Genomic DNA, 72,089 nt, shown 5'->3' with positions numbered 1-72,089 from the left:
TAGACTACTCATAATAAAGTAATGCATGGGATAAAAACAAAGGTTTTCTAAGAATAAAAAGAATATAACTTCTCCCTCTTTCTATAGATAGAAAAGAGAGAAAATAAGAAAAATGAAGAGTTTTGAAAATTGAAAAAGAAATCAGATAGAAATATAGAAATTAATGCAAAAGCTGTAGTCTACTAATTTGATATTTAGTAGTTTTCATTTGTAAATTAACTCTCAGGCTACACACAAACATATTTGTAAAGGGCTATGTTTTTTAAGTTTCTAAGAAAAATCTTCAGTTGGCAGTTTACAATCTTCTAAAATTAGTTAAAGTAAAAAGAAATAATTGGTGTGAAAACGCAAGGGTTAGCTGTGTGGGAAAATGTCTAATTGAGGGTTGTAAGTTTCGTTTCTTGAGAAGAATAAATATTTTGAAGAGTAACACTGAAGGTGGCATTTTTAAAAGAAATTAAATGGTTACCAGAAGGCACAAGAAAAAGAGTAGAAAGGAAATGGTAGTAGAACAATCAAAGAAAATGATAATGGGATAATAAACAGGTTAACTGTGGAACAAAGCTAATTAACGTCAACACGATGTCATTAAAATTTTAATTAAATTTAAGGCAGTGGAAGGCAATCTGGAAGAATGAAATATCCTACTATATAAAAAATTTAAATTTCCACCTAAAAACATCTTATAAATTTTAAAAGGAAAAAAATGGCAAAACAGTTATAAGAAAACTGTTCAACCATAAAAGTATCCAAACAAACAGCCAAGGACACTGATAAGCAATTTTTCATACATCAAACCACCACATATTAAGATCCACTTTTTTTTTTTTTTTGGTGGTGCTGGGGATCAAACCCCAGGGCCTCAAGCATGCTAGGCAAATGTTCTACCACTGAGCAACGTCCCCAGCCCAAGTGATCATTAGGGTAACAAAGACATAGGGACTCTTGGTTGGTGTGTCAATTCCTTTTCCTTTCCAAGAAGGCAAGGTGACACTGTGTATCAAAATACAAATTGAAGGCTGGAGATGAAGCTCAGTAGTAGAGCCCCTATGAGACCCTGGGTTTGATTTTGAACACTGCAATAAATACATAAATAAATAAATAATGTACACACACACACACACACATATTGACCATACTCCTTACCCATCAAACCTACTTCTAGAAATTTACCCATAAAAAACATTTATATAAATGTGCAAAGATACACCCATTGAAGCAGTGTTCAAAAGAGAAAAAACTGGGGAAAACTTGAATATTCGCTAATAATGGATAGGGTGAATAAACTGTGGTATATAGGCAAAAAGGACCACTGCTATGATAGTTAAAAATATAAGGATGTTGGAGAAGGAACATAAGAAAATTGATGCAACATAAGAAAATTGGTGGCACTATTATTTCAGAATCACTGCTCCCAAATGGGCCTTCAACTCCCTTTCTCTAAGGACTTAGAGGTCCTTCTGCTGATGCAACATAAACTCTGCCTTCTGTTACAGTTGGATCTGGAATGTCTCCCAAAGACCCATGTGTTAAAGGCTTGGGTCCCTAGCATGGTGCTTTTGGGAAGCAGTGGAATCATTGAGAAGTGGTATCTACTAGGAAGCCAATGGGGCTGTGCCATTAAAGGGGAGGAGAGGTGGAGACTCTGTTTACTCTTTTTCAATTACCGGCCATAGGATGAACCAGCTTCAGCCACCACACACTCCCACTATGATATACTATGCTGCCACAGGCCCAAAGCAACAAGGTCAACTGATCATAAATTGAAATCTCCAAAACTATCAGCAAAAATAAACCTTTCCTATTTTAGTGATTATCTCAGTTATTTTGTTACAGTAACAGAAAACTGTTTAATATATTCTCCTATCAATAATAAAAAGGAATGAAGTACTGACACATGCTACATGGATAAACCTTGAAAATATGCTGAGTGAAAAAGGCCAGATACAAAGGACCATATATTGTATGATGACATTTATATGAGATGTTCAGCAGATCATTTAGTGGTTTCCAGGACTAGAAAGTGGCAGGGCTACAGGAGGAGAGATAACTATTAACTGGTATGAGGTTCTTTATGGGGTCCTGAAAATGTTGGAGAGTTAGATAACAGTGAAAGTTTTGTGACTCTGAATATATTAAAAACCACTGAAACATACACTTAATTTAAATGGGTACATTATATGGTATGTGAATTTTTATTTATTTTTTTTGCGGTGTTGGGAATTGAACCCAGGGCCTCATGCTTGCAAGGCAAGTACTCTACCAATGGAGCTATATCCTCAGCCCCGTGAATTTTTTTACATCAATACAGTTGTTAAAAAACTAAAAGCTCTCCCATATGCTGACTATCTTTTAGTGCCCCTTTGTCACCTCAGTGCCCTTATTCCTGCAGCTAAAAGCACTTTATATATTTATTCTGTGTGAGCAAGTTTTATCATCTCTATGCAACAAGCCAGTTCTATATTCATCTCTCTATCCATCTGATACTTCTCTTTTCTAGAAAGAATCTGACAGTACATATCAACAGCCAAAAGGAGAATTCTTATCCTTTGATTCAGTGGTTATCTTTTTTAAATCTATCGTAAGAAAATAAAAAAAAAAGTGTGTGTATGTGTATAACATCATGCCTATTATAAATATTTTACAACAACATGATGTGGGGGAAAGCAATTGCTTTCTCTGACTACCAACCTCTCCCTTGAGAGTCACTGTGTTAATATTGTGTAACATAACCACAGCCTCAGAGACAGACACTGATCTAACGATCAGGTGGCCAATCACAGGCCCTTCACCAGAAATTTGAATTTGACAACATGAGCTTCAACTTGGTTGCTCTCTTATACTGAGATTTCATCCCAGGTCCAGTTTGCCATTCTGCCATAGTTTACTGTTATCTAAGGAATGCTGGCAGGGTCTCGGCCCACCAGGACGGCTCTGACTCCTACCCCATAGTCACCTCACTAAAATTCCAATTTTCTTAGCTTTCACTGGCATTCAGGCCCTGACATACTCCGAGCACACACTGGTTGTAAACAAGGCTAATCCCAAGGGAATGCTGGTCGTGTCTACCTGTGCCAGCAGCTCCCTGTAGCATCTTCTTGTTTAATCTGCTCCAGACACACTAAATAAGCAAAGTTCTGATTCTGCTATGGCAACAAATAGGGCTTATGGCAGCCCTAAATTTCCTACTACTTGTCTAAAACAACCCATAGGTATAGCAATTGATATGGCCACCAACTGTTACGGTTTCAATATGGTTTGTTCCTCCCCAGACTCACATTGAAATTAACTGCCATTGTGGTGGTGTTGGGATGTGGGCCCTTGAAGAAGTGACTGGGTCATAAGGGTTTCGTCCTCTGGAATGGATTAATCTACTAATGGATTATTATGGGAGTGGCTTTGTTATAAAAGCAAGCCCTGTTTGGTTAGTTTGCTCTGTCTTACCATGTAATACCCTCTATACTGATATAACAGAAAGACCCCTTCACCAGATGCTGGTGCCATGCTCTTGGACTTTCCACCTTCCAGAACGATAAACTAAGTAACCTCTACTCTATAAATTACTCAGTCTCAGGTATTTTTCTCTAGCATCAGAAAATGGACTAAGATACAATTTATTGTATTTTCTGCAGGATAGATACATAAAATTTACCCTTTTTCAGAATATACAGTACAATTTCACATGGAATTCTTACTCTACTCTCACTGTGTGTTGCAGATGATCACACAGAGATCAAGCACTCTGGCATAGGGTCTGACACTGAGCCCCCTCAATATTTCAGGGCTATGCTCCAGTCTCTGTTCACCTTCCTTCTATCCTAGCTCAGAGAGGGCACCAATGCAAAAGTAGCAAGAAGTGCCCTAAGTTGTGATTATCAAGCTGGATCTCTACCTCCCTTGAGCTGAGCACCCCTTCCTGACAGCACCCAAATCTCTAAGGATAGGGGGCATCTGCATGTACTTAGAACTCTGGCACCTATGCCACCAGCACTAAAGTGAGGTAATAAAGGCACATGTCCAGGTCCCTTAGGCCCTGGTTCTACTTCTCTTCTGCCTTGGTTACCTAAGAAGTTCTTCAGCATCTACACCTGCATTTCCTCATCTACAGAAGGGAGGTGACCACATCTACCTCATGGCAGGCATCCATCAATGTATTATGTCTTTGCACTGCCTCTTTTTATTTAAAAAAAAATAATATCAATTTTCTGTTGCAGGCATAATAATTACAAGTTCTAGGACACAGCATCCACCAAAAGCCAGGACTTTATTCTTAGACACACACACACATACACACACACACACACACACACACACACACACACACACTCTTTTCCTGATGTGTACTACAATGTCACTATATTAATCAGCATTCCATTACCAAAACAAGATACTTGAGATAACTTATAAAGAAAGAGGGTTTATTCTGGCTCATGCTTTCAAAGATTTTAGTTCATGGTCACTTGGTTCCATTGCTTTTGGCCTGTGGTGAGGCAGAACATTGTGGCAGGGAGCAAGCTGCTCACACCACCACAGCCAGGAAGTGAAAGGAAAAGGAAAACAAAACAAAACAAAACAAAAACAAAAACTGGTGTCCCCTAAACCCTTTCCAGGGCACAGCCCTAGTGACAAAATTTCCCACAGGGTTCCACCTCTTAAAGGCTCCACCACCTTCCAACAGTGCCATGCTGAGGACAAAGCCTTCAACAGGTACACCTTTAGGAGATATTCCACGCTCAACTGTGTCACACACAGTTAGCAGGCTCCTGAGATCTGTGACCAGGTTAGCAGTCTCTGATGCATTCTCCTTCAACTCTTCTGACAGGTAGATGTTTCTTTTTTTACAGTTTTATTGAGGTATATTACACAGGTCATAAAATTTGCCCATTTAAAGGGTAAAGTTCAGTGGTTTTTATTATTGACAGGCAGACCTTGACCATCACAGAGAGGAAGGCAAAAAATAAAATAGCTCCCATCTCTTGTGGTCAGAATCGTCTGTCCCCTACCTCATCTTTCCACCATAATTCTGTTTTCCTGGGTGCCCACTGAACCCATGGCTACTCTGGATTCCTGGGCAGTACCTCCTGGTGACCAAAAAGCCTGGGAAGAAGGAAGAGAGGAAAAGGAGGGAGGGAGGGAGGGAGGGAGGAAGCAAGTAGCCAGTGCAGCAGGTTTAGCTTACTATGGCAGGACTCCCCCACCCCAGCTCACCCGTCCCAGCAGAAGCAGCAATTGGAGAGGCAATAGACTGAGACCATGTATCTTACTGAAAACCAAAGGAACCAGGATAAAAATGAAGTCAAATAAATAGAAGCATTTTTGCAGACTTTTAAAGTATAGACAGCAAGTTCAGAGTTTATAAGCAAAAGCTTAATTTTTATTTTTAAGCCTTGCTGTATAACCTTTATCCTATTCCTACAAATAGTCAAAATCTCACAAATAACCTCATGGAACTACCTAAACAATAAAGAATTATTTGGGGACAAGGAACAAATTCATACAAGTGATGGTTGATCATTTTTGTTTTGTTTTTAATTTCATTTATTTTTATTTTTATAGACTGCACTTTGATTATGACCTAATATCTTAATATCTAATCTGACTACATTTTTTTATCTTGATTTCTAATTTTGATTGGGTCCTACAATCTTAAGGAATACTTTCAAGACACATTTTCTGTTCCTAGTTTATTTTTCATTGGTTTTATTTTCAGTCATGCCTTACTCTTTGTGTCTTCTCTGGATCTTACTAGTGAAAAGAATAAGCATGTTTTAGAATAAAAAAGTTTTTTAAAGAAACCTTGCCCCCCAAAATCACCCTAATATTCAAGTTACTTGAATAAAATATAGAATTCGAAAGTATTTGATATATTATAATAATCAAATAGACATTGCAAAAGTGCATTAAAATTATTAAAGACCCAGAGAAATAAAAATCCTGGAAAAAACATGGTAAATACAAAGAATAGGAAAAGATGATAGAAATATATTCAAATATATCACAAATAAATATAAATAATTATATGTGTCCATTTAGCTGGATAAAAATTTAAATTGTGTAAAAATAAAAATAAACCTCACAAAAATAGAGACACACGTAGATATAGAAAGGTTAAAAGGAAAAATTATATACTGGAGGAATTTAGATTCTGGGACTAATGGACCAGGTAACTCAGACTAGCCTTCCCTAGGAACATAACTGGAAAAAATATAAAGGGAATTTTTCTTGAAGGATAAAGAACTAATAAGATAGTATAAAATAGCTATACCAGATTCTGGGAAAATGAGGGTCTGATAGGTTGAGCCAAATACAGGGTCATTTTCGCCTTAGGGGTGTCCTCCCCTCTAATTCTGGAGAATGAGGCTGTAACTCTGACCCCATCCAGGCTAAAGGAAATGATACTGGAGTCTGAGGCCCACCAAAGTTGGGAAGCCTAAGGAATTCTCCTTTGGAATCTCAAAGAAGTGAAGAACCAGAAATTAGGAAGCCCATTTTCAATCATCTTAGTCCTTAAGATTGAACTGATGTAATCCCAGATTGTTACTGCTGCTAACTGCCTGGCACAAATAACACATTCTGAAAGAAGACTACATCATCCTAAACCTTCACTGATTTTGTACAATGTTTGTATTTTTCTGCTACTCAAAAAAAATAATTATATGTATGAAAAGATAAAGACTTTATGGAAAAAAACTGGTAGAAACCACAAGCAATAGCAACATACCCATAAATGCCCTAGTACTAGCTCATGAGACCAAAAATGTAAAATAACTAAACGTACTATGTTCAACAAGATAAAAAACAAGATTGATCTATTTGGCAGAGAATTTGAAACTATAAAGAAGAACCAATAACATGAAAAGAGGTTAATCTCATTAGTGATTAGGAAATGCCTACTAAAACTAAAATGAGCTACTAGTGTATTCCAACCATGATGGCTCAAATAAAAAAAAAATACACACACATTAAGTGTTGCTAAAGATATTGAGTAACAGGAATTCTCAAACACTGCTGCTAATTTAAATTGTTTAAGCCACTTTATATAACTTAGTATTAAACTGAACATATGCATAACCAGAGACATTTCAATTCTACAGCTAGGTTATACATCCAACAGAACTCATGCACACGAATACCAAGAGACATACACAAGAAAACTTCCAACAGCAAAACTTGATCAAGGGAAGGAAAAATGGATAATCCAGTAGTAGGGTTTAACACACTTGTCTCAGTAAACTGATCAAGTAGGACAAGCAGAATAACAACCGACAAACCTAATTTAAAGGAAATAGGCAGACCCAATTAATGAACCCATTATTTTCAACTTCACTGAAAACATTTAATAAAAAAAAAAATCCTGATTCTATTTTGCAATGATGCAAATTTTAACAAAGATCAAACAATCATTGCCCTGCAGACTACATATCTTACAGCAATGAATCAGAAATCAAGAGAAAAAAAAAATTATACCTGTCTTCTTGGAAATGTATAGACATAGTGCTGAAAAAACATAGGTCTGAGAAGAAACACCATAAAGGATATTAGAAAATATTTAAAACTTCAGTGAGAATCAAAGTACTACATTTTGAAATATAAGGGACTCTGCTAAACCACTAGAGAGAAAAATTGGAGTTTCAAGAATATATAAGAAAAGCAAAAAAATCTGAAAACCAATAATCTTAATGTGTGACTCAAAATGAGAAAAAGCAGTATAGAGTATAATCGGATAGGAGCAGAAATTAATGAAATTGAAAACAAACAGTTTTTTAAGTCAACAAAACTAAAAGCTGGCTTTTAAAAAAGATTTTTAAAAATAGGGCAATATCAGTAATGAAGAAAGGGTTTCACCTATAGATGCACCTGACTTTTTTTTTTTAAAAGAAGGGGCCAAAGATGTGGTTAAGGGTCAGTGGTAGAATGTGAGCTTAGCACTTGTGCTCTCTAGCACCAAAAAGAAAAATAAAAGAATAAAGGGAAAAAAAGTCTATGTGATAAAATTTGAAAATTTAGGGTAAAAATGGACAGTTTTAAAGAAAAAAATGTAACCTCAAATTAATTCAAGAAGAGGGGCTGGGGTAACTCAGTGATGGAGTGCTCGCCTTGCATGTGTGAGGCATTGGATTTGATCCTCAGCACCACATAAAAACAAATAAATAAAATAAAGATATTATTTCTATCTATAACCAAAAAAAAAATTTTTTTAATTAAGTGAAGAAAAAACACAAAGTTTGAAGAAGAAATTGAATCAATGACTTATAATCTATTCCCTTAAGGCAAACTAAAAACAAAACACTGGACATTAGCCCTGGATAATATTAGTGGCAAGTTACTTCAAACATTCAAGATGCATATCTCTATTTACACAACCTTCCAGAGAACAGAAAATGAAGAAAGTATTCTCAACTGATAGAATAGTTTGGGAAGACAAAAGAAACCAAATCAAACAAGCACAATATGAATATCTTCCTAACACAATGTAAAGATTTCAAATAAAACATTAGAAAACATAATTTTCCAAAGTCTTTTTTTTGGGGGGATCTCAAGGATTGAACTCAGGGGCACTCAACCACTGAGTCATATCCCCAGTCAGATTTTTTTTATTTTATTTAGAGACAGGGTCTCACTGAGTTGCCTTAGCACCTCACTTTTGCTGAGGCTGGCTTTGAACTCAGCTTCCTGAGCCACTGGGATTATAGGCACACGTCACCATGTTTGGTCAATTTTGCAAAGTCTTAACGCTTTCAACTTCAACTTACCCAAGTAACATAAAAATAGTATAATGCTAGAAAATCTATCAAGATGATTGTTATTCAGGAAACTGACAGATTAAAGGAGAGAGAATGCATTATCATCTCAATAGGTAGAAATTCAACACTTACTTATGATAACAAACTCACTAAATTAGATCTGAAGCTTAATAAAGGCTATCTACAAAAACATACAGCAACTATCATACTTGATGACACAAAAGCAGTCCTTTTAAAATCTGAACTAATGTAAGGGTGTCCACTATTATTGCCTGCACTGTATGGAACACCAATATGGAAATGAAACAGAGGACAGACGTAAGAATTGGAAAAGGAAACAGAACTATCACAAGTGCAAGAAAATCTGGGTTCAATCTCTTGACTAATAACTAGTACAAAAAAATTCCTACAAATCAATAATCAATCTTCTCTTTTAATAATTTCTGCTTTTAAAAGTGTGAATGTCTTCAATTTTGCTTCCATTGAAAAATGAATATCTATCCTGAGAGTACCCTCTACCCTATCGTCATTTCAATGCAGAAGGCTACAACAAACTTGAATAGTATTAGAACTCTCAAAAACAATTTAAAGTTAATACTTGATAACTGTTTCATAATTATAAAATCATGATAACTGTAAAAATGCTATAAAGATATTAAAATATGTATTTGAAGTATTCAATAATTGAACATTAAGATAAAAATAAACAAACATAAAAATCAATAATGCCTCAGATACACACATAATACTTGTTAATATTTCAGAATTATTTTCAACACCTTTTTCCATTATTAAACACATTCAGATCTATGCATGACATGTTAGGTCCAAGGCAAAAGTGGCTCATTCCAGCAGTGATGTCCATTGATCAGTAGAAGATGCAAACTAACGCTTAGGAAAGAGGTTAAGTATGGGAGTGTTGTCTTGGGAGGTCACATTTGTTGACCTGGGAATCACTACTGCAAGAAGAGACTGTGGGAGGAGGAACATACGAGTGAGAACTAAAAGTTGGGATAAGGACCATGTTAACATGTTGAGGAAGAGATCTCTTGAAAAAAGAGAAGGTGGGAGGAGAACTGGGCTACTGTGGAAAAATTTCAAGAAGAGGGTATTAATCAACTGCCACATCCTGCACAGAATGAGTGCTAAGAAAAGGCCAGCACATTTAGCAGTCAAGAGGGCCGTGCTGAAAATGTCAGATTACAGGAATGCAAAGAAAACAGGTAAGGGAGGTAGAGATTCCTGGGTGTAGATCATGCAGTCAACAAATCCAGCAAGGAAAAAAGGTGACAAATCAATCAGAAGTTTTCATCATGATATTAGAGATCAAATATCGAAAGACTGAAGATGCTAGAGAAAATAAAAGAAGGACACAAAGCACTGATTTGCAGAAGGGGAGGAGGGACTTATGAAAGGAGAATAAGATTTGTCAGGAGAAAAGAACCAGTGTTACAGAAGAGATTCTTTCTTTCTTTTGACTTTTTTCTTTCTTTTCTTGCAATGCTGGAGAAGGAACCCACAGCCTCACACAGGGTAGGTAAGCGCTCTATCACTGATCCACATCCTATGCCCACAAAAGAGATATCTCAAGTTGATGAGGTCAGGAGGACCCCAGGGTAGGTACCCAGCTATGTCAAAAGGCAACTTAAATCAAGGAGTATCATATTAAGCTTACCAGGAACAGAAAAAAATTCCTCCTATATCTTTGCTTCAGTTATCCAAGACTAATACTTCAATGATTTCATAAGAACTGATGATAAGGAAAAAAAAATTTAATTGGTTAACCACTGACAAGTTCCTGTTACCTTAAAAGAAGCAAAATATTAAGTCATTCTAATTTTGAATTCTGGAAGTCAGTGTCCATCCACAGAAGGCAGTCAATAAATACCGGTGAGTGTTAAGAGGCAATGAATGTTTCTGTGCTACATAGTCAACTGTATAATTGCTAGTTTAAGATACAGAATTAAAAGCAAAACAATTCAAGGTGAAATAACCCAACCCAGATCTTCTTACTTGTCTGTGCCTAAGCAGAAATACGGTGACTCATAGCACTTTATGTAAGTTATATTGAGGTTGCTTCCCTGGAACAGAGAAGTAGGGCTGACCTGTCCCTGTGATCTTCCCCAACCTTTCCACATCCAAACCTGACACTTCTCTTCTGGCCTAACAAAACTCAGCCCCACCTTGAGTGACGCCAAGTCAAACACGAACAGAGGCATCCTTGTGTCATGAACCCAACAAACAGGAGAAACAAGAATGCTTACTGATCTCCGTAAAATTCATGAGTAATAAATTTTTTTAAAAATTTACCTTCTAAGCATATGCATAACTAAAGCTTACAATTGAAATAGGTGGAACTTCTAAGGTGGCTTTCAACTTCAAAAACAAACATACGTTAGAGGCAAATGTTAACTATGAGCTTTGTTACAAAGCAGTGTGTGAAGAGTTGGTGTGATTTGAGGAAATAAGGCTTGCAAAGATTTTTATTGGATGTTGATTTCAAAATGTTAAAACAATGTCAGTTTCTGAAATAGTTGTTAATTTCCTGGATGTTAAGTAAATTTGTAAGTTAAGGGTGGAAGTCTCTGAGGTAATAGCAAAGCCATGCCATCAGAGGGAAACGGAGTTTTTTTTGTTTGTTTGCTTGTTTTGTACTCTCTTGGAAATATCTGGAGAATGACTGTCAGGAGTGAAGTCACAAAGAAATGCCCACACTCACAGTACTCCACATTCCACAGATGTTTCTGCTACTTGCTCTAATGAACCCTTCTCTCTCTGTTTTCACATCCTCCAGCAACACTTGTAGATCTCCGAGGTCGTTTAACATTTTGAATTTAACTCTATTTAGTTCAAACTGCCTCCACAAATCATCTCTTTTTCATTCTTCAAAGTTTCCTTATTCTCAACTTTCTTCTCAAATTCCAAACTTAAAATTCTTTATTGTTTACCTTTTAAACATTTTTCAAGTTCAGCCAGCAGCCCCAGATCCTTCCATCCATTTTCCTTCTCCCTCCTCTGGTCGAGTGAATCCATAAAGACTCTCTAAGCCTCTGTCTTTCTGTAATTATTGTCAGGCATTTAAAAGAAATTCTTGCACCTCCCTGAGGTGTTGGCAGAGTTAAAAGGGTCTCTGGTGTAGCACTAAACTACTCATGACCAAGAAAGGATAGTGAGGAATTTCTAAAAACTCTAATGCCTGCTGAGTTACACATCTTCATTCCAAATGACTCCAAAATTCCTAGCTTTACCAGTCCTAGAATAGGTCAAAAGAGGCTCTTAAAAAGTAAACAGCAGTAACAAGAATATATTGTTTTATGTAATTTTCAAAATGTTGAAAATGAATTTTCATGCCAAAATGATATGGAAAGTCAGTGATAACAAGTCACCAAAATAAAAGGAAGTAACTCGCGTTAGATTTATTTTATTTATTTATTTTTGCAGTGCTGGGGATTGAACCCAGGGCCTTGTGTTTGCAAGGCAAGCACTCTACCGACTGAGCTATCTCCCCAGCAAAAAGGAAGTAACTCAAAGTCTGCAGTTGGAGCAAAAGGAAAAATAGTGAAACATTTTAAAAGTTGTTTTATGATTTTCACTCTCTAATTGCAATAAATCAGAATTTAATACACAATAGAGAATGAAGAAACAAAGTTAATAAATACAAAGATGGATCATGTTATAGTAAAACATGAAAATGAATAGCAAATGTCATTTTTAAAAGATCGAAACAAAAAAACATCTGCAGTACAGTACATAACTAGTTTTAAACAATGAATTTTGACCAACTCAAAAAAATCAACAAGAAAAAAGCTTAACTTCCTTCTGAAAGCACTAAAGACTTTAAAGAAGGGTGCCTGTACTTTCATTTCCACCCAAAAAAATATAGTACAGCCACTTCAGCCACTGTACTACTGTCCTCCAATTACCAAGTCCTGGGCAAATAAATCACCTTCGAAGGAGCACCTGGTGCCTCGAATTCCCACTGGTCCCTACACAGCCCTACTCTAAATAACAGCTGCTTCCAGCAATTCAAACAACCAAAATAACTTCAAATTGGAAAACTTTTTTTGCTTTCATTTTCACATTAACATTCACCCATCAAGAACTTCAGTAGAGTAGAGAAGTAACTCGCTCACTCACTGCCAAGCGGCAGCTCCTAGAAAGCCCTGCCCCCCTGTGGCCGGTTGCACAAGCAGCCTGCCCTGGGACACTAGAGAGAAGATTCCTATCCAAAATTATCAGGTAAAATGCTCAACTCTGGCTGCTGACGGATTTAGAATCAAATCTCCTCTGCAGAAACACACCTATCCCAGGCTCAGTGACTGGGACAAAAGTAACACACCATGATACCTGGAGAGTATGGTTAGACAGCTGGTGTCTGCACCAGGCATCATGTACATTCTCCACATGACTGCAGGAAGCAGGGAACTTCAAGGTCTGAGACGATTCTGAGGCTCCATTTAAGTGACATCTTTTCTGTTCATAACTATTTTGTGCTGGAGATGCTTCACTACACGTGACCTTGTAGTTCGTATTAAAAGTCACCTGCGACTTTTGTGCTTAAGAGGCATCTAGGCACTCTGGGCTTTTGGTACTATCTCTATCAGTTTCCTACTCTGAGGTCCAGGACACTCCTGCAGCTGCCCAGGATCTCTCTTGGAATGTTTCAATCCTCTCTGGTTCCCACAGTTCCCAAACCAGAGCCTACAGGCACTGAGCTCCACCCACCAACAGCCATATCCCATGCCTATACTCTGTCCCCCAGCCCTCAGGGCAAGTTCTCAGTTTTCTTTTGATGAATGCTGGCTGCAATGTTGGTGAGTCGCAAGGGAAAGCAGGAATAAGGAATAAAACGCCATCACAGCTCTACACCAGCTGTGGTCTGTGTCTCCCCACCACACACACACACACACCATTCTTATGGGGAAACCGAATCCCCAAGGTCATGGTACTAGGAGGTGCAGCCTTCGGGATTCAATTAAATCACAAGAGTACAGTCCTCACGAATGAGATCAGTGCCCTTATCTACTCCATCCATTGAGGACACAGTGAGATGTCTGTCTGTGAGAAATGAGTCCCCAACCAGACACCAAATCTGCCAATGCCTTCAATTTGGACTTCCCAGCTTCCAAAATAGTAAGAAAAAAAACACCTTGGGTTATAAGTTACTCAATTTATGGCATTTTGTTTTAGCAGCCTGAAAGGATGAAGACACTAAATATTTGAATAACAACCTGTGGAGACTAAGTTCCGCCCAAGTCTTTCAGTGACTCTCAGAGAGGGGCTTCCAGAACAAACAGGCCACCACAAAGACATTCTGAGGAAGGGTGGGTGGGTCTTGTGACAGCATGCACGTCAGGCTCTCAAGAATGAGCCTTCCTATAACCTATGGAGTTATTACTAAAGAGAACTTAACTTTAACATTTCATTTTCCCTTTGGCCATAGGAAAGAAAATGACTCCTTCCTTCCTAGTTTGTCTTCTCAGGCCCATTTTGAGCCAATGCAAAGAACGAGGGCTCTCTAGGAAGGTGGCCTTCACTCTTCTCCACCAGATAGAAAACATCATATTTTGAAACTTCCAGTTTTCATTCTAATGCTCAAAAGTCACATAATAACCAGGTGAGCTAAATTGTTTTCATTTACATTAGTGGGACGAGAATGGTATGTTTCAAAGACAAATACAACCTATTTTCTACATATACTTGAAATTGTATGTGTGTGAAAATAGATATACTACATTATTTCTTTTGTTCCTCAGGCATGATTTATTCTGCTCAATAACCAACATGGAGATTTTATGATTCTGTTCACTGATCAAAGAATAATGAAATAATTTAAGATCATACCTGGAAAGGTGAAACATATTACATAAAAATAAATTATTTCCATAAATTAACTCATTCAACACACACATACATGCACATCCTTTTCTTTCTAAATTTTCCAACCTCCTCCAGCTTGCCTGATGCCCCACTGTTCTCAATGTCACCAATCATCTCCAAAGGTCCCCAACTAGCACCACATGCACTCACCCCCCTAAGCACAGCACACAGAGGGGGCACTTCTTTCATAGACTGGAGAGAGTATAGCTGCAACATCAGAAATGTAGGAAAACTAAAAGTTACATGACATCATCTCTGCAGATTTTGAAGCAGCAATGGCTCTTTCTGTTCTGTGACTGTAGGATAAAAATGACATTATCCCTCCTGTCAAGATAAGAAAATAAAAGAGGAATGAATGTTCTCTGACAACTGGTAGGTCCACATTGCCTTTGCCCACCCTCCAATGTCTGAGGCTACAGTCTTGTGATCACTTGCTCCCTCTGGAAACGCCCCGCTTGGCTTCTTCAACATCCATGCATGAATTTCCCTCCTGATTTCTCTACTCCTGACTGCCCCTGCTCTGGTGATGTTTCCTGGCTCTGCATTAGCAGTCCATGTTCACAAAACTGGCAACAGAATCCTTCTCCTCACCTCATCCTCCTGTAAAAACAGAAAAGGCTGAGCTACTCTGGCTGGAGGGCAGGATGAGGCTCAGGGCCCTGTCCACCATCCTTTGTATCACCCACCATCCCCTGGGGCATCTCTGTGGAGCTCTGTGGTTCAGAACCATCAGCAGTTTCCTTCCTCCAGCAGGTAGTTCTCAGCTCCGGCTCCATTTCCCCTCCTCTGCTCCCTCCTTCATAATACTTTCTGTTCTGGGCAGCTTTGAGCACTCTGTTTTCCCCTGAGGGATCCTGTGCTGCCTCCACTGTAGTACACAGCAATGTTCATTTACACCTCTGCTTGCTCCACTAGATTATGACCATGTTAAAGGCAGACAGGTTGTTGTTGTTGGTGGTGGTGGTATGTGTGTGTGTGTGTGTGAGAGAGAGAGAGAGAGAGAGAGAGAGAGAGAGAGAGACACACACACACATGCACGCACATACACACACACATGCACAGACGGAGGGGAGTCCTAGATGAACCTAAAATGAAGCTTGGACATGTCCTGGTTGTGAGGGGGTACCTTCATCTACATGTAGAGTCTACGGGGGCAGGCAGTCAAGTGGAGAAATGGGAGGGGAAAGGTGGCTGTTGGCCTTAAGCCCAATCAACAAGAACTAAATCTAAGCCCTAGAAAGGGAGAAGTTCTGGCAAAAATCCAGTGTTAATTAGATTTCTGTCACTGTGACCAAATACCTGAGATAATCAACTTAAAAAGATAAAGGTTTAGCCAGGCACAGTGGCACACGTCTGTAATCCCAGTGACCAGCTGAGGAAGGAGGATTGCAAGTTTAGCAAGACCTTGTCTCAAAATTAAAAATTGAAAAGGGATAGGGATTTCGCTCAGTGGTAAAGTGCCCCTGGGTTAAAACCCCAGTACCAGGGGGAAAAAAAAAAGGTTAATTTTGGCTCACAGTTTCAAAGATTTCATTGTAAAGCTGCTTGGCCTATGATGGCCCAATGCATTATGGCCAAAGCAAACAGAGAGGAGGACTGTTCACCTCACAGCAACTGGGAAGCAAAGAAGGAGGGAGGAAGGGGCTGGGGCCCCAATATTCGCTTCAAGGACATGCTCCCAGTGACCAACATTACTCCCACTAGGTCCCACCTAATTGCTTCATCATCTCTCAGTAGTGCCCCATGTAGAACTTTGGAGATATTCAAGATTCAAACTACAGAATTCGGAAACTGCTTTCATGAGAGACTTTATGAAACATGAGTTAAGGCAGAATACTGAAGGTCTCATATTCTCTTCTTTGAAATAATATTTTCTCTAATCATTTCATTAAGATCTAAATTTCTAAAAAGGATTGTATTTTCTATTCAGTTCTGATGAATAAAATCCTGCCTAGAATCAGAGCTAAAAAGCTCCCCAACTAGCAGTTGGTAGTGAAAAGGAACTTTAAAGAGATAAGAGATGCTGGCACGGGTTCAAGATGGAAACAAAATTCTGAACTGCAAAATCAGTCCAGAAAGCCTGTTAGACAAATATGGAGGCTGGCACTATTCACAAGAATGGAGAGCTTGTAGCCACTGTACCTGGGACCATTTAAAAAAAACCAAGAGTCCTTGCAAGGCTGCCTGTCTGTAAGAGTCTCTTAGAAATATCTGGACATTCACAGTTTAATGAAGAAGGTAACCATTAAGGGAAAAAATCTCCTACTAATTGGTTGTCAACTGGCAAACTGCATTCAGGCTGGCCTCTGGAATTTCTAGTAATATAAATAGCTGGATTTCTTGTTCTGCAGAAAAGCTTCAAATCTCTCTGACTCCTCTCACTTTGGAAAATTAATGAGGGCGATAATCCCAGTAGATTCCTCTCCCCTCCAGCAATGCACACCCCCTTCCCTCCAGAGGGTTAAGAGAAGACCAAAGCAGGCTCTGGAGCCACATCCGGTTTGCAGATGCAGGGCCAGCAATGGATGATGGAATCTCACCTGGTAAACTGGGACTAGGGAGGGCAAGCCCATGGGGACCAGGGACCTCTAGGGAGAGGACCTATTTATGATCACCTGTGAGATTCTCCTCATAAATTGCTTTTCTGTTCTTTTTTAAAAAGTGAATACTCTGTTGGCTAATCAACAATTCTTAACAGCCATATGGACAGAACACTATGCTACACACTGAGGATGTAAAAATGAACAAGACTGTCCTGGCCCCTGTCCCAATGGAGCTTACTTTCTCGTGGAGAAGACAGGCAGAAGAATAAGCCCAAAAAAATAAGATCACTGTGAGCTGCGATAAGATACCAGTGAAACCAAGACCACTAGCCCACCAGGTTCTTGTCTAAACCGTAGAAGACAGCAGCTGGAGATTTTATGTGAGAGAGAGAGAGAGAGAGAATGTGAGATTACACAGCATCCTCCCTTGACATAAGAGATAACTGATATGACTCTCTGATAAGAATTTACAGTCCAAGCCATGAATTTATTTATTCTTGAAGTATTTCACAATTATGGAAAATCCTGTGACTACTTTGCAAGTCAGAGTTTGGCCTTTTTTTGTGAGTGTGTTAAATATTAAAAACAAAAATTTAAACAACATTGAAGTTTGTACCAGGTAAGCTATGTATCTAAATGAAATATTGTGTAAGCGTATATATATATATATAAATAATATATATATATATAAATAATTAGATAATAATTATATAATTAAATATAATTAAATAATTATATAATATATATATATATATATAAATAATTAGAAAACAGATCCTGGACCTTTCAATATCACAATTTTGACCTAGGAGTCCTCAGTGGAATCTGGGGCTAGTGGCTGAAAATTTGATGAGAAATACTGGTGTGATCTTGGAATATCTCCTCACAAAAACTCATCAATTACCAAGAAGAAAAATGGTGAATTAAACATGTAGAAGTCTGGCAGACACAACATGACCAGGCTAGCAAGAGTAACGTCACAATGGCGGGATGGCTTCACTTTGTGCTCCCTGGAGTGAGGCACTCAGACAAAGCACAGCATCATTTCGGTTTTCAGAGGTATTTCTGCCAAGAATGTATGAGCTGAATCTGGTCATGAAGAAACACTGGATGGAACTAAGCTGAGGATTCTTTAAAACTGTCAAGGACAGGAAGGACAAGGAGAAATTCATTGCCGTTTCCATTTTCAGCATCCTGCACAGTCTAGCCACTAGCCAGGTCATTTTATCATTTAATCACATCTCTTCACTCATTCAAAAAATACCGAGTGAGCTCTACTAAGCCCTTAACATCATGCTATGTATTATACAAAAAAAAAAAAAAAAATGTACTTTTGTGACATAATGTGTCTTTGAAATCAAGAAGGAAATTATACATATAAATTATAACATAAGAGATCTTGCAAGGTTGTACAATAAAACACAGATATCCTGGAATGAGGGAAAACTTGGGGAGCAACTGGTCCTGGATAGACAAGTATTCATAGAGCTAACTCAAAACACTTCAGGTATGAGAACCCTTTTTGTATTTTAACCATCTTGTTGCATTTTCCCCCCTAAAATGTGTTTCACTTTGCTGCCTTCTTCAACTGAACACAATTCAGTTTATGCAAATTTTTTGCACATCTAAATAATGCAAAAAATAGAATATTAACAAAGCCTCACTTCACAAACAAATCTGAAACTACGCAAATGCCCCCAAATAAGAGTAAGCATCAAGCAGGGCATTGTGGCACACACCTATAATCCCAGAGGTTGGGGAGGCCGAGGCAAGAGGATTCCAAGCCAAGTTCAAAGCCAACCTCAGCAACTTAGGGAGGCCCTAAGCAACTTAGTGAGACCCTATCTCTAAATAAAAAGGGCTGGGTATGTAGCTCAGTGGTCAAACACCCCTGGATTCAATCCCTGGTACCCCCCCCCCCCACCTCCCACAAAAAAGAGTAAGCATCAAGAATTTCCTAATTTCAAACTGGCAGGCCAAGTAAACTAAACTACAACTTGTGTCTATACTAATGGCCATGGAAAGGACACTTCATCTGGAAAACAGAAATAAGCCCCCACACTTTGTGAGCCCCAGGGGAAAATCCATCTCACAGTTGTAAGAATGTTGAAGTATGCAGGGATCTCAGAAATACATCTGTTTCATAAAGTACCATAATACCAATTATAAGTTAACCTATTTATTATGTGGTTTTTACTGCAGCATGTCCTGGTTTGTACAGGTATGAGTTCCAGACCAACTGAAGTACATAAGTAGAGTGCATCCTACAAGTATCCATTTCTTCTTTTCTTTCTAACAGAATCTGACTTTTATCCTTAGGAGCCTGTGCTACCAAAACTCCCAATTTTTTATCCTTGCTTGACATGACAATATGTCATGTTCTTGGCCAAGGAGAAGTAGAAAGATATCCCTGGGGAGGGCATCTCCTCTAAAATAAAAGGACAGAGCTAGTGAACTTGGAGAAAGTGTCTTGTGCCCCTTTACCCCCTTCACCTTGCTAAAAATACAAGATGCCATTGTGAGATAAAAGAAATGAGAACTGAGGCTGACAGCATGAGAAGGAAGGGTGGAAAAAGCTGGGTCGCTAAGAAATGACCTGGCAGCATTGGCTGGACTGCTACCTCATATGCCTTGCTAGATGAGAAAAAACTCCCATTAGTATACTTTAAATACCTATCATTCCATCAGCCAGAAGCAATGATACCTGAAAAGTATTTATTTGCTCAGAACACAGTCTTATTTGACCATGCTTTTGATCATTTTTGGATCTTCAAACTTAAGTCAATAGACCCAGCTAAGCAAATCAACACAGTGACAGCATCCACCAAGCCAGATCCTGGCCCAATCATAAGAAACAGTAAGTGGGAAAGAGCTTGGGAAGGTGTCCCATGTTTGTGAGAAACAGTCACAGAAAGAGACTCTGGCTCTTCTCATCTTATCCATGTAGATGTGAAGCCTGGAACTGCTGTGCCCATTATAACAAACCTTCCAATGAAATCCATGCAGTGGAGAGCAGATGCATCCACCACCTCCAACTCCAACTCTACATCCACCATCTCCATCTCCACCTTCACTTATACCACTTCCACTGCCACCTCTAATATTGACACCTCTACCTCTGCAGTCACCACCTTTCCTACCACCTCCAACTCTTTCATCTACACTTCCACCAGCTCCACTATCTCCAGCTTCACTTCCACATCTACCACCTATACCACTACCATCTCCCCTACGTCTACCTCCATGTGCAGCACCTCCACTTCTACATCCATCAACTTTGCCTTCATCTCCTCCACTCTACCTCTACATCCACAGCCTCCACCTCCACCACCTCCCCCATTTCCCATCCCCCACCTCCATCACATGTACTGTTTCCACCATCTCCACCTCCACCACCATTATCACCACTACCACCTCTATTACCATTATTCCCTTTACCACCATCACCTCTACCTCTACCATTACCACCTTCACTGCCATCTTTTGATCTCCACTGCCTCCTCCACCTCCATTCCTACCTTCACCACTGCTACCACTAGCACTCCACCACCTCTACCACCTGCATTAACACCTCCATTAACATCCCCACCTCCACCATCACCACCTCCTCTACCACCACCTCCATTTCCACCACCACCTCCTCAATCAACACCCCCACCTTCTCTACTTCTACCACACCTATTCCACCTCCATGACCACCAACACCTCCACCTTTACCTTCACCACCAAAACTTTCACCATCTCCCCCTTATTTCTTAGTGCATATGTATGTTCCCTATAAGAGAAGTCAATAGATAAATTAAGTTGGTTACATTTATATATATATAAACAGATTAAAATTGCAATCTGATCAAATATATATATATATATATATACACACACACATACACAATCTCCAACACTCCAACATATGTCCAGTGAGTTATATATCTTACATATCCTCATCTCAAGCTCAACTATTTTAATATTTAATGGTCTCTAAATTTTTTTCCTACTTAGTTACCACAGTTACTGAAGCAATCACTCAAGAAAATATCAATTGACATATATCTCATGAGCATAAATCTGTCATGCACGGTATCTGTGTGAATATAAAAGACTTACTCCCTTCCCTGAGTGGCTGAAATCTATGACACATCAGGAAAGAACATGCGCTAAGAGCTGAGGGCACAGTGGGGGGATCTGCTGGTGGCCTTGGGGCAACACCTACCCTGACACGGGATGTAAAAGTGAGTGGAAAGTTGCCCAGCTCACTGGAGCTCAGGATGTGAGGAGCAGCTGTATGCCTGTAGCAGAAGGGGCCCATAGTACTCATGCTGTTCTTCCTGGCTCTCCTACTGGTGAGGTGAGGGCTGGTGACTTCAGTGAGAGTGAGACAGAAGAGGCCAGCCCCTCCCACAGAACCAGGAGCCTGGACAGGATGGCCTCCAGCATCCCTTCACAGGCTTTCCTGTGTCACTTTCTTGCTTTTAGTGCCCACCTCCTTATTCAACCAAGAACTCAAGTCAGGTCAAAAAGTATGTGTTGAAGTGAAAAGGCAACTGAGTTTCAAAAAGCCCTCTAGGGGTCTGACAGATCTTACAGTAGGAGGCCTCGAAGGTAGAGGGAGATGGAGAAATTTTTCATCATTGATATCTTCATCAAGTTACATATATTTTCTATTAGCCTTCATGGAGATTCCTCTTTGTCAACAGAAAGAAGTATCTTTCAAACGTGAAAATTCATGGATCACCAAAAAACCAGAGAGCAGAAAACTATGACTTATTAGGCCAAAAAGTATACTCAAAAACCACTGCAAGTAACCTCTTATCATCCACCCCTCTCATGGCAAAAAGTGCTCTAAGGTTCTGAAGTATGTGTCCTTTTTGCCAAAAAAGGTTCTTAATCATGATTGAATCCTTCTTTCATCTGAGGTTAAGGAACATTACCATAAATTGTTATTGGATCATCATTTCTACTTATTGTGCACGAAACTTTATGTAGTATCTGTCTGCAAAGACAAGCAGCAATCAAGGTTTACACACATAAAGAAATAAATTGCTTAAGTTTACAATCTAGAGTACAAATAGAAGCAACTTAACTCAGCTGACTTCATTTCTCTATTTTAGGGAGGAAATTTGATCAGGAGAAGCTGTAAAATTTTAAGCAATCTATTGAATTTTTAAGTTATCCCTTAAAATTCTTTAACTACATACTCAGAATCCAAGAGAGGGAGGAACAGATTGAAAATGCAATCTGATTACTCTATCAACAGGCAATGACACCAGAGTCAGAAGAAGTAGCTAAAAATGGAAACATCACTGACTAAATCTAAAGACAAAAGATCCCTTTTCTTCTTCATAATGATTGTCAATCTAGTCACCCCCAGTATCCAATGATTTTTGATTCTAGGACTCAATGGACACCAATATCTGTGATGCTCACATCCCTTATATGAAATGGCACACTATTTGCCTATAATGTATGTATGTCCTCCTACATCCTCCTGGATACTTTAAGTCATCTCTAGAAGCCTTATAATACCTAATACCACATAAATGACATGTAAAAATGATTGTTATACTGCATTGTTTAGGGACTAATAGCAAGGAAACAAGAAAAAAATCATATACAAGTTCAGGGCAGACACTTTTTTTTCCCCCAGAAGTTGTCAATCCCTGATTGGCTCAATTGGAGGATGCCAAACTCACAGATAGGGACTTATATATCACTTTTCCACATCAGAGAAAAAAGAACCTATCACCTGACTTCTATAGCATTTTACCCACTAAAAAGAAAGGTTCAGGTCTTTTATGCAAAACACTTCTACAAAAACAAATTGGTCCAGTTCAGAACTCGCCTAAGATTTTGCCAAGTATCTTTGGACACTGTCTCAAGGAATCAGGGAGACTGGATGGATTCCAGTCTCCCTCAGTGAACTCGGATACCAATCAATTATGCGGTAGGGTTTACAAAATGAACTAGAATGCCCATCCCACTTAATCTCCACAGAGAAAGCTGAAACAATTGCTTCTCCCCAGGAGTGAAATGGCATCAATCTGATGCCCGGGACCAAATCCAAAAGTCTCAGCAGGAACCTGAGGCTTCTCTGCCAGAAACTGGGACCTTGAAACTATAGCAAGTGGATCTCTTGCTCCCATTTGCTATGCCTTTCCAAAAGCAATAAAAGTTGTTTTTTATCTTGGAAAATTTAGAAAAGTTAAAAGTCAAATTCAAAGACAAAAATGTGTTATCCTGTTGGTGACACAGATTTGATATGTACTGTGGGATGAGATTATAACTGTCTATCCATTTTAAGGATCTATTTACTTCAACAGTCACAGGAAGGCGTGCATTAAATTTTTTTTGATTGTAAGAATATTGTGTAAAATGACAAAATTTTCAGTCTTTTTTCAATGAGATGAACATTTACAAAGAGATCTATGGTGCCTAAGCTATTTCCTGAAGGGAATAAAAATTATTCCTGTATAATTGGAAGTCATTTCAGATCTTTACCAAGTATCTTCTCTTTAAACTGTGGTGTCTTAGGTTTTAAAACTTCATTTTCCATAATTATATTACAAAGTACATTACATTAAAAAACCAAATCTTTTTATTTATATATTTATTTTATGGCACTGGATAGAAACTAAGGGCCTAGTGCCTGTAACACTCTTATCACTGAGCTCTATCCCTAAACACGTTTCACCTCCCATAAAACCCCTTTGTAATCCATGTTTCTTTTCAAAAGTATAGTGCTACCTTCTTTTGAAAAAGAAGACAGAATTTTTTAAATACAGGGAAAAATTAACTTTTGGTCCCACATCAAAGATGCTATATTCCCCCCTAAATATCTTGGATGTTATAGTGTTAATTGTCATATACTTTGGTAGAAAGTGGGAGTAGTCAAGCTATTAAGCTTGTCTCATTAATTTTTTTTTTATTATTTGGAAAATAATTGCATAGCTTTTCTAAAAACGCAATATGTTTATTGTAAAAATGTCTAACAGTCTACAAGTGTTCAAAGGGTAAACTAATTTGCTGCTCCACCATTACTGTGAAAACCTGAGAAAGAAAATGAATTCAAATAGTAAAAATCTTGAGTTTTGCAGTAGATTTCATTAGTACATTCCCCTTAATGAAAGAGAGATGGAGTACCATATGCCAAAGTCCACAGCCTTGTGTTCTACCCTGCAGAAGTAGAAAAACAAAATAAAAAGCAACAACAGTCCCTGAAGACACATACACCCACCACCACACCAGAACCACAGACTGTCCCTGCAATCCACCTTGTGTGAACCCCAACTTTTCCTCTCTTTTAACTTTGATATCAAAATGCCTTTCCTTCATGCTAAGACTTTACTTTTGAGATAAGGGTAAATATTCATTTCTTTCTTTTTGATATTCTTTTGGTAGATGGTAAATCCACTTGGATAGTGCTTTTTTTTTTTTCCTTACTTGGACTTCAGCCAGATAAAGTCTGTTATGGAGCAAGTAAAGAATAAACTATCAATCATTTTTAAACCTATTGATAATAAAAAGATTACTTTCTAAAAGTTTAAGTATGTATTTCTATTTGTGGAAAACTGAAAGTGACCTTACACAAAGTACAGCTGGATATCCGTAATCTGAAAATCCAAAACTTTTGAGCACCAACATGCTGCCACAAGTGGAAAATTCCACACTTGACCTCACATAACAGGTTGCAGTCAAAACACAGGTACACTGAAAATATTGTACACATTTACCTTCAAGCTATACATATAAAGTGCAAACGAAATACGAATGACTTCTGTGTTTAGACTTGGGTCCCACCCCCAAGATACCTCATTATGGAGATATAAAAATGCCAAAATCCAAAATCCAAAACACGCCTGGTCCCAGACATTTCAGAGGAGGGATAATCAACATGTAAAGTTTTCTTCCTCATGTTCTAGAGAAATTTTCACTTCTTCCCCAAACAGAATGATTCTGGTTAAGCAAGTAAATGTCTTTTACAACATACCATATTTATTAGTTACCTGATTATGCATTAGTAATGATAATATCGAACATCATAGAAAAGAAACTGATAAATTTTCAATTTCCATTTTTATACTCTAACAAGTAATTCAAATTTCTTTCTCAATGAATTCATTGCTTCACGTTTGAGAAGCAATTCACTTCATTGTAAAGTGCATTTATGTTTTCTAGTAGTCACTTTCGCGCTTAGGTTGACTTAGCAAGAAGTGTCTTTTTACTCCTTTTCTCAGTTGTTGGTTAAGTGTTTTCCTATAGGTCACATTCCGCCTTTTTATGTCTTGTATCATAAAAGCATTCAAAAATACTTATTAAAGTAAAAAAATTGAATAAAATTATTTTAGTAAAAATAATTGCTACAAGAATAAATCCTAAGTTAAAAACGAGCATTCACATTTACTGAGATTTTGTTTTCATCAATTATGGGTAACAGATGCAAATGTCATATCCTCAAAAGTAGATGGGATTTAGTTTCATATACTACAGATAGCAATTTGATATCAGTTTTTGGAAACAACAATCATCAGTGGTACTTTTATAATTCAGAATTTTTCAGAACTCAAAAGAGAGTGGATTATTGTATTAGAGATGACAGAAATGCACACAGTCTACTAAAAATCCTGAACATTCATTAATCTGCCAATGAACTCTATGACACATAAATCTGGATAGAACTTTTTCAAAGCAAAGAACATTCTAGTATGTACTTTATGGCATTACAGAATCTCTTAGTAGTGAGGAGCCTGACAGTGTTAGTGTTTTTCTAAAAACATGAACTTATTTACCATATACCCATATGAAAACATATCACATGGCCTGGAACAAAAAACATGACTATTAGTGTTAATCACTTAGAACACAGAAAGTATGATCATTAACTGAATTGAGATTCATCCTAATAATACTGGTATAACTACTTTCAGGTACTACCAGGAAGCTGAGTGTTTGGAGTTAATCAGACACTTAAGTCCCTGCTCATATTAACATGAATTTGTGATATTCAAAGAAATTTACATGAATACTGCACTTAATTCAATTTTTCTCATAGAGTTCAGGAAGGATATCTTCATCTTCCCAACAGAATCTTTGTAATGAACTATTTATTATAAACATACCCTATGCATAACAGTTAAGAAAGCATTCTGGTTGGTAAACCATTTTTTAGTTCACAAAAAATGCTGACCACCAAATAAGCCTATTATATTTTTATGAAAACAAAAAAACAAAAGTTTTGCATTCCTTAAAAAAACAAAAAAAGCATTAACCAGTCCACTTACAGTGAGTTCACAGAAATCGAAGCTATCAAGACTTTTGCTTCTGTGTAGTCTCCCTTTAATTCGTCTTAAAGAAGGTTTTCCTTGGCTGACACTAGAAGTAGCACCATTGGGATTTTCAGAGGATGGAGTAACCCTGGAAGAAGGGGAAAAATTGCTTAAAAAGGCAGATTTACAGGTGAACATATTTCTCAATTTAGTGGTAAGCATTTACTTGAGGGTAGCTTTGGAAATGTCACACATTCCTTTTTTTCAACCAAAAAAACCAAGAGCCACAAAATATTCTATCAGATACTCTTTCTAAATATTTCTTAGCAGTTGGCTAGTGTAGGAATCTTCCTGAAAGAGTTCAAATATTCCAACATTAAAATTCACTAAAAGTCAACTCTGCAACCATCAAAGAAGCAATTACAACTAGACTGAGGTTTCCTAGGTAACTCACAGGCATTGACTTCCCTGGGGCAGTGGTCTAACCAGCAGCATTCAGCCTGGTTCTTCTAGTACAAATCAGTTGTCACTGGCCAGATCCATAGATACTGTTCAGCATGCTTTTGTTAAGCATGAAAATAACTCTTCCAAATTTAAACATGACAGTCAATAATCTAGCATGATTTGGGAATCAAGAAAACATGAACAAGAAGAAATAGCAAATAATCTAAGCCATCTATGGCATGTATATTGTTCATACATAAACACACACACACACACTGAACTGGCACATGCTCTCTCATTTCTGTGTCACTACTGGGTGGCAGCCTTAGAACAAACTAGCCAGACAGAAGATGCCTGCAAGGAAACTGTTTTGTAGATTGCTATCTTAGAGAAGACTAAAGTAAGGGGAATGATTTCTAAATGTGGTTTATGAAAGTCAATTTCTTCATATCATGATAGTATTTGCTATTCCTAATGCAGTCCATGTTCATATAATTATCAACCCTTGTTACCTACTTAATTTTTTATACTTAAAATGTTGTCCAGAAGGATAACATAAGACATAAGCCTGTAAATTTCTTTTTTTTTTTTCTATTTTTTTTTATTGTAAACAAATGGGATACATGTTGTTTCTCTGTTTGCACATGGTGTAAAGGCATACCATTTGTGTAATCATAAATTTACATAGGGTAATGTTGTTAGATTCATTCTGTTATTTTTTCCCTTCCCCCCCACCCCTCCCACCCCTCTTTTCCCTCTATACAGTCCTTCCTTCCTCCATTCTTGCTCCCCTCCCTAACCCTAATTCTAACCCTGACACTAACCCCCCCCACGCCTGTAAATTTCTAATTGCTTTTTTTTTTTTTTTTTTTGGTACCAAGGATTGAACTCAGGGGTGCTTAACTACTGAGCATCATCCTCATTCCTTTTTATTTATTTGTTTATTTATTTTAAAATTTTAAAACAGGATCTAAGTTGCTAGGCGGGCTTTGAACTTGCTATCCTCCTGGCTCAGCCTCCCCGCTGGGCTCTAATTGCTTTTAAAAAGATGCACAGGATGGACTACTAGCAAAATAAACTTGATTCATGTTAATAAGAGTAAATATTTTCCAGGCATGGTGGTGTGCACCTGTAATCACAGTAGTTCAGAGGTTGAGGCAGGAAGATGGAAAGTTCAAGGTCAGTCTCAGTAACTTAACGAGGTTTTAAGCAACTTTGTGAAACCCTGTGTCAAAATAAAAAATAAAAAGGGCTAAGGATGTGGCTCAGTGGTTAAGAACCCCTGGGTTCAATTCCCAGCATACACACACACACACACACAAAGTGACTATTATGAAATAGAATAGTTTAGGTATGCCTGCAATTTTTTTAGGGGGGAAGGCGGTTACGGGGGATTGAACTCAGGGGCACTCGACCACCAAGCCACGTCCCTAGCACTATTTTGTATTTTATTTAGAGACAGGGTCTCACTTAGCACCTCGCTTTTGCTGAGGCTGGCTTTGAACTTGAAATTCTCCTGCCTCAGCCTCCCAAGTCGCTGGGATTACAGGTGTGCTCCACTGTGTCCAGTATGTCTGCAATTTAGAATGAAAATAGAATATTTATATATTAGCATACTGAAGATTATAGAAAGATATAAAAATGAAAAGTAAAATAGGCCTCCTTCCCCCTCATCCTAAACCTCAGTCCATTTTCCAAAGACAACTACTGTTACCAGTTCTTTTTACAATCTTCCAAATACTCAGGCTTATTGATGTATGTGCTTATTCCTTTTGAACTTTTTTTAGTAAGGTGACCAAATTGTTCATATTTTCCTGTACCACATTTTTTCACTTAATATGTCTTTCAGTTCTTATCATAATAACCATGTGGAACAATTTCTTCTTAATGACTAAACAGTATTCTATAATACAGATGTAACAACATTTATTCAACCACTCCCCTGCTGAGGAGCATTTAGTTTGCTTTCAAATGTTTGCTCTTAAATCTCAAAGCAACGAATATCCTTGACCATATTTGCAGACAAATGCAATATTTATTTAGGAAAGAGTACCAAGTGGAAATGAAGAAGCAGGGATAGAAGTTTTCAAAACGTTAACAGGCATTGACTTCCAAAATTTACCAATTTACACTTTCACCAACACTGTATGAGTGTAAGCACACTGGGTGAATCATTAAATACTAGGGCAACTCTATCATTTAATTATTTTAGAACTTAACTTCTCTGTGTCCTTCATTATACTTTTGTCCTGCTGAACTAATGCTTTTTTATAAAAAGGACTATCGACTATAGTAGAGTTTCCCATGACAAATAGGGATTTGTCAATTGATCTTTGTAAATCTTTAGTGTTTTGCTTTTTACATTTCAAATCTTATTAGATGACTTAATGTTTATTACTAAAATCTTCTTAGGGATTTAATCTTTTATCATATAGAAATTCTTTGTGCCAATGATCAATTTTACCTTAAATGCTATTTTATCTGAGAATTTCCCCCATCTACATTTTTTTTTGTATCAGGGACTGAACCCAGGGGTGCATCCCCACTGATCCACATCCCCAGCCCTTTTTATGTTTTATTTTGAGACAGGATTTTGCTAAGTTGCTCAGGGTCTCATTAAGTTGCTGAGGCTGGTTTTGAATTCATGATCTTCCTGCCTCAGCCTCCCAAATTGCTGGGATTGTAGGGTGTGCCACCATACCTGGCCCTCATCTACATTTTTATATTAACCTTTTCCTAGTTTATCTTTTTGTGTGCCTATGTTTACAACCTTCCCAAGTCTGTCTTTTTTTTTTCCTTAAATTGTGGCTTTAAGTCTTGGCATGTAGCTAGAGTATTTTTCTTCTTTACCCAATCTGAGAGTAAATATCTTTGGTGATGCACTTAATCCATTAAAATCTATTATGCTTATTGATATGTTTAGATTTATTCCTGCCCATCTTGTTCTGTTTTATTACCCTTTTAAATGCTTTCTTATTTTTCTGCCTTATTAATTTGATGGAATTTTCTTTTCCTCAACTGCTTTCCCTTTCCAATTAGTAGCTTGAAAGTTGTACATCTTATTAGGACGTGCATGTGCACACACACGCACACACACACACATACACATGCACATACATGTGCTCACACACACACACACACACACACACACACACACACACACAGAGTTGCTACTTGGTATGCATGGGGGATTGGCTCCAGAATCCCCTTTGGATATCAAAATCTGAAGACAGGCAATTCCTTTATATAAAATGGCTATGTAAGATGCAATGGTAAAAAATAAATAAATAAGTAACTCAAAAAAAAAAAAAAGATGCAATGGTGCAGGGCTATAATCCCAGCTACACAGGAGGCTGAGGCAGGAGGAGGCTTGTAAATTTGAGGTTAGTCTGGACAGCTTAGCAAGACTCTGTCTCAAAATTAAAAACAGAAAGGGCTGGGAGGTAGCACCCCTGGGTCCTATCCTCAGTATAAAAAAAAAAAAAGTGAAGTATTTGCATATGACCAATGTGTACCCTTTAAATCATCTCTACACTATAACACCTAATATAACATAAATGCTATGTAAATAGTTGTAACACTGTTGTTTAGGGAAAGAAAGTGTATATGTTTTCAGTACTGAGGTGATTTTTTTTTTCAAATATTCACATTCACAGTTCATAAATCAAGAATCCAAGAACATGCAGGACAGATGGTATATACCTAAACTCATATTTTCCTGTCAACCCCTAGGTTCATCAATATGATCACCTTCTCTTAAGCAATAAATGGTAATCATGCATCTTCATCCCCCTTCTTTCCCAGGACCACCACACTCCCACTAAAGCCAGTTTTCCTCTTGGAAAGTTTCCATGTTTCCTAACTTCTCATCTACTCTTCTGATCCCTTTGCTCTTCTTTGTTTCTTTAGCTTACTCTTCCACATTGCTGACTGGATTTTCAGATTTGTCAATCCAACCAATCTCCTTTCCATCAGAGAGAAAAATCTAAACATTTCAAAGTGTCTAGACTTCATGATTGAATGTTCTTTTCCATCTTTCTGAAAATAACCATGTTAATCCAATGTGCTTCTACTTTCTCAGGGATTAGTTCCTCTGTTCTTTCAATTTGATAATTCTTGGGGTGCTGGTTTCTCCAACTGTTTGGTGACTTTTACTGTCTACTTATATTTGTCCTGGATAACATCTACTGTGCCTGCCTTCAGTGACTCTGGCAGAGAGAAAGCATGTGCTATTGGGAGGTCTGAGAGGAAACTTCTCTGGGTCAGCAGGACTCAGTAGCTAACTCAGAAACTGCCCTGGCTCTGGCCCTGGTGCCCACACAGGGCAATACTTAAGGAGGTGAGAAAGCAGCCCACTATGCTCTACCTGGCACAAACCAGTGAGGATAAGGGGCTGAATCAACCTAACCTACCATGTGTAATTCATTTCCCAAGTGTCTGCTATCCCTCAATGCTTCTTTAAGCTATCCGTCCCCACCATTTAAAAAAAAATTTTTTTAGTTGTAGATGGACAAAATACCTTTATTTTATTTACTTATTTATATGCAGTGCTGAGGACTGAATCCATTGCCTCACACATGCTAGGCAAATGCTCTACCACTGAGCCACAACCCTAGCCCTCCACCCCCACCTTTGCAATGGTCTCCTGCACATGCTCTGGACAGTGATTTTGCAAGGTTTTCTCAGTCCACCTACTTCTATCTACTAGCTACATTTAGAATTCTCAAAAATGCAGGTCCACAGATAGCATTTTTTACCTTCACTTAGACCATCATTAATTTTGCTGTAGCTTTTTAATTAAATTTTTTATTTAACTGAATTTCCTCACTTTGATACAGTTCCCAAAGTATGAATGTAATGCTACCTCTCATGATTCTCGATAAAAAAAGAAGCACACTTTACAACTCTGTTTTCTTTTCTGCAGAGTTAAAAGCTTCCACAAAAACAATAAAGAACTTTATTCAAAGGAAAACACTTAAGGACATTGGAATGGACAAGGAGTTTTTGGACAAGACTCCAAAAGTACAGGAAACAAAATTTAAAAATAAACAAATGGGACACATCAAACTAAAAAGTTTCTGTACAGGAAAAGAAACAATCAATGAATGAAGAGACTACCTACAGATGGGAGAAAATATCTGTACACCATACGTCTGACAAGGAATTAATTAATATCTAAGTACAGAGAACTCCCAAAACTCAATAGCAAAAAATAAACAAACAGCCCAACTAAAAAATGGGTGTGGTGTCACATACCTGTAATGCCAGCTACTGGGGAGGCTGAGGCAGGATTGCTCAAGCCCATAAGTTCAAGACCAACTTGGGCAATGCGATGAGACCCCTCCTCAAAACATACAAACAAAATAAAATGGACAACAGATCTGAATAGAAATTTTTCAGAAAAAAAATACTAAATGGCCAAACGATACATGAAAAAAGTGCTCAACACTGCTAATTGTCAGAGAAATGCAAATCATGACCTCATCCCAGTAAGAAAGGCTGTTATCAAAATGACTGAAAATAACAAGCACTGACAAGTAAGTGAAGAAAAGGGAACCTCTGCACACTGTTGGTGGGAATGCAAATTAATACTGCCATTATGGAAAACAGTATAGAGGTTCTACAAAAAATTTAAAATAGAACTACAATATGTTCCAGCAATCCCACTCCTGGGTATATGTCCAAAGGAAATGAAATCAGTATGTTGAAGAGACATCTGCACTCCAAGTTCACTGCAGCACTATCCAAGGAAAGGAAACCACCAAAGTGTCCACCAACCCAGGGACAAAGGAAATGTGTAATATACACAATTGGATACCATTCATCCACAAAAAAATAAAAAGAACGAAAGTTTGTCCTTTGCAACAGCATAGATGGGACTAGAGATCATTAAGGGAAATAAGCCAGGCACAGAAAGACAAGCCCCACATAATCTCACTCACATGTGCAATATAAAACATTGATCTCATAGAAATCAAGAACAGAATGGTGGTTACCAGAGGCTGAGGATGGCAGGCGCAAGGAGCAATGGGGAAAGGTTGATCAACAGGCACTAAGGTACAGAAGTTCTGATATGCACAGCAGAGTGACTACAGGTAACAATTATGTACTATATATTTAAGAAACAGTAAGAAGAAAGGATTTTGAATGTTTTCACCATAAAGAAATGATAAATGTTTGAGGAGATCAACATGTTTAATTTGATTTGACATTATACAATGTATACATGTATCAAAACATGATACCCCATAAATATGTACAATTTTAAGTTTTTATAGATCAATTAAAATAAACTTAAACTTTAAAATGAACTTTATTCAAAAGAGGACATATGGGATAGAATTATAAAACAATATACATGTCAATTTTTCTCTTTCTTTTCTATTTTGATGGTACTGGTTGTGTCATGTGGTTGTTATTTTAGGAAGTAAGTGCAAAATGTCAACTTTTTTGATGAAGAAATTTGCCTAATATTTTTCATAAGGTTCCCTCTCATCTGACTTGAAAAGGCATCACTATTTTCCCTTTTCTTCAAACCTATAAGCTTAAAACCTAGAGCTAGCAATAAGAATTTATAGCCACCAAATTTTATAAATGGCAGGCAGCCAAGACATTTATCAGAATTAACTGAATGTAATAATAAATCCAATGGCAAGGTTAAAAAATCATACATATAACTAGAAGAATGGACCCAACCCCTTCCCACCAGGATTATAATAAAAATATCTAGTAGCCAGATGAGCAGAATGGGTATGTACCAGGTGTAAATCACTCTGGATCCTCCTGCCCACAGTCCTCCAAAGAGGATGGACTTGGTTAAGGTTCCTACACAGTATCATTCACTTATAAGTTTTGACCAGGTCAATTTGAAGGTTAGAGGTCAATTGTTAAAAGGCATATGACTCAGTAATGATCAGTTCCCTTTCCTTGGAGGGGAATAAAGAAAATAATAAACACCAATCCAGACAACTCTGGGAAATGTTAACTACAGTTTAAGTAGAAGTGGTCTTGTAGGTATAGCAGAATTTAAGGTTTTTGCTTCTCCTTTGTTGATTACTGTCTTTGAGAATAGGGGTCCTGGGGAGTGGTATTCAGTTTTCTGCTGGACACTCATGGAATATTGGGGCATATCTACAACTCAGATCTACAGAAGGCCACCAAGGACAGTTCCACCTGATGTAGAGTAGGAGTTTTTGTAATCCCAAGGGGCCACCCTCCCCAATCCTTGATGGTATGAATCTGAACTGAACAACAGATTTTGGGGATAGTTCCCCAAATATTTCAGGGAATGACCCTTGATGACAGGGAAACAAGGTTAGGAACTAAGGTGTAAGTACCTTGTATTTTCCCTTGAATTAAGGGAAAATCAATATTTAGCTTACAGTGAAGTTCTTCTTTTCTAAATTCTTAATTTCATTTTGCCACCCATAAAGGGAGGTTGGGGAAAAAACGTCTGACTCTCTCCATCCTCTACCTTTCTCATGAGACCATGTTTTACTGGAGGGCCTGGTCAATGTGCTCAAAAGGCAGAAATTAAGGGTCCACCCTCTCATCCCACTTCCTGCTTCCACAGAATAAACGTGTCCTGACAGGGCTCACCCCAGGAGTCAGGTCCCTTTTTGCTCATTTACCGTCCCTTCACTTGACATTGTTAGGCCAGGTTTCATCTTCTTAGCCTGTGAGAGGAGGGAGAACCATCCCCTCTTGGGCTTGAAGGCCAATTTGGCCTGCTTCAGCACCGCTTCCTGGAGAGGCCCTCATTTGGGTGATAGCTGGTCCTTCCCAGATATTATTAACAACCCAGTAAATTGTTTGCCACTTAGTTCTTGTTCTTTGTGTGTATATTTCCCATTTGAGGACACTAGGAGAAAGGTAAACACCGATCCAACCCTATCAATCATGTCACACCTACACTTGCAAATGCTTGGCTCACGGCTGCTGCCGTCCAAACACCAACTGCTAACCCTTTGACACAGCATTGCAAAGTCCTTTAAATCCAACAAATCTAAAAATTTCACTCATCCAGAATACACAGCAACACAACTCCTTAACATTCTGCATCCATCCCTCCCAGCCCCTCCCTCTGTTGGAATGCCTTCTTGCTCCCCATCCTTGCAAAGTCAATGCCCAAAGGAGTATTAGGCATTCCTTCTATTTGTGTATTCCATTTCAAATTTCCAGTGGAAAAGAATTCAATAACAACAAAGAAAGGAGCGAAAATAAGCAAATGGTAAAAATGAAGCAGTTATGCAAGAACCAAACTATTCATAAAGAGACACCTAGTAATGCTTCTATAGGATATGAAGTTTAAGTTATCAGCATTCACAGCCACCATCCACTCAATACAATGCTAATGAGTGAGAGCAAAGCATCCTTCCCCAAAGAGAGGAATTCCAAACAACAGTGTGAGAACAAAAGCACTGGCATACTGCTAAGAAGAGAAATGCCTGCTGATTTTAAAAGGACACTGACTCCTTCTAAGGACACTTTTATAAAAGGTAGTAAAATGCTAATTTTTGTTTTTAAGTATCAGACTTTAGAAGCCTTAGTGATTCACTTATTAGATTAATAATAAATGGTCCTTAAATTCACTTGTAAATAATAATGTGTGTAATCATCTATAATTTGCTCATTATGAAACTACAAGAGGGTATCCGAGCAGGCAGACCCGTGTGACACCTGACTGATCCATGGACCACCCTTGGAGAAACTACTACTACAGTGTACTTCTGGGTCCTTATACCTATTTTCGGTTATTCTCTCTTCCTACACTATCATCTTCCTTCACTATTGTCTTTTAACCCCAATAACCAGCATAAACCCTCCTGACTCTGAGCAAGTCAACAATAAACTTATTTGTAGACTGAGAAAATACAGCACCTACCTCACAGGGGTGACAAAAGTTAAATAACAGGATGCTTGGAAAGCATTTCAATAGGGTTGCCAAAAATAGCTTAAAGGACAGCTTTGGTAATTTTCAATATCTGATTACTGGATGGCTATTTGAATGAATACGTTGATACTACAAGGCTTTTAGTAATCACTGACTCAACCACAAAAATATTTTTATAAGTATGAATAAAAATGAAATGATGACCCCTACTCCTCTACCCCAGGTTAGTGTAAAGACTCCTAAAGCATTCAGTACAAAAATTAAGACTATTGACAACAATACAATTATTATTAAATTATTTTTTTCATGTCTCAGAATAGAAAGATGATTATTATATGTCTCTTACCAAACCTGCTGAAGAGCAGGGTGAATGTCACCTTATTTAGAATGTCACCTTATTTAGAAAAAGAGACTTTGCAGATGTAATTAAGTTAAAGATCTTGAGATGAGATCATCCTGGATTATCCAGGTGGTCCCTAAATCCAATGACAAGTTCCCTTATATGAGACAGAAGAAAAGATAGACACAGAAGAAAAGGACATGTAAAGATGGAGGCAGAGATTGGAGAGATGTGGTCACAAAGAGCTACCAGAAGCAGGAAGAGGCAAGGAAGGATCTCCCCTAGGGTCTTCAAGGGAGTATGGCCCTACTGACACCTTGACTTTGGGCCTCTGGCCTCCAGAATTGTGAAATGATAAATTTCTGTTGTTTAAGGCCACCAAATTTGTGGTCTTCTGTTCTGGAAGCCCTAGGAAATATAGTACCCTACTGCTTCTTTTCACCACTGGCAATTATAGGAAGCCCCCAAAGGAAGGCTGCAGCAACTTACACCTATCTGGAGTAGAGGTAGCAGGCCTTCATCTGGGTTTCCTAAAGAGTGATGATTCAGAACCAAACACTGCACACACTCCTATTTCTGTTTCTAGGAGACAAGAAGGAGAAGAGAAGACAAGCAGAAGAGGGTTCCTATGGGCTCCACCAAAGCGGGTCTGTTTCAGTTTCCACATAAATTGGTCTGTAAAATAGAATACTCCTTAAGGGATTTCAGGAGTCAAGCAGAAAAACAGGGAACACTGCACAAAAGAAAGATGATGGTCACAAATGCCTGAACTAGATGAAGTGTGAAAACAAAGCACTAGACCAATCCACCCTTCCTTTTATACTGGCATAAGCTTTGGGAGCCCATGTCTTTTGTGCAGACCACAATAATTTAAAGAGAGAAATACAGACAAAAGATACACGTTTTCATAATCATATTCATACAAATTTTCATATATATCACAATTTTCATAATTTGACCTCATATTTTATAAATGGGCAGATGCTGGTGCAATCCAAGGCCTGACACATGTTGCTGATGTCTGCTATGGGTCTCCACCACTCTGGAGTTGGAACCCACACCTTCCTATCTTCTCGTCATGTAACAATGCCTTATATCTCAAATTCTTCATGTGCAATTATGATGACATTGACAAAATGAGAATACTATCTAGAAAAAAAAAATCCAGAGGAAATAAGAGATTAATGGACCAGGCAGCACAATATTCTCCAATTTAAAAAAAAAAAAAGAATTATCCACTTGTGTTGAAAAGTACTACCCATAACAGAGTTTTTATAGAGTATACTCTTCACTTTACCACTGCAAAAACTAGATAAACTTTGCAAATTAGCATTCGTTGAAAACTCCGAAACACTCATCTAAGATTATAAAAGAGGTTACACAAAATCCACAGATTTTTACAAACTATCTCTTAACAAGATGTTTTTCCCCTGGCCCAAATTTACTGTATGCTTCCACATGAATCACTAGAGTACAAATATTACCTGGATTTTATTTCCTTAGATCCTCTCTTCACAAATTCTGTGTTTGAGGAATGTATTTTCAGAAACAGTGCTCCAAATGGTGAAAAAGAGTAAATTTAGTTTCCCAACTTTGTGATCTAATGTTTCTGTTACTCATGCTTAAGAGTTCCTCAAATATTATCCTTACATCTTTATAAAGCAAGCATCAAGAAAACAGATTTCATTAGTGCTCATTCCCAGCTACATATTATTAAGAATTCATTTTTTAAAAAGAATTAACTTCTCTATTCACTCAACAAATATTTATTGAAAAGCTTTTTTGTGCCAAATACCAATTGTAGGGGATTTAGTGATGAACCAAATAGACAAAAGTTCTCCCTCATGCAACTTACATCCTGGTGGAGAGAGAGGCAACATACATGAAAAATAAGTAAAAATCATAGTGTGTTAGATATTGATAACTGCATAAGAGAAATGCAGGTGCAGGTAAGACTACTGCTGTTGAAATTTTTCTCCCTATTCACTATCAATCTGAGAAGTCATCTTCAAATATTACTTTGTTTTCCTGTTTTCCTTCACAGTAGTGACATATGCTTTTTGTGGTGCTGTGATCAAACCCAGGGCCTTGTACAATTTAGGTGAGCTCTCTACCACTGAGCTATATACCCAAACCCCACAGAATTCTTCAAATTTTACTACTCTAGTCTTCTATGTGTTGTCCCTTGCTGTTCATCAAATTCAAGTATTTTTGCAGAGTTTTTTTTTTTTTAAATGGGGGTAGTGCTGGAAGGAAGACACTAATGTCTACTGAGCATCTATTATTCAGTCAGGCACAGCAGCAGGCATGTTATATTCATTATCAGAATTGATCTGTGTATTACCCCTGAAATAGATAACAAGATTCTCATTTTACAGGGGAAGAAACAGATACTTGCTTAGGGTCACACAGCAAGTGGCAAAGATGAAATTTGAACTTTGGTGCCTACATTTGTTGTCTTCCCTCCAAAAGTGACTTTAATGGACAGCAGCTTCTTCTTCTTCTTCTTCTTCTTCTTCTTCTTCTTCTTCTTCTTCTTCTTCTTTTTAACCTCTTTCTCACCAATCAATCTTTAAAGACCTTGGGTCATTTTTGTTGTCTGACACAGCAGAAATTTTCCCAAATACCTAAAAGCAGTCTCCCCTCCCTTCTAGACAACCTTAGGATTAAATTAACTGTATTCAATGGAATTAAATAAAACCTTTATGAATGGCACTGACCAGTAGTCTTAAAAAAATTAAAATTAGTGAGCAACTATCAATGACCATCAAAATTACTGGCCTCTTTTTTCCTTTACTTATTTCTTCTGTGATAAACCGTAAGTCTACATCTCAAGCCACTGGAATGCTTAGGTGGCCACTGGGGTTGCAATATGGGCAATTCAGAAACTAATAAAATGCAATATACAATCAGAGATAATCAAATATATAAACCAGGCCTGGATAACTTCCAGATATTTTTGTTAAGGACGTTCTTTTCCCAGTTACCTCAATAACAGTTTCTAGGTCGAAAGAACCAGAAAGCATGTAAATAAAATAATATTCTCTGACAGTGCAATTCAAATCTCATAATTTATTTCCCCTACCGTGGGAGCGGCTCATTTTACTATGTACTCAAGAGCAGATGGATTTTGGGGGGAGAAAAAGAGAACGTACACACAATGATAATAAATTGGTCTCTTGCCTGCCAAAGAAAAACCTGGCTTGAAATTTGGAGTCACAACTCGCCAGTAAGAAGCTCAAAGGACAGACAGGGCGGGAGGCCCGGTCCGGGTGCGGGAAACCGGCGGGTCCCTGCAGCTACCTCGCTGCAGCGCGCAGCTCTACGTGTCACTGGGCACCGCGAGGGTCGTGGCGGCGCTCAGCCCTGGGGATCAGAACCGCTGATGCGCCTCGCGCTCTCCGCGCGCCGTCGGGCCGGGTCACCGCGGCCTGGCCACCGGCCCGCCCCGGCCCCAGCCCGGCCCCCGGTCCGGCCCCCGCCCCGCGCCCCGCGCCCGGTCCTGCTGGGGCCCCGCGCCCGCGCGCGCCGCGCCCTCCCTCACCACAGCTTCCTCTTGAGCGGCAGGAGGCTGCCACGGTTGGAGGGGGTGACACCGATAGCCATCTGCAGCACCGTCAGGTATTTCTGGTACTTCATCTTGTCCCCGCTCCGCTCGCGGGCAGGGCCCCGCCGCCGCCGCCGCCGCCGCAGACACAGCCCCTCCAAGCGCCGCATAGATCAGCTCTGGGCCATCCGCCGCCGCCACAGCTCCAGCCGCTCCTGCAGCCGCCACCGCCGCCGCCGCCGCCGCCGCCGCCGCCGCCGCCGCAGTGCGCGCCCGGCTCCGGCTCCCGCCGCCGCCGCCGCCGCCGCCGCCGCGCGTGGCCGGGATCCAGATTCCACCGCCGTGCGTGGCCAGGGCTCCCGCCGCCGCCGTCGCCGTGCGTGCCTGGCCGCTCCCGCCGCCGCCGTGCGTGGCCCGCCGCTCCCACCGCCGCCTGCACCGCCTCCTCCACCCGGGAAACCCGGGCTCCGGTGCGCACCCTGTGGGCTTCGCAGACAGCGGGGCTTGCATTTTGCACGCTCCCGGAGCTGCGGGCGAGGCCTGCGCCCCGCGTGCCTCAGTTTCTTCAGCGGCTCACAGGAGCTCATTTTCAGTCGTTTATACCCAAAAAGAATCGCAGAGTGAAAAAAAAAATTAACTTATAATTACTACTTATGGTTTGTGGTTATCATTTATGTTGTCTAAAGTGTTCGACGATTTTGCATTTACATGTAATATATATTACATGCATATTACTTATATATTATACAAAGGGATGCAGTCTTCATTTGCGTGGTAGTTCTGGATGGTGGAAATACTGAACCATGCCAGACTTCCTCACAATTGAAGGAAAAAAGTTGAGATTGTTCCATGACCTTTAAAATTTTGTTAATACATTAAAAAAAAACCTTGAATCTTTGTAACTGGAGATTACAAATGTATAGGGAAATAAAAAATAGGAAAACTAATGAATTAATACACTGCAAATTAAAATATTACAAACATTAAGAATTAAAGTATTTTTGTTGTTGTTAAAACATAACTTATCAAGAGTTAACTTTAACAGTGCTTGTCTTCTAGTTAACTTATACCCACCAAACGCCTTTTCTGTGCCTGGAAAAACATCACATTTGGATTACTCTCTGCACATTATCCGTTGTGCTACTAATGTCTTGCAATGACTCAGAAAGTGCCTTTAATGTTGTTTGTTTTGTTTTGACCTCATGTCCCCAGGGACATCCACATCCTTTTTGTCCTCATCCTTTCAGTTTCTTATTCAGTAGATTCTGCCAGCTTCATATCTAAGGTCTCCAGAAAGTCACATTCTCACAGTTGTCCATTTCTCTTACATTTTCTTTACATTTCATTCGAATTTCACTTCAATTCCATCCTTATTGTCTTTTGTGTTCTTTGCTGCACTTTCATCTTTGTTGACCAATTCCCCCTTTCAGTTACCCATTTTTATACAATGTTGTGTTGGCTTATTACTGGGAGAAAAGGAAACAACACAAGTGCACACTTTGCTGTCAGGGCCTAAACCAAATAAGCCAAAGGCTTACAACAATACAAGAAGTATTTATTCAAGAAAAAAGTACTACATCTTGGTAAGAACAGTGGGCTCACTATTGCCTCAAAACTACAGCAATTTTCTTTGAAAACCAGCAGACTAGCAGCCACTGGAGAAGAAAGAGTGGATTTAGGTCTCCTCAAAAGCCCTATCCTCAGAAAATAGTTATTATTTGACCCAACAGCACCTTGAAAAGTTCCATTCTCAGGGCTCATCTTTATTTGAACTGGCTCAGAACTTTCTATGAAGTAGCCTTATCCCCAGGGTACTTGTTGAAAACAATCCATTGCAATTGCTTAGCATCACAGCTTCCTGAGGTGGTGAAACCAGTTGGGACTACCAAGAAGCTAACGAATAAATAAATAAATGGGATAATGGGAAATGTGAGCCCATAAGTTTTCTTGAAAATTTCTGACATATTCCTGGGAATCCAGAATGCCTTGCATACATTTAAGACTATGCATATTTAGGAAACACCTGCAAAGGCCTAATGTCCCACTTCCAGCTGACCTTGAGGTTCAGTTCAAGCAGAAAGTGAAGGTTAAACAAGAGTAGTAAACCACCAACTGGGATATGGAAGGCATGCCCTAACACACACAGCCCCTCAGCAAGTGCTTGGAGACTTACTGGTTAAAAGCATTTTTAAAAAATCTGTCTAATCAGTAGCTGAACACTAAATTACCCAAGCAAAAACTTCAGTGATCACCTAAGAATAACAGACTAACTAAGAATACAGACTTTACAGAATTATTCTTATAAAGGCACTAAATGAACAACAAATCATGGTGGAGAGGGAGATATGATTTATAGAGTTGCCATACTATTTTATTCAAAGTGTCAAGATTTCAACAAAAAGTTACACAAAATGCAAAGAAGCAGAAAAATATGGTCCATATATGAGGGAAAAAGCAGTGTATATACACTGTCCCTACAGAAGTGTGAACATGGGACTTAACAAAGACTTTAAATCAACTATTATAAATACGTTCATAGAAAATAAAGGAAACCATATCCAAAGAACTAAAGGAAAATATAAAAATAACTCACCAAACAGATAATATTAATAAACAAAAGCTTTAAAAAAAATAAAAACTCTAGATTTGAAAAGTATAAAAACTGAAATGAAAAAGTCACTAGTGGGACTCAGTAACAACACATCTGAAGTGAGTGAAAACAGTTAATTTTAAGATAGGTCATCTGAGATTACACAGTTTGATGGAAAAAGAAAAAAAGAATGAAGAAATGAACAAAGTCTCATAGATCTATGAAGAATCATCAAGTACACCAACAAAAATTCTAAGTAGGATATACTGAAAGACCCCCTCACTTAGACACACAGTAGTCTAAGCGTTAAAGCCAACCCATCACATGCAAAGGTCCTTAATAAGATTAATAGATGAATTCTCCTCAGAAGTCATGGAGGTTAGAAGACAGTGGGAAGACATTTTTAAAGAGCTGAAAGAAAAAGATTGTCAACCAAGAATTTCATATCTTGTGGGGATAAAGGTATACTTATACATTAGTGGTGGGACTGCAAATTTGTGCAGTCACTCTGGAAAGCAGTGTGGAGATTCCTCAGAAAACTTGGAATGGACCCACCATTTGACCCAGTTATCCCAATCCTCAGTTTATACCCAAAGAACTTAAAATCAGCAAACTACAGTGAGGCAGTCATATCAATGTTTATAGCAGCTCAACTCACAACAACTAAACTATGGAACCAGCCTAGGTGCCCTTCAACAGATGAATGGATAAAGAAAATGTGATATATGTACACAATTCTCAGCCATAAAGAGAAATGAAATTATGGCATTTGCCAGCAAGTGAACGGAACTGAAGCTTTCATGCTAAGTGAAATAAGCCAATCCCAAAAAACCAAAGGCCAAATGTTCTGTTTGTGTGGATGCTAACACACAATAAGATGAGGAGGAGAAGAATAAAAATTCACTGGATTAGACAAAGGGGAATGAAAGAAATGGAGGGAGGATGGGAATATGAAAGACAGTAGAATGAATCAGACATAACTTCCCTATGTTCATATATGAATATACAATGATCAGTGTAACTCTGCATCATATAAAACCACAAGAATGGGAAGTTATACTCCATGTATGTATAATTTATCAAAATATACTATCATGTGTACCTAAAAAGAACAAATAAAAAAATTTTAAAAAAGAAAACAAATAGCAAAGTGGTAGATATAAATTCTAATTTATCAATAATCACATATATAATTACATGTAAATGTATTGAATGTTCCAATTAAAAGACAGAGATTTGTAAAAAAGATACAAACTCAGTACCCTACCATATGCTGACCCTAACAAACATACTCTAAAGGCACAAATGGGTTGAAAGTAAAATGATGGAGAGACTTTTTCCATGCAAAATATAATAAAGGAGAGTTGACGTAAATATACTAATAGACAAAATCGCCTTTCAGAAAAAAATTTGTTAAGCCAGCCCCTAGAAAATTCCAACCAATAAAAGCAGAATACATATTCTTCTCAAATGCAGCAGGAAAGGTCACATTTTAGAACTTGAAACAAATTCCCAATACATTAAAAATGATTGAAATCATACAAAATATGTACTCTAACCATAATGGAATGAAACTAGAAATCAGTAACAGAAGGAAATTTGGGGAAATTCACAAATATGTAGAAATTAAACAAAATATCCCTAAATATCCAATAGAACAAAAAAGAAACCATTAAAAATGTAAAAAAGATGAATGGAAATGAAAGCACAATATTAAACATGGATGTGGCTCTGAGACCCAATAAATATTTGTTGAATTTAAGGACTTAAAGGTAAATTTAGGGTTGTTAACACAAGATTGAGAAAGATGAAGGATCTCAAATTTATAACCTAACCTTCTGCCTTAAGCAATTAGAAAGAAGAGCGTACTAAACCCAAAGCAAAGAAAGGGAAGGAAATAACAAAAATCAAAACAGAAATAAATGAAATAAAGAATAGTAAACAATAGAGAGTGTCAAAAAAGTCAAGTCTGTGCTTAGAAGATACCAAGGTATACAGTAAGCACCCAGTAAGAATTTATTGAACTTGAGTGAAGGCATCAAAGCAAAGCGGAACATTTCAGGACTTTACATAAACATAGCATTTTTCTAAAGAATGGAATATGCTTCCTACATAGTTTTGTTTTGCAGATAGAATAGATAAATATTACAACTAGAAAGTTGATATTATTTTTTGAAATCAAAGAACTAAAATTTTCTGTTAGTTCTCACAGGACAGTCTAAATACTTCAAAGAAAAATGAGGGAGTAAAGCACAAGGGGAAGTCTTTCCAACCTGCCTCCCAACAAGCAAAATACCCAGGATCAGAGCATCTGAACCTTTTGCCTGTCTTCCTCCAAAACAGGGGTTTTCAAATTCCTTTGGTTTCCTCCCCCAGTAAGAATTACATTTAATTTTTTCCCTGATTTGGAAAGAATTTAATTAATAAAATAAAGTGGAGGGAAACGGTCCAGGTGGGGCTGCAGGGCTAGAGGATCCCGTACAAGGCTGACCTTCGCCAGCACCCAGTGGGCCCTAGATGGGCAGCGCTGGGACCTGTCTCAGCAGGAGCAGCCTTAACAACCAGAACCACTCTGTAGGCGCCGTGTCTTCTTCACCACACTCACTGCTATGTACATACAGTAAACACCAGACAACTGTGGTTTGTCATAAAGTGGCTTCTAGCTCTCCTATGCTGGGCTTGGCACATCATGCATGCAGAGCAAGGAGACTTCAAGGGCTTCACCAAACAGTTATTTTGGCAAAAAAAAGAAAACAAAAACTAAAATTCTTAAGCAGGATTAAAAGTCACTGGAGTGAAAACTGTATTTTCCCAACAGTAGGAGTTAGACTATGCCATTTTTGCAAAGATGAAGCCATCCTATATTTTTGGCATTTCATTGAAACTTTTCTTCAGGTCCTATCCTCACTTGCAGCTGAACTGTGCCCTGATTTGATGCTATCTTCTGTAGCCCTCAACCAGACAGCATGTTTTATCTCTTGCATTCCTCAACAATCTCTCCACAATCCTCAAGGAAGGCAGGCTATTCCATCTTCTCTTCTCCTCCATGATCATTTGCTGACTTCCTCTCCACTCCTATTTCTGGCATGATTTTTAATGACTTCAACATCCACATGAATGAACCATCCAGCAGCCTTGCTCTCAGTTCCTTGTCTTCATCTCCTGCAATGACTTTTCCCTATTCTATTGCAGCCATTTATTCCTATGGGGAGTAGCTGGGGAGCTACTTTAGAACCAGGCTCACAAACTCAAATGCCAGCAGGGCCCATAACTTACTGCTAATGAGCCAAACAGCCTAGGCGTTAGTCAATAGAGAATAGAGGAAGCTGTGATCACCCTGTTTGGAACTGCAGGTCCTTTATAGAAAGGAGTGGCCAGTACTCAATTTCAATTTTCATGATGTGATATATTAGATAGTATTGCTACATCTTCCAATTCATGTAAATACATATTTTCATGGTCTTTCTCCCAACTATTAAATATTGGCAACAATATGGGCTTTCAGTTTAAAGATATGTTAACAAAAACATTACCTCTCTTAAAAACCAGCTCAAAAGGAAAAGAAGGGAAAAATAAAATTCTGTCAGCATTGAAACATGGAGAAATCTGAAACTCCATTTCAGAAGCTGGAAAGCAGTAGTAATATAATAAATGACTTAACAGAAGAAAGGGGACCAACCAAGTGGCTCTCCAGGGCAGTGCTATGGAGAAGCAAGCTCATTGGCATTGTAGAACCACAGAAATGCAAAGGAATGAACTATAAATGCCAGGTGCCATGAAAGGCAGGTGTACATCGAGGGACATGACAAAGACTGAAAGTAAATGGATTACCTGAAAGTTGGACTAGGAAACCCTTAGTTTCCTTTGGCATCCCCTCTCACTCCAGCAAAAATGAGGATATGTTACCAAAGAAAAGCTAGGGACTGGCATCAGCTATAACAGGGTGGGCTACCAGACTGAAATGGAGAGACTTATAGGAAAGTCTGTACGTTGAGCAATGAGATATGGAGTTCCCTTCTCCAGAGTACTGGCAACCTCAGGCAAGAGATTTATATATTCTTTCATGCAAATCATCAACATTTAGGGTTAAGTCCACATATTTCTTCATGGTGGTCATTTAAACATTTTTTAGTACTGAACCTAGTATTATACCATGATTAGATTTTCCTTCCTAAGGCAACTTTTTATTTTTCCTGAAGTTAATAATTGCCTTGTTTTCAGTTTTAGTTTTTCTAGAACCCATGGCTAAGTTTTCTAACATTAGTGACAGTCATGTGAAATGCCTTGCAACACAATTTTCCATAAATTTAAAACATAGTCTGTTAGCCTCATTTCATCTGGACTCCACCCTTCTGAAGTCCTCCACTCTACTCTTCCAATCTGTACAGATCAGCCTTCTAGGTTTGTGCCCTGCTTTTGTCCTGGGCATGCTCTTTAACCTCTTTTCTATGTTGAGTCACCAAGATTCTGAATTTAATATCTTCTTTCTTGATTTACTTCTTTGTTTTGATGGATAACCTCTTTTCCTGAGAAAAAGTACATGAGAAAGATATTTTAAGACTCCACAAATCTGAAAAGTCATGCTGTTATCATCATCTTAATCCATTATTTGACTGGATATAGAATTCTAGATTGTAAATAATTTCACTTAACATTTTGACTCATTGCTGCAATGTCTTCTGTTGCTGTTGAGAAATATACTGCATTCTGTGTTTTGAGTACATTGTTGACTTATTTGATTTTTCCAGTCTTTGGAAAATTCTGGATGTTCTATTAATCCTACTTTTTAAACATTTCATAACAATATTTTATGGAATGGAACTTTGTTCAGTCACTGGGAACCCTTTTGATGAAAAAACAAAATGTATGTTGTTCAGTTTTAGGGAATTTTCTTGTATTATTTCTTGGATATTTTTCTCTCTACTCCTGTGTCTCTTGACTCTCTCTAGAACTAACTCTTTATAGTTGGTTAACAGGTTTCCTGTAAAATCCTATGTTTTTTTATTTAAAAAAATTTTTGATGTTGCTAGGGATTGAACACAGGGCCTCATGCATGCTAAGCATGCAATCTACCACTGAGTTATAATTCCAGCTCCCTAACCCTCTAATTTTCTTATTTTTTATCTCCTGATTGTTATTGTTTTCATTAATTTTTTTGTTCACTTCATTTTCTGGGAAATTTCTTCAACTTTATCTTCTGAATTAGATAAAATTATCTAAAGGAATAGAACAATCATGATATAAGAACACCTGTATCTTTTTCTATAGGAGTTGGCTCATGTGATCTGGAATCTTCATAAATCCAAAACCTAGAGGGTCAGTTGGCCAGCTGGAGATCCAGAAAGAGTGGCAGTTTGAGTCCAAATGCAGTCTGCTGGCAGAATTCCTTTTTGGTCAAGGGAAGTCAGTCTATCGAAGTCTTCAACTGATTGCATGAGGTCCACCCACATTATGCAGGGTTATGTGCATGACTCAAAGTCCACCAACTAAATGTTAATCTCACCCAAAAAACTTCTCACACAAATATCCAGAATAGTGTTTGACCAATTATCTGGGCACTATGACTCAGCTAATTTGACATATAAAGTTAACCACCACGAGTTCATTGCTTGTCAATTTAGTGCCCAAATATATCTTCTTGAACCATACTTAATCTCTAAATGATTAATATGTCTTCCTTCTATCTACCATGATACAACTATCTTTGTACAAAGAAAAATGCACTAACTCAGGGTTGCCTAGCATGCATGAGGCACTGCATTCAATCTTTAGCACCACATAAAAATAAATAAAGTGGAAGTATTAAGTCCATCTACAACTAAAATTTTTTTAAATGCAATAACTCTTTCTCCCACAGAAGATGCATCATCCTTGGATGATGGCTATTCTTCTCCTTGACAGCCTCTAATTTAAATATAAAGTTAAAAATTCTTAAATACTATGACAGAAAAAAATCAGTACATCAAGTTACATAACAAGGGGGAAAAACAAAGATCATACAGACACACAACAAACATTCATAACTTAATAAAGAAGAAATACTGTCGTCAATTATAGTCCTGATGTCTGTAATGGGTCATGTGGTCATAGCTGGTATTTATGTATGTATGTATGTATGTATGTATTTATAGATTTTAAAATATTTTTTAGTTGCCGAAGGAGCTATATTATTTATTTATTTATTTATGTGCAGTGCTGAGAATGTAACCCAATGCTTCACACACACTAGGCAAGCGCTCTACCACTAAGACATAATCCCAGTCATGATAGTTGGTGTTAATCACTACATTCTTCTACTACTCCTTCCATATTCCTTTACTCCTCAGCAAGCTCCTCAGCTGGTTGTGATTCTTTTGCCTGTCGTGGTGACCCACACCTTATTCCTAAAGGGTCCTACATGAATTGGACTGATGTCGCTTTCCATTGGCTTTAAACATAAAATAAAGTAATATTGTGAGATGTTTTTAGAACCTCTGCATTCCAGATATACTCTTCATTACCTCCTTTGTGGATTAGAGTCCAATTTCCCCTTGGTAGCCAGGATCAATTACCCCGAACTAGCACAATAATTCCTTTTTTGACTGTTGATTTAGAGACATGAGGAATCCAAAGTTTTCAGGCAGCAGTAGGTCTTAATTTCCAGTTCAATGAAATTATTGTTGTGTCTCCTAGTCAAAACACTTCTCCTTTTGGAACTAAGACCTCTAGGCTAACATAGTGAAGTTCTCAGGGACAGGAAACAAAACAAAATTTTATGCTTTTAAGGCAAACGGTGTTATAGTGAACAGTGCTACTCCCGTTTCTATTCTTGATTCCTGGATCTGTGAATCCTGGATTTGGGAGAAACAGTACTGTATATTGGATGCTATTTCAGGGCATTTGCAGTCATCTGGAAAACCTTGCCCAGCTTTGCAAGGAATGTCCACCAAGCTGGTGCTCTAATCTTCAAAAGGCCATTCCATCATTCTATGAAGTGAACTGCTTTAGAATGGTAGATGCAATGGTTTGAATATTTGTGTTCCCTCCAAATTTAAATGTTGATATCCTAACCCCCAAAGTGATGGCATTAGTAACTGGGGTCAAAAGTCAGTGATTAGGTCAGAACCCTCTTGAATGAGGTTAGTACCCTTATAAAATGGGCACTTGGGTGTTGTTTGCCTCTTACACCATAAAAGGATGCAGCAAGAGGACAACTTCTAAGAGCTGGAATTTCATTTTCACTAGGCACCAAATCTGCCAGTTCCTTGATCTTGGACTTTAGGGTCCAAATTTCTGCTGTGTATAAGCTGCCAATTTATGGTATTTTGTTATGGTTGTTCAGATAGACTAAATAAGACAGTAAATGGTAAGACTTGTGGACCCACTGCTATACTGCATTTGCTGTGCAGTGAATTCCTTGGTCAGAAGTGGAATACCATAATAGTGGAAAAGGCATTCTATAAGTTCACAGGTAGTAGATTTGGCAGAAGTATTGTGTACTTAACTGGACTGTGTCTATTTCAAAAAAATAGTCCAGTGTGATCAACCTGCCACCAGGTTCCTGGCTGATCATCTGAGGAATGGCCCATTTCAGGGCTCCAAGTTAGTGTCTGCTGCTGAAAGATTTGGCACTCAGTAGTTGGTGGACCCATATCGTCTTTGGCACTCAGTAGTTGGCAGAACCATATCAGCTTTGGCAAGTGGGAAGTCATGTTGTGAGCCTCTGCATAACCTCCATCCCTGCCACCATGGCCACTTTGCTCTTGAGCCCATTGTGCAATGACAGGAGTGACCGAGGAAATAGAGATCTCCATAGGACAGGATATCTTATCCATTTGATTATTAAAATTCTCTTCTGCTGAAGTCACCATTTGGTGAGCAGGTTCACACTGGACACAAACATCTTTGTGTTTACTCCCATTCAGAGAGATCTCTCCACATACCTCTTCCTAGACTTCCTTGTCTCCAGTTTTCCAATCATATTCCTTCCAAGTCCCATCCAACTAAACAGTTGGTCACAGACCAGTTTTGTCTGGATGATCTGCCCAATGATGAAATCAGGGTGTTAGAAGTCCTCAAATATTACTGCATGGGCTGGGGTTGTGGCTCAGTGGTAGAGCACTTGCCTAGCACTTGTGAGGCACTGGGTTCGATCCTCAGCACCATATTAAAAAATAAATAATAGAAGTATTTAAAAAAACCCTCAATCTTCATTATTAAAAAAAAAATTACTGTGTTAGAGATCATTTTTCCTTTCGGATCTAATACTTGCTTTATGCAATTGAGTGTTCCAGCATAGGGTGCATATTTATTTACAATTGCTATTTCCTCTTGTTGAATCAATCCTTTTATTGTCAAATAGTGATCTTATTTTTCTCTTTTTACAGATTTTGATTTAAAATCTATTTATCTGATGTAAGTATAGCTACTCAGACTTGTGATCCTCCTGCCTCGACCTCCTGAGTAGCTGGGATTACAGGCATGGGCCACTGCTCCTAGTTTATTATACTATTCTTTAGATGTACATGTTTTGCCTCTTTTTGCAGACAGCGACCGCTGGGAAGATAAGATCTTCATTCAATCCCACAGTGTCTTTTCCAGTTCCTTGCACCTAGTGGGTGCTTAATAAATGTTTGTCCTTTGAGTTGATTTATCTTTGATTTATTATGTAATATACATCTACAATTTTAGGATGTATTAGTTAGGAATTATGTTGGGGCTAGTAACTGAGAACCTATTATAGGGTTTAAACAAAACTTTTTTCATATATATATATATATATATATATATATATTATACATTAACCAGAACTTATATGTATATACAGTATGTTTTCCTCCTGAACAAAATATGAATTATGTTTCTAAAGAAGAAAGGGAGAGAAGATATTGCATAATCAGCCTACAATCTTCTACAAAAATATTTCTAATTATTCATTAGTATTATCCTTTTTTAAGCATTAATTTTTTCTCTCAGATTTTAAAATTTCTCTTCCAAGTCCATAGGTGTATTGTCCAAATCTATCAGACTCTAGCCTTCATATCCAGAGATTTTTAGTGTAATATGATCCGCTCCATATTCCTCTACCCCCGCCCCACACAAATGAGCTTTGTTTGTCTTCTCTTTATCTCTAAGTGGTATGACACCATCTGGTGTTTTCTGCATTTGACCCAGAGCCATGTCTAGCATCATCAGACTAATCAAGAGGTGGGAAGGGACAGGGTCAAGTATGGGTTAGTGGCACAAATCACTTGGTAAATTTTAAAAACAGTTGTAATATTTGCTCTCTGTACAATAAAACATCTATTGTAGGATTCTGATAAAATTTTTTTATTAATCTCCAGCAATTGGAAGTTCAGAATATACATCTGTCAGATTGATGCTGTAGGTAATATAAAGTATAAAATTTCAAAAAGACAAAAAGAGAGGCAGTTAAAGATACATTTATGCTTAGTCCGCCATGTTAAATTCCTCCTAGAAAGTATTTGGATGACTGAAGTACAAGTGATTGGAGATCATAAACTATCTGTGTAGTCATTCTTTCCGTTCAATCAATAATTGTGGAACACATACTATTTGTCAGACATTGTGCTAGCCACCAGAAATATGAATGGGAATTTTAAAAAGTATAGACATTTTAGAGTTAAAGATATATTGAAAGACTAAAATGAACAACAGGAAAATGAGATAAGGAATCTGAAATCAGCTTCTGTAAACCAATAATCCCAGAAAGCCTAGCAAGAAAATTAATGGCAGAAGCTAAGCTTGGATATTTTATAATTCTCTTTTAGCCACACAGAATTAAATATGTAATTTGGAGAAGACTCTGGCATAGATTGTTAATATAGGATTTTGATGTGTACAAATCAGACAATCTTAATGAACAATAATAAAGAAATACAAGAAGTCTCTTACATGACGTAACATTGAAATAAAATGAGGATAGTTGACTACTCTGGATAAGGTAAAAAAGAGGATTCAGGTACATCTTAGTGATTCAAATTCCGTTAGGATATTTTAAACTTTAGTGCAGGAATTTACACAAGAACTACAGAAAATTAAATTTAAAACTAAGATCTGGTAAGTATTCCCCAATTTAAGGGTAGGTCATTTTTTAAGGAGGGAGGGAATCATTGGATTGTTGGAAATGGAAATTGGATAATTTCAATTAACTAACTGATAAAATTGAAAGTCATAAACTTGGCGATTGCTGATGCCATGGTAGACAAATCTTTCCCATAAGATGTGGCTCAGCCCAGAACTGCTGAGTCCTTGTGCCCTAGGCATCTCCAGGGTGTTTCATTTAGAGAGCGTATCAGTGTCCCGCTCTTTTGACCTTGTAATGTCAGTCAGTGTGACTTGCTTGTTTTGTTTCCCTTAGTTGGATGAATAATTTATAATCTCTGGAAAGTATAAAAACTCAGTGTACTCTTATATAACTTGTGTTTAAATATAACAATTATCATGTGCATACTCTATTAATTTTTTAAAATGATTTTTGAAAGGCTTAAAAGGATTTTATCAATACTTTTTTTAGAAGTGTGATTTAGTGGATTGATAAGAATGGTTTAAATGCTTAGGAAGGTTTGTTTCTTATATTTGTAGTCCTTCCTTGAAATGTTTAAGAGGAGAAAATTGCATTAAAATAGGAATTTGATTAGTTAACTATATAAATGATGTTTAACATTATGTGCATGAGTTAACTGAAAAAGAATAAATGAAAAGGATTATTCTGATTTTAAAATAATAAAATTATAAGTAATTTTACTTATAATAAAATTTTAAGTAAAATAAGAGCTATTAGTTAAGCTTAAAAGTTTAAGGGATACAAACTTTTTACATTTGTAACTATAATAATATAATATGGAGTAAAGTAATTTCTGTGCATAAAACCACAATTAGGATAGTCAAAGCCCCAAGGAAAGCACCAAGCCCAAGTCTACCAACCCCCAAAGCAGGAGCTACAGTCCCTAAGGTGCTAGAAGAAGAAAGAGCTGAGTTTTAAAATTGTATATCAACAGATGATAGCAGTATATATTTATGAGGTACAAAGTGATGTCACTATTTTTTAGACAATGTGGAATGACCAAATCAAGTCAACCGACTCATCTATCACCTCAAACATTTGGCAGATTTCATGATGAAAATATTTGAGTTCCACCCTCTCATGACATTGAAATGCACGGTGCTCAACTATTAGCTATATTCACCACGCTGTGCAACAGATCTGAACAAACCAATATCCCAAACTCATCGTATTCCTCATATCTAACTACTCCTCCTACCTCCTTCTACCCCCTGTTTCTATGAGTTCAATTGTTTTAGAGTCCACATATTAATGAGAATATGTGATATTTATTTTTCTGCATGTGGCTTATTTTACTTAGTATAATGTTCCCCAAGTCTACTGTAAAGTGACTAGAAGAAAACATAGAGGAAAATCCATATAACATTGGTCTGGGCAAAGAGTTTTTAGATTTAACTCCAAAAGCACAGGCAACAAAAACAAAAATAGAAAAATGGAGTTATATCAAATCAGAAAGCTTTTGGACAAAAAGGAAACAATTTAAAGTGTGAAGAAACAACCTAAGGACAAGATGAAAATATTTGCAAACCATACATCTGACAAGGGCTAATATCTAAATATGCAAGGAACTCAAATAACTATATAGAAAGAAAACAAATAGTGTGTTTAAGAAATGGACAAGGGACCTGAATAGACATTTCCTAAAAATGACATACAAATGACCAACAGATAAATGAAAAAAATGCTCAGTCTCTCTAATCACCAGGGAGGTACAAATTAAAACCACAACGGTTAGAATAACTACTATCAAAAAAGATGTCTATTAAATTTAAAAAATCAGAGATTCTGTAAAGAACTTTTCCATTTATTTGAGACTGGGGAGCATTGCAATAGAAATACACAAGCCATAGTAAATTATGGTACCCATTCAAAGAGGTTCAGTAAGGGGAAAGTTAAGTTTAAATTATGAGGATGACTACATCAGACATTTTGAAGCAAAAATTTTTGGCCACAGTGATTAATAACAAGTGCAGCATTAGTCTGAGGTTGAGAACACAGTTTCTGGGCAAATTTCCTTATAGAAGTACTTTTTATATAATGTTGTGGGGTCTCTGTGCAAGCTTGTGGTTCTAAAAGAGTCTTTTGTGACAGTTACCCTCAGGCAATCATACATAGGAATGCTTCCTTCATAACCTCCCAGCTTTATTTCCTTTTTTTTTTATTTAGTTAGGGTTGAACCAGGCAATTTCATTTCGATTCCGACAACTTTCACATTACTTCCACAATGACAAAAAATAACAAATGCCAGTGAGAACATAGAGAAAGTGGAACTCTCACATCTTATTGGGAATAAAAATTAGTACAGTTATGATGGAAAAGTATATGGAGTGTCCTTAAAAACCTAAAAATAGAGAACTACTCTATGATCTAGTAATTTCACCTCTGGATACTTACCCAAAAGATTCAAAATCATCATGTTGAAAAGATTTCTGCATACCCAAGTCCCTTGCAGCACAGTAGTCAGGTTATAGAATCAACTTAAGTGTCATCAACAGATGAATGGACAAAGAAAATATGGTCTTGGAAGTCTTATCAGCCTTTAAAAAGGAATTCTGTCATTTGCATCAAGATCTGATCTAGCGTGGTCAGTGGACTTGCATCCTTCCTGCCTCCCCATTTGTATGGAGCTCTCAAAGTTGTTGGAAGAATAACATCAGAGCCCCCTCTGGAGAAAGTCTGCCTAGAGAGGGAATCTGGGTATTAGGGTGAGAGTCTGAGCAATAACTCAAGCACGGTTTAGGATAATTCCCAAAACTCTCACATTGGACACCAAAAGGAACAAAAAGGAGTGATCCTACTAAAGCACTCCATCGCCTGAACAGAATCCTCCTAACTTTGCACAGAGTGGAGTCTCTGTGCTGCCTGCCTTCACCACACCTACTACTGGCAAATCTGCTGGGACAGAAATTATACTCAGGACCTCCATAGACAGGAATGTCTATAGAGAAATTGCACCTCATGACCCTTCATTCATAAAGATGACCTGGCTCAAGAATCACTAAGTCCTGGATGAAAACCAGCAGCATGAAAAAGACCTAGGTGATAAAGTAATTCTGCTAAGTAAACTCACTCTAGCACAAAGGGCAGTGAATCCATTTGAGCAAGAGATCTAGGATACTCAAGTTCAAAGAGGTAGGAAGAATAACAGTGGTAACCAGAGGCTGGGATGGGCAAGTGGAGGATAGGAAGTAATGCTTCATGGGAACAGAGGTTCAGTTTGGGAAGATTCTGGAGGTGGGTGGTGGTGATGGTTGCAAAACATTGTGAATGTGATTAACACCACCAGGCTGTACACTTAAAAGACGATTAAATTGGCAAATTCAAGTTTTGTATATTTTACCACAATTTTTAAAATTATTTTATAAAAAGACCAGGAGAATAAACCAAACAGCTGATCTCAAGAGAAAAAAATCCCAGGGGAGAGATGCTTATTTTAAAATTCTAATTAGCAATCTTAGAAAATTTAGGATACTGCATCCACAAAAATAAGATTGGTTGCTATGAGAAAGAACCAAAGAGCAAGAAAACTTTCCTACCAATTAAAAGATGATTGTCAAATAAAAAGTTCAGTGAATGGAAGAAATGGTCATGGCTAAGATCAAGCAGGAAAAGAAGTTTGTTGAGATGCAGAACAAAGAAAATATGAGAGAGGTTAAAAAAGACAGGTGGTTAGATCCAGGTCATTAAAAGTCTACCAAATAAGGGCTTAAAGTTTCTAAATAGCAAAACAGATTACCTTCAAGAGAATAAGAATCAGAAGACTTTAGGGTTCTTATTAGCAGAGTGGTTACTGGAAAACAGAAACTATGTCTCAGAATTCTCAGGAAAAACCCTAAATCAAGTATGGGGAAAACAAAGTCATTTCAGATATGCAGAGACCTGGAAAGTTGAACATCACCAAGCCCATGTACAATATGACTCAAAGTGACCTGATAACCAGGGGAAAAGGGAATTCAAGAAAAAGGAACACACATACCCCTAATCCCAGCAGCTTGAGGGACTGAGGCAGGAGGACCACAAGTTAGAGGTCAGCCTCAGCAAATTAGTGAGGTCCTAAGCAACTTAGTGAGTCTTAGCAGAAGAATAAAAAGGGCTAGGTATGTAGCTGAGAGGTGAAGTGCCCTGGATTCAGTTTGCAGTACGAAAGAAAGAAAGAAAGAAAGAAAGAAAGAAAGAAAGAAAGAAAGAAAGAAAGAAAGAAAGAAAGAAAAAAGAAAGAAAGAAAGAAAGAAAGAAAGAAAGAAAGAAAGAAAGAAGAGCAGATGAGGACAGAAAGAGTGACAGCTGAATATGCCTTGGATGAAGCAGAGAAAACTAAAAAGAAATCAAAGGAGAATTCATTGAGCTTTAATATTCAGTACACTTTCCTTTGTTTGGTAGAACTTTAGAGATTTAGAATCCATCTTCTTTTCTGTGGATACAATCACACCATTCATTTCTGTAATAATTAATAACTACTATAGTTTGGGCAAGTGTCCCCCAAAGACCCATGTGTTGAAGGCTTGTTCCCTAGCCTGTGGTGCTATTGTGAGGGTGGCAGAACCTTTAGGAGGTGGGGCCTCCTGGGAGGGAGTTAGGTCACTGGGGGCCTGGCCTTGAAGGGGACTTTTGGACCTGATCCCTTCCTGTTTCTTTTTCTCTGTCTTCAGGATACCATTAATAAACAGGCCTTCTCCACCTCCATGCTCCACCATGATATGCTGTCTTGCCACAGGCCCAAAGCTGAGTGACCATGGATTCAAACCTCTAAAACTGTGAGTCAAAATAAACCATCCCTTCTTATAAGTTGTTTATCTCAGGTATTTTGACAGAGTAACTGAAAATTAATTAACAGAATATTCATACTCTACATATTCTTTTTTTCTTTTATTTATATATATTTTTAAAATTTTTTACAGACTGCATTTTGATTCATCAAACACAAATGGGGTACATCATTTCGTTTCTATGGTTGTACACCATGTAGATTCATACCATTCGTGTAATCATACATTTACACAGGGTAATGATGTCTGTCTCATTCCACCATTTTTTAATACCTCCCCTCCCTCTAATTTCCCTCTACATAATCTAAAGTTCCTCCATTCTTCTCTTACCACCCACCCGCAACCCCATTATATATCATCATCCACTTATCAGGGAAAACATTCAGCCTTTGTTTTTTAGGGATTGGCTTATTTCACTTAGCATGATATTGTCCAATTCCATCCATTTATATTTTTCACAACTAATCAATAGATTTTATTAGAGCAACAGAACAGAATAAATAAATAACATACAGTGACAACTTAAGAACATTTGAATAATAATGAAATTGAGTTGTAGTACACAGGAGGGCAGGTGGGAGATAGCATAAGTACTCCAATATATTTATCTTTAATAGACAGAGTTTCAGATTGATAAATCAAAGCACAGAAGTGTATAGAAAGTGAAGCGGTGCTTTCTCACTTTAACACATTAATGGGTTATGAAATTAATGTAGTGCTCCTAACTAGCATTTAAAAAAAATGAAATAAAATAGAGTTGGAAATATTAGAATGTGTCACACATTTTACAGGTTAGTACTATTTCCTGACCCTCTTGTTTTAGTGAGGGTGTGTGTCCTGCAGTGCAGTGCACACGTCTTCTTCAGAGAAGAGAAAATGAATTTCCCTCCCCTTGAGTCTTGGTTAGATTTAGTAACGTGCATTGAAAGAAAATGAAGTCATTAAGGCCAAGACCCTCTAAAATGAAATGGGCAGATTGCAAGGGGCTTGTATTTACACCTGTTAAGGGTTAAGCCACAGAATGTTCCAGTAGTCTTGGATAAACAACTGAAGTCAGTATATTGCTAGCCTTCAACATCTCTCAGCTGGGTGTGCCCTAATTAACTAACCAATCAAAAAGGGTTTGCACTTTAGGAGTTCTGGCAGGCAACTGAACTGTCTCAAAAAATAAAAATAAAAATAAAAATAAATCGACTATGGAAATCCCTTGTTAAAAAAAAAAAAAAAACCCAAAACAAAATTAATGTAGTTAAAATAGACATGTCAAAAGTCATTCACAAATTCAATGCAATCCTCATCAAAATACCAATGACATTCTTTATAGAACTAGAAAAAACAGTTATCAAACTCATATGAAAGAATAAAAGACCAGAAGGGCCAAAATAAATCTGAGCAAAAAAGAGCAATGCTGGAGGCATCACAATACTCAATTTCAAAAATATTATGCTATAGAGATGTAGTAACAAAATCAGCATGGTAGAGGTGAAAGACCTCTACAATGAAAACTACAGAACATTAAAGAAAGAAATTAAAGAAAATCTTAGAAATGGAAAGATCTCCAATGTTCTTGGATAGGCAGAATTAATACTGTCAAAATGTCCATACTACCAAAGGTGCTATACAGATTCAATGCAATTCCAATTAAAATTACAATGACATTCCTCATAGAAACAGAGAAAGCAAACATGAAATTCATCTGGAAGAATAAGAGACCCAGAATAGCCAAAGCAATCCTGAGAAGGAAGAGGGAAGCAGGAGGTATCACAATACCAGATCTTAAACTACACTACAGAGCAACAGTAACAAAGATGGCATGGTACTGGCACCAAAATAGACAGGTAGACCAATGGTACAGAATAGAAGACACAGAGACAAACCCACGTCAATACAGTTACCTCACATTAGACAAAGGAGTCAAAAACATACAATGGAGAAAAGATAGCCTCTTCAACAAATGGTGCTGGGAAAACTGGAAACCCATATGCAGTAAAATGAAATTAAACCTCTATCTCTCACCCTGCACAAAACTCAACTCAAAATAGATCAAGGACCTAGGAATTAGACCAGAGACCCTGCACCAAATAGAAGAAAAAGTAGGCCTGAATCTTCATCATGTTGACATAGGGCCAGACTTCCTTAACAAGACTCCTAAAGGGTAAGAAATGAAAGCAAGGATCAATACATGGGATGGATTCAAACTAAAAAGCTTTTCTCAGCAAAAGAAATGATCAATAATGTGAAGAAAGCCTAGAGAGTGAGAGAAAATCTTTTCCACACACACTTTAGAGAGAGCACTAATCTCCAAAATTTATAAAGAACTTAAAAACTTTACACCAAAAATACAAAGAATCCAACCAATAAATGGGCTAAGGAACTGGGCAGACACTTCACAGAAGATATACAGGTGATCAAAGAATATATGAAAAATTGCTCATCATCTCTAGTAATTATAGAAATGCAAATAAAAACCTCCCTAAGAAAAAAAGGGGAAAAATCACCCTAAGATTTCATCTTACTACAATTAGAATGACTATTATCAAGAATACAAGCAATAATAAGTGTTGGCATGGATGCATACATTGCTGGTGGGGTTGCACATTAGTGCAGCCACTCTGGAAAGCAGTGTGGAAATTCCTCAGAAAACTTGGAATGGACCCACCATTCTACCCAGCGATCCCACTCCTCGGCCTATACCCAAAGGACTTAAAATCAGCATATTACAGAGATACAGCCACATCAATGTTCATAACTGCTCAGTTCACAATAGCCAGATTGTGGAACCAACCTAGATGTCCTTCAATGGATGAATGGATAAAGAAACTGTGGTATATATATACAATGGAATATTACTCAGCTATAAAGAATAATAAAATTATGGCATTTGCAGGCAAATGGATGAAATTGGAGAATATCATGCTAAATGAGATAAGCCAATCTCAAAAAACCAAAGGATGAATGATCTCACTGATAAGCGGATGAGGACATATAATGGGGGGTGGGAGGTGTTAGTGTTAGGGTTAGGGTTAGGTTTAGGGTTAGGGATAAGGAGGGTGGTAAGAATGGAGGAAGGAAGGACTGTATAGAGGGAAAAGAGGGGTGGGAGAGGTGGGAGGAGTGGGGGGGAAGGGAAAAAATAACAGAATGAATCAAACAACATTACCCTATGTAAATTTATGATTACACAAATGGTATGCCTTGACTCCATGTACAAGTAGAGAAACAACATGTATCCCATCTGTTTACAATAAAAAAAATTTTAAAAACTAAATTAAAAAAAAAACTACACTGAGATTTCATATTACTCCAGTTAGAATGGCAACCATCAAAAATACAAATAATAATAAAAGTTGGCAAGGAAGTGGGGGAAAAAGGAACACTTAAACACTGTTGGCAGAACTGTAAATTAGTACAACTACTATGGAAATCAGTGTGGAAGTTGCTCAAAAGACTAGGAATGGAACCACCAGATGATTCAGGTATTCCAATCTTTGGTATTAATCCAAAACAACTAAAGTCAGCATACTAAAGTGATACATGCAAACCCATATTTGTAACACTGCGATTCACAAAAACCAAGTTATGGAACTAGTCCAGGTGCCCATCAACAACACATAAACAGATAAAGTGTCAATAGGCGGGAGGGAGAGAGGAGTAGAGGTTCACTGGATTGGACAGTGGGGAGAGGGAGGGAGGGAGGAGGATGGGACATAACTTTCCTATGTTCATATATAAATGCACGACCAGTGTAACTCCACATCATGTACAACCACAAGAATGGGAAGTCATATTCCCATTCATTCTACTCTCATATGTATGATATGTCAAAATACATTCTACTCTCATGTATAACTAAAAAGAACAAATAAAAATATTAGGAAAAGAAAATATGGGTCTGGGGTTGTAGCTCAGTGGTACAGCGTTTGCTTAGCACATGTGAGGCACTGGGTTTGATCCTCAGCACCACAAAAAAATATATAAATAAAATAAAGGTATTGTGTCCATCTACAACTAAAAATATAAAAAAATAAAATGTGATATGTATATATGTGTGTGTATACATATTTATATACACACACCCAATGGAGTTTTACTCAGTCATAAATAGGAATGAAATTATATTATTCACAGTTAAACGAATGTAACTGGAGAACATCCTGTCAAGTGAAATTAGTCAGACTCAGAAAACCAAGGACCATATATTTTCTCAAATGTGTGGAAGCTAGAGAAAAAAGTGGAAAAATTTTAAAAAAGGAGTGTTTATGAAATTAGAAGGGAGACCAGTAGAGTAGAGGTTGGGAATCAGAGGGAGGGTGGAGGGGAGAGAGAGAAGGGACACTAGGCAAAGAAATTAACCAAATTATATTATGTTCATGTATGAGTATATCACAATGAATCCCATTATTTTGTATAATTATAATGCAGGGAACGAAGCTTTGCTAATAGAGGAAACAACCTTTGTCCAATATAGGTTTAGACCATGGTCTGCAAGTTTGTGACCTGAGGGCTATATTAGGTCACAGACATCTTTAGTTGTACAGTATTTTTTTAAGTTGGGAAGCTTCGTTTACAAATATGGCACCCCTGGAAAAAACAGAAATTGTTCTGTCATATCAATAGGTGGAGCTAGCTAGAAGTTTTTAGGTGGGACCTGCCTGTTCCAATTTGTCATAGTTGGCATCACGTCCCATTTTGAAACACTTGGCTTATATGTTCTCACATCACTTAGCTGGATTTTCTGTGCTTGAGTTTGCAACTGTTGAGTATGCTGTTCCCTAAGGGAGAAAACAAAACAAAACAAAACAAAATAGATTCTCTAGCAGAGAAACCAGGAGATCCAGAATCTCGCCGATGGGAAAACTGAAAAGGAAGCTCAAGGCCCGGGATTCCCACTCACAGATGATCATGCGACTAGAGTGCAGACTGAACCACTGCAACAATGACAGGTACCAGGAAGACCAGACTTTCTTTTAAAATAGTAGAACTCAGAGAGACCCAAAGAGCCAGTCCTTTTATAGAAATGGATGGAGATTTCTATTTTTAGTAAAAAGAAAGTAAAATTTTGCATTGAAAAACTTCGAAAGAAGATGCTTGATCATTGCAGGCAAAAAACAGAGGAAAATAAACTGCTTAGGAGACCCCAGTTAGATAATGGGTGATTTAAAATTTCTCTTTCCAAGAGCCTACAAAGTGGGAGAAAATCTTTGCCAATCATACTTCAGATAGAGCACTAATCTCCAGAATCTATAAAGAACTCAAAAAACTCTACACCAAGAATGCAAATAATCCAATTGACAAATGGGCTAAGGAAATAAATAGACACTTCACAGAAGAAGATCTACAAGCAATCAACAAACATATGGAAAAATGTTCAACATCTCTAGTAATAAGAGAAATGCAAATCAAAACCACCCTAAGATTCCATCTCACCCCAATTAGAATGGCAATTATCAAGAATACAAGCAACAACAGGTGTTGGCGAGGATGTGGGGAAAAAGGTACACTCATACATTGCTGGTGGGGTTGCAAATTAGTGCAGCCACTCTGGAAAGCAGTGTGGAGATTCCTTAGAAAACTTGGAATGGACCCACCATTTGACCCAGCTATCCCACTCCTTGGCCTATACCCAAAGGACTTAAAATCAGCATATTACAGAGATACAGCCACATCAATGTTCATAACTGCTCAGTTCACAATAGCCAGATTGTGGAACCAACCTAGATGTCCTTCAATGGATGAATGGATAAAGAAATTGTGGTATATATATACAATGGAATATTACTCAGCCATAAAGTTTGCAGGCAAATGGATGAAATTGGAGAATATCATGCTAAGTGAGATAAGCCAATCTCAAAAAACCAAAGGACGAATGATATCGCTAATAAGTGGATGATGACATATAATGGGGGGTGGGAGGGGTTAGTGTTAGGGTTAGAGTTAGGGTCAGGGAGCGTGGCAAGAATGGAGGAAGGAAGGACTGTATAGAGGGAAAAGAGGGGTGGGAGGGGTGGGGGGGAAGGGAAAAAAATAACAGAATGAATCAAACAACATTATCCTATGTAAATGTATGATTACACAAATGGTATGCCTTTACGCCATGTACAAACAGAGAAACAACATGTATCCCATTTGTTTACAATAAAAAAAATTTCTCTTTCCAAATTTTGGAAATATTATGCTGATGATTAGAGTTTTTTTTTATTTAAAGTAAAAATTTTACCAGGTTAACAAGTCCCTTCCCTGTTGATCTAGGAGTATAACTGCTGAATCATAAGATCTACACATTTCAAACTTTGATTGAAGGTTCCAAATTGTTCTCCCCACACTCCTACTACCATGAACCCTATCACTGTTCTGCAGCCTGCCTACACCTTATGGTGGTAACTCTGCACTTGACACAAGTGTGATGATTGTGAAATGATATTTCATGGTGGTTTTAACTTGTATTTTCCTAATTATTAGTAGAATTAAGACTTGACTATTTTCCCTTTTCTATTTGTCTCTTATGATAATTTTGTGTTGCCTTTTTCTTATTGATAGACACAATTCTTAACTAGCTTCTTAACTAGCTATGTGTATTGCAAGTGTGTTCTTCTAGTTGACACTGATTTCTCCCTTTTGTGTGTCTTTTGATCAGTAGAAGTTTTACATTTGCATGTTGTTCAATTAATTAATCTTCCCATTTGTATTTGTGCTTAGCTTTTCAAATATCAAGAAGCATTCTGGCAATTTTTTTAACTGCTTTGCTTGTATGACACAAAGTATTTTATATGTATGTATATAAATATGTCAAAATTATACACATGCCTAAATTATGCAGCTGTAACTAGTTTTAAATATTATAATTAAAATCGTGCAATTAAAATAAACATGCGAGTCAATGTTTTTTTAGTAAGTTTCACTCCTCTTTGGTATTTATTCAGCTTTTGAGCTTCTGAAGTCAATGACCAAAGTAAAGCAATTATCAGATGCTTGTGGGTGGTGACCTTGGAGAAGCTCAGCCTCCTCTTCCATTTTGTCCTATTTTTGTCGTTAATAGCAGATATTTTTTTGGATTTTAGATTTCATCATCTTCTTTGTATTCATAATGTACAAAGGTTAAAATAGTACTAAACCTCAAGTGGAATAAATCTTCAGATTCTCAGGACTTTATCTTTCTCCAAGATTTCTACTCAAACCTTCAGTGTTATTATAGTATAAGCTCTTTTCCAAACTGTTATTTTTATTTATTGATATCAAAAGTAATGAAAAGGGGAAAATGGAGCCCAAATTACCTTTAAGTACCTCTGACTTCTGAGTAAGGCAGCAGAACTCTCTTCTGTAGAGAAAGAAATCTCTCTTAGCCTTTTTTCCCTATCAGAGACTGCTGAGGGCAAGAGAAGGGTTTGAGATCTCAGTTTAGCAGGACATATGGACATTCAGAGTCCAAGAACTGAATTCTCCAAAGGAATAGAGACAGAGAAGAAAGAAGGGAAGAACGGGATGAACAATTAGGTAAGAGGCTGGAACCTGAGCTGGCTAACATGGTCAAGAGATTTTTTTAAGACCTAGGATTGGAGACTTGAGGTGACCCTGTCCCCGCTGTTACCTAATCTTTCTCATGGTCCGCTTCATATAAACGTGTGATCAATGCTTTTGAGGAAAGGCAATCTGTTTCATGTGCTGTAGGGTAAAATGGGAACATGTGGAGGGTAGGAAGAAAACCCTTCCACTGAATTACTTCATCAGTAGAAGGTGATCAGAGAAGAAAGGAACAGGATTACTTCATGACTTTCAAAAATACTAAGAAGGACATGTGTCTTCCACCACCCACAGCAAAGTTTCAGGCAATTTTATTCGAATCTTTTGATGTCTAAATTATACAAACCACAGAAAAGAATGAGAAGCACATAGTAGTCATTGGTCCATTACAATTCTGAAGCTCAGCTCAGCCTAGAAACAGAAAACATTTCCTTTAATTAGAGTCTAATTTAGCTCTCTGGAAGTGATTCCAGGTCCATTATTTTTAAGAGGCTCTCGGGTTCATGTTCTGTGCTCTTGACTCTGTCCTCTGAGTTGTTCTTACTTTTCATTAGAAGTCGCTCTCTCTGCCTCTTGACCATAAAAAGGTGGATGCCCAGAGATCTCTTTTCATTTAGAAATGTTCCTGCCTTTTAATTAGAACTGGTGGTGCTTAAGCAAGTGTAGTTTCTTTGAAACGTTCTGGGTTCTCTGTGAATCTAATTGAACAACAGACCATGGCAAAAAGACGCTGTCCATAGTTCTAGGATGGGTTTCTCTTTACACTGGACCATGTGCGAGGCTGCTGTGGGAAAATACCCTTAAGATTCATACAAAACCAACTGTCTGTTGAGAAAGCCCCTCCGTGATGTTACATCAAATCTTACAGAAGTTTTAATAGGGGATCTTCAAGTTGAACACTTGATTTTCTTTACTTGGAGGCTGATTGAGAATGTTTTGCTGACCAGAGATACTGCCCTGGACCCTCTGTATTTTCCTTATCCTGCCTAAAATGAAGCAGCTTCTCCTTTAGTTCATCTCTCTCTTCCTTTATTTTACCAATGCAATAAAAAAAAAAAAAAAACTGATTGTGGCTTTGAATTTGTGTCTGGAAGTCTCCTCCAAATCAACAAGTTCATTGGCTGTTTTTTCTATCTGCTATGATTCTGCATCACCAAAAAGTTCACCACCATGTGACACAGGCTACCCTTTTCTGAGTTTCCAATAACTACTGTCTCACTGCTATCCCAAGTGTCCTCACAATCTCCTTCGTGTCCTTCTGACCTCTGCTGCCACCCAATATCATAATTAATGACAAATGTTTTAGTTTTGGTTATGGCAGCAGCCATGTCCAGATTCCATTTTCTGATTCAGTTACCCATTGCTATGCCATAAACCAGCCCAGAATGTGTAGTAGCTTAAATCAATATCCATTTTGTTGTTCACAATACTGAAAGTTTGAGATGTGAGTGAGTATTGATAGAAACAGGTCATCTTGGTTCTGGAAGTGGAAAGCTCAGGTGGGCTTCCAAGCTTGGAAGATCCAAGCTGCCTGCCAGTTGATGATGGATGTCAGCACAAAGAACCTGGTTCTCCTCTGTGTGGCCTCTCCTCATCCAGGCCTTCTTTCTTTCCATGTGGCCTTTCCAACCAGATAGCCTGGACTTACATAACAGTTGGTTTCCAAAAGGGCAGAAACAGAAGTTACTGGGTTTCTTAAGGCCTTGACTCAGAAGCCACAATGTCATTTTCACTGCTTTGTATCAGTCAAAGAAAGTCATGACGACATTGATATTCAAGAGAAGGGAGAATGGTTTTCACTCTTTGTTGTTAAAAATGCCTTGCAAAGGGCATGCAAGATAGGACTGATTGATTTGACCACTTTTATAGATAACTTGCCTCACAGATAGAAGCAACAATGCAAGAACTCAGTACTCTCTGAGCCCATTTTTGTATCACAGTCTCACACCTGATATTCAAGACATACCCTTGGCTCCCTGGCTTTGTAAGTCAAGTGAGGTCAGAAGAGAGTTAAAACAACAACCAAATGATGTGACTCTGATTTTGTAATGTTCTCATCTATAGGGATTTGCTCTTGTTTAAGCTTAAAAAGACAAACCTCCTCCAAAGGAGACCTGTTCAATTTTGAACAACTCTAAAGACTAGAAAAGTCTTTCATGTGTGAAGTTGAATGCTGCATTTCTATGTCTCTGTCCTCAGGAGTCACTGAAAGGACAGCTACACCCTTATGTACATGGCATTCATTTAGATTTAGATATTTTGACAGTCTTTTTGATTCGAGGTTCAACATCTTCCAAGTTTTTACTTGGTTATTGTATAAAGAAAGTCATGATTTCCAGAAACCTGTGTTTGTGTATAATATAATTCACAGAATGAATTTTGCACAGTATAGTGTGTTAAAGAAGAAAGTATGTAACAGATAATTGAAAGTTGCCAGATACCTAATTGCTATCATTTAAACTTTGAATACCCCCCAAAGGCTCATATGTTGAAGACTTGATCCCCAGTTCATGATGCTATTGGGAGTTGGTGGAACCATGAGCCAAATAAACCTTTTTTCCTTTTAAGTTTATTATCTTGGGCATTTTATCATAATAATGGAAAGATAACTAATGATGCAAATAAATGATTTGTTTAACTGTGTTGAGCATTTGACAAACTTAACCATTTGACTTGCTCTTATGGAAACCTAGTGTTTAGAATGTATCTAATCCCAATTTTTTTATAACTATTTACTGTACCAAAATAGTTGTCTAAATGCAGTGTCCTCTATAGTTGGGTATTTAGTGGATAATGGAAGTAGGAAGCAGTTCTACAAAAATTTTGAGAAAAGCTGAAGGAACATTTTCTCTTTTAAGTTATGAAGAAAAAAAATTTTTTTAAACTCTTCAATGCTTCATGTGCCAAAATAAAAAAAAAATATTGGACAAACATGTATAACTATCTGGTTGAAGAACTATTTCTCCCTGTGGGTGGTGTTTATTTAAGAAGGTGTCTGAAATCCAAAATTAGGGTGAGGTTTTTACTGGTCTGGGAAGGTGGCTATAAAAAGATAAGAATAACAAAAAACTATGACCAATGAAAAGAATGGGAACTTAATCATAGGCTTATCAACCCACGACAAGGAGCCACAAACAGCTTTAATCATTTCTTATGTTATTAAGACAACAACCCCAAATTTTCCTGACAGCAATTTTTGGTGCCAATAATTTGCCTCCAAGTCCTACCTTCCTAATAAAGTCAGACAGTTTTAAAATGTGTATGTGTGGGTTTAAATTTTATAAATAGAAATATATTTGAGGATATATGAAAGGACTATTAATTTCACCCAACAGTTAAGAACTTTAAAAATATTCATTGTCTTATAATTTTTCTTAAGACATTGTAAGTAGGACGGTTGCTTTGAATTTATGAAGACTAACACAGATATAATTAATGACTTTCCTCTTCTGTTTGTATTGCACTTACTTTTTGGAGGCTTAGTAAAAAGGCTATATATAGAAGAAAACAATGTATATATGTAATAATAAGGAAATAATAAGACTATATTAATGAGTTGAAAATAGTCTTTTGCATATATTTAGTTTGAAGATAGTTTCAGATATTTCTCTACATTGGCCCACAAATTGTATGAAAAGATCTTCAAAATTAGATAAATCAAATGTATGCTGGTTGAACACAAAAAAGTACAAACCAAAACCACATAATTTTCTTAAAAGATAAAACAAAGAAGAAGGTTGAAATTGCAGAAATCTTTTTCAACATTGATTCTGAATCCAGAAAGTGATGGTGATGTAAATGTGAACGTACTAAATGCCTCTGAATTGTACACTTAAAATGGATAAAATGGTAAATTTTATGTGTGCTATATGTGTTTTGCCACAATACAAATGATCTTTTAAAAGATGTTTAGTTCACTTAAATATGCCTGAAAATGTACTTTGCCAGGCACCCAAAATCTGGGGTTTGGAGAATAAAGGATAAACCCAAGTTAAATTTGTTGGGCTCACCCTTCTTTTCCCTTGTGGACAACCTACAAAGTGTTCACTAGCTTCTGGACCGATGTGAGTTCAGTTGGAGAATCAACAAGGAAGCAATGTTCGCTTGAGCCCAGGCAGACTTGTGGGCTGGGAGTCTTTGGACATTAGTTGGTCTGAGTTCACTGCTGAGCCAGCTGCAGACAGGAGCCGGCAGGTTCAAGAGCTGTTGATGCTCACAGTGTCCAGCTGGGTCAGCTGACAATGCATGGGGTAGCACAAGCAGCCCTTTATGCCAATTAGAGCCCTGCTGGCTGCACTGACCACAATCCCTCTATTTGTTCCCTTAGGATGCTTGTGGTCTTGGGGCCTTTTGAATTTTTGTTGCTGCAGATGATGTGAAATGTGGGTGGATGATTGTTGTAAGTAGGATTTTCTTTAGATTAGGAAAAAATCCTGGTTAAAAATAAAATAACAATAAAAGGAAAGATGGACAATGCCTGGTGGTACAGTATAGCTCCTGAGCAAACGCTTCCAGCTTCTACCCCTAAAACAACAGGACACAGGTTCTGTCTGTCATTAGCTAAGAGGAATAAAGAATAGGAATTATTAAGATCATTGATATTCTTGCTTTTTAAAAAATGTTTTATCAGTGTATCATAGTTATGCATAATATTGGGGTTCATTTTGACACAGTCATACATGCATGGAATATAATTTGCTCCACTTTGGTCCCTAGCACTTTCTCTTTTCCTCTTGCCCTTTTTTTATAATTGTAATATAGCCCAATTGATGTTGGAACCCAAGTTGGATAAGAATGTGAAGGCTCTTTGGCAGAGAAAATTCTACTTTAATTACAATGCAAAAATACAAATCAAAAAGGTGCATACCACTGGGAGTTGGGATCCAAAATATTTGTGCCACCAAGGAGAAAATGGTCTAACTACAAAACAAGTTGTCATGAGATTATTCAGGGTGTTCTCTGATGTGCATATGGTTAAATAGGAACCTTGTTCAAATTTAGTTTCTCATTTGGTAAATTTTGCATTTCTATCAAACTTTCAGGGGACTCTGCTGCTCTGAGGATCACACTTCAAGTAGCAAGTTTCCAGAGAACTGAGGGGGCTAACGAGGAAGAAACAAGCATTTCAGCTGGATCACTCTTCTAACATGTTAAAAGTTTAAAAATGTAGCTTTGGCTCTAAAGAAACAAACAAAATTCTAACTCAATAAGTGCTATGAAATTGGTCATTCAGACTTGTTTGTTAGAGCTAATGATTCTCAATAAGAGAAGGTACCAATTCTAATGGGGTATTCAAAAATGTAGAAAGTATTAAAAGTTGTATTATCAATGGAAAATGCTACTGTTTTGGTACCTAGGGGCCCAGGATGCTAAGTATTTGACAATGCTTGGGAATGTTCTGAACAAAAAAGAACTGTCCTACCCAAAATGCCAAGAGAACCTCCATTAAGATACCTGGGCCTCATGAGTGGAGACAAATGTCGTGCCCATACCTGAAGCCTCAGACAATTAGGTCTTTGAACATCTCTTTGAGTCTTTACAGCCATTCCTTGGAATCTAAGCAAGATTAATTCCAGGACCTCCCACAGACACTAAAATCAATAGATTCTCAATCTCTTATGTAAAATGACCTATTACTTGCATAGAACCTATGCATATCCTCCTGTATGATTTAAATCATCTCTATATTACTTATGATGCCTAGTACAAGGTAAATGCTATGGTTGTTATACTGTATTATTTAGGGAATAATCACAAGAAAATAGCCTGTACATGTTCAGTACAGATGCGACTCTTTTGAACTTTATTTGATATGTGGTTGGTTGAATCCATGGGTGCAGAACCTACAGACATGGAGGACAGATTGTACAGTCTGAGCAACAGACCCTGTCATGTGTTTTGACTCATGTGTTTAGAATGCGGACCACCCTTGGAATGTTCCAACGGGAAGAGTAGTGCTTCTGTCTCAGACACCACGTGTGGTACATGGTGTGACAAATTCTCCCAATAGAGAATGAGATCAGAAGCAAAAACTTCAGAAAGCCCTCTAAAGTTTGGACTCTTCAAAACTCCAGTAGAGGAAGGAGAGTGGGGAGGGCAGGAGGGAAAAGGGAGTGTCATGAACTGAAATCGATTTCCATGCATGTATGTATGAGTTTGTCGGGATAAACACAACTACTATGTATAATCATAAAGCTCAAAACAAACAAACGAACAAACAAACAAAAAAGTTCAAATGAAAAAATCTGAAAACGGAATGGCCAGTGCTCGCTTTGAGATGACACTCAAATGCACCTCACTCCATCATGGTGCTGTGACCAGCATCCCAACATCAAGAGAAACAGCTCCAAGGTATCCAGGCTTATCAAACTTCCACTACCTTCTTTTCCACAAAAGGAAGAGTCCCACCACCCTAGATTTGCTGACCATCATGCTGGACTCTGACCTCTGATCTCAACAGATAGTGTCAAATATTACAATAAGCATACTAGAAATTCTTACGGAAACAGAGTTGAGATAAAATATATATGTATATATTTTATAGTATATATATATATATTTTATAGTATATATATATATACTAGAACAAAATAGGGGACAAAAGAATGACCATGACAATGTTACAGGAACATGATGCAGACAGAAATTGAAGAAATAAAAGTGATATTGTGATAAATATAATCAACACCTTATAAGGAAAGTATCATTGAGTTTCTTGAGCCTCCACGTTAAGTTCAAGAGTTAGGAAGCTTCTGAAAAGGGTTTGGCAGGATTGGTGTGGTTCAGCCTGGTGAAAAGTTGCTGTGCTGGCTTAGTCTTGGGAACTGCCAGGAAGATGGGAAAAGTCCCCTGCACCCCAGGAGAGCAGCTTCATCATGCTGCTCCCAGTCCCCTCTCACCACACTCCAGTGCCCCACAGGAGATGCTCTGGGACTGCCAACATCACCTCGGTACATTTCAGAAACCCAAAGGACAGGGGAAAAGTTAATCCAATAAAAAAATTGGTTGTGTAAGTAAAATAATGCGTATATAACCCCACAATCATATGTCCGCATGGAAATATTAGCTCTGAGGAGGTTGAACATTTTTCTAGCACTGGCTTCCTGGAAAGCTGGACAATTGTTCTGGTCACAGCAACACTCTTCTGCTGCATGAGAAATGGCTGCACTGATGCAAGAACCAAAAGGTTCTTGACGATTGTGAACATTCTCTTGCCCTGCTTAAATTTTTACTTCTGTGACAGTTCTGTTACTTGGCTAGACAAACCAGGGATTCATCGTTGGGTGTGCATGTGTGCAAGTAAGTGTGCACATACTTCCTGTCAACCTGTAACCTACCTTACACCTGCCATAATTTGAATGTATAGAGAAAAACGTTACCTCTGGTTTATATAATTTCTTGCCTTTCTCAAACACTTCCTATTACTAGCTGCAAAACAAAGCAAACTAACCAAGAGGACCCAGCTAAATGGCCCATCTGATTAAGTTTAGATGCACAG

The 72,089-nt window shown here is 37.8% G+C and overlaps 1 protein-coding gene across 1 annotated transcript; it reads right to left on the bottom strand.

The window, feature by feature from the left end:
* Nucleotides 1–37,166: 37,166 nt before the first annotated feature.
* LOC124976336 (circumsporozoite protein-like) lies at nt 37,167–40,161 on the bottom strand. The gene is made up of 2 exons (XM_047539267.1): nt 39,649–40,161; nt 37,167–37,253 (listed from the first exon to the last, which is right to left on the bottom strand). Exons 1-2 carry the CDS (start codon nt 40,159–40,161, stop codon nt 37,212–37,214), a joined length of 555 nt encoding a protein of 184 aa, XP_047395223.1. The 3' UTR covers nt 37,167–37,211.
* Between the last annotated feature and the right edge of the window lie 31,928 nt (nt 40,162–72,089).

This window comes from Sciurus carolinensis, chromosome 2 (genome assembly GCF_902686445.1).
Source record: "Sciurus carolinensis chromosome 2, mSciCar1.2, whole genome shotgun sequence".
Taxonomy (NCBI): domain Eukaryota; kingdom Metazoa; phylum Chordata; class Mammalia; order Rodentia; family Sciuridae; genus Sciurus; species Sciurus carolinensis.
This window is presented reverse-complemented; position numbering and strand designations above follow the sequence as displayed.

What these genes read in the sequence shown, in the direction of transcription:
- LOC124976336 (XM_047539267.1), bottom strand. Translation starts at nt 40,161, where the DNA reads ATGCAAGCCCCGCTGTCTGCGAAGCCCACAGGGTGCGCACCGGAGCCC. An exon ending in CCGCTCAAGAGGAAGCTGTG is followed by an intron (nt 37,254 to 39,648) that starts GTGAGGGAGGGC and finishes TTTTTTTTCTAG; the next exon opens with ATAGTATTCTCATTTTGTCA.